The sequence below is a fragment of the Cupressus sempervirens genome, chromosome 8 (genome assembly GCF_028749045.1).
Source record: "Cupressus sempervirens isolate cs-2001-9-10 chromosome 8, ASM2874904v1, whole genome shotgun sequence".
NCBI classification, from domain to species: domain Eukaryota; kingdom Viridiplantae; phylum Streptophyta; class Pinopsida; order Cupressales; family Cupressaceae; genus Cupressus; species Cupressus sempervirens.
The window spans coordinates 379347360-379419448 of NC_143125.1; positions in this window are offsets into that span (position 1 = coordinate 379347360).

Sequence of the window (72089 nt, forward strand, 5' to 3'; positions counted from 1 at the left end):
AGTACCACTAGATTTAGAGATGGGAGAAAGTTTGATGCTTAGAAGAACTCCCATCAAGGTGCCTGTCAAGGAGGAGACAAGCCAAATGAGGACTCTCTTTAGGATCAAATGCAAAATATTCAATAAGATATATAAAGTAATCATATATTCTAGTTTCATTGATAATATAGTGTCTGGTGGGGCAGTCCCCAAACTTAATTTGTAAAAAATACCCTACAATAATCCCTATAAAGTAACTTGGTTGAAGAAAGGACAACACATGGTTGTGAATGAACAAGCTTGGGTAGATTTTAATAGTAGAAGATATAAAGATAAGGTGTTCTATGATGTCTTACATATGTGTATGTCACCTTCTCCTAGGAAAACCATAGTAGTTTGATAGAAAAACCATACATGATGGTAATAAGATGCTTACTCCTTTAAGAAAGATAGTGTAACTTAAATTCAATCTTTTCTAAGAGAAGAGGAGAATGAAACCACAAGCCAAAATGTACTCTTGGTGGGTGAAAAGGAGTTCTTAAGTACCTTATAAGAAGGAGGAGTGGGGTATGAAATAGTAATCAAACCTATAGAGGAAAAAGAAGTCAAGAAGGAAATCATATGAAAGGAAGTACAAGAGATCCTAAACCAGTTTAGAGACACAACCAGTGATGGACAACCTACCACCTTACAACCAAAGAGGGCCACAAGTCATTGAATTGACTTCCTACCAAGTGCTTCATTTCCCAACAAGAAATCTTACAAGATGATCCCATAGTAGAATGAGGAAACTGGTAACCAATTCCAAGAGTTAATTGATCAAAGATTAATTAGGAAAAGTGTAAGTCCTTGTGTAGTTCCAACTGTTTTAACCCCCAAGAAGGGAGGTACATGGAGATTATGTATAGACTCTAAGGAAACCAACAAGATCACCATAAGTTATATATTACCTATACCAATGATATAAGACCTTATGGAATATCTAGAGGGGCAAAGTACTTCACCATGATCTCAAAAGTGGATACCACCAAATTAGAATCAAGGAAGGAGATGAATGGAAGATAAACTTCAAAATAACTAAAGCACTGTATGAATATCTTTTAATTCAATATTTATTGACCAATGCACCATCAACCTTCATGAAGTTGATGAATGACATGTTACATGATTTCATGGGTAAGTTTTTGGTAGTTTATCTTGACAATATATTAATTTTTAGTAAAATAAAAGAAAAGCACCTTAAGCATTTACAATTAGTTTCGCAAAATTTGCATGATGAAAAGCTAACCATCAATCTAGAGAAGTATGACTTCACAAAGTAGGAGCTTGTATACCTAGGGTTTATCATTTCTCAAGGTAATTTAAGGATAGACCCTAATAAGGAAGAGGAAATTATGAATTGGATGACACCCAAATCTACCACTAAGGTGAAGAGTTTTCATGGTCATGCTCAATTCTATAGGAAATTTATAAGGCAATTCAATGAGATCCGTGCACCTTTTCTAAACACCATAAAGGGTGGAATAAGAGAAAATTTAAGTAGACTTAACAAGCCAACAAGGAGTTTGAAACTTTGAGGGAGAAGATATCCACTCAACCTATCCTTGTCTTACCTAGCTTTGATAAGTTATTTACAATTGAAAGTGATGCTAGTCATGTGGCTATAGGGGAAGTCATTATCCAAGAAGATAAACCAATATCTTTTCATAGTGAGAAGTTAAATGAAGCAAATAAGAAATACTCATCCTATAATCTTGATTTATATGCCTTAGTTCAAGCTTTAAGGAATTGGAGACACCATCATTCACCAAAGGAATTTGTGGTATATATTGATAATCAAGCCTTCAATTTTCTTAACTCACAAGATAAGATGAGCCACAAACATATGAAGTAAGCTAAATAAATACAAGCATATACTTTTTCAATAAAACACAAGAAATAGTCACAACAAAAGAAGGTTTTAGATGAATTAATTAGAATGTTTCTAATAGTTCAAGAGATCCAATCAAGGAGTATTGGCATAGACAACTTCAAGGACCTGTATGAAGATGATGTAGATTTTATGGCACCTTATAAGGTACATCTAGATTTACAAAACCATTTCCACTATAACTATGTTGACTATGCCTTGCAGGAAGGATTACTATTCAAAGGAGAACAACTTTGGTTCCAAAAGGGCTCTAAGAGGGAGAATTTGATATAGGAAAAGTCATTTTGGCATCCATAAGACACTAGATTTGCCTCAAAGGTTCTACTATTGTCCCACAATGAGAAGAGATGTGAAGAGGTACGTACATTCATGCATAGTTTGTCAAAATGGTAAGGGAACTTCATCCAATACAAATATTTACCAACGTCTTCCTATCCCAAATAGAGCTTGGGAATGCTTAAGCATGGATTTTGTAGTTGGAATACATAGAACTAAACAATGATTTGATAGTGTGTATGTAATAAGTGACAGATGAAGTAAGCTGAATAAATACAAGCATATACTTTTTCAATAAAACACAAGAAATAGTCACAACAAAAGAAGGTTTTAGATGAATTAATTAGAATGTTTCTAATAGTTCAAGAGATCCAATCAAGGAGTATTGGCATAGACAACTTCAAGGACCTGTATGAAGATGATGTAGATTTTATGGCACCTTATAAGGTACATCTAGATTTACAAAACCATTTCCACTATAACTATGTTGACTATGCCTTGCAGGAAGGATTACTATTCAAAGGAGAACAACTTTGGTTCCAAAAGGGCTCTAAGAGGGAGAATTTGATATAGGAAAAGTCATTTTGGCATCCATAAGACACTAGATTTGCTTCAAAGGTTCTACTATTGTCCCACAATGAGAAGAGATGTGAAGAGGTGCGTACATTCATGCATAGTTTGTCAAAATGGTAAGGGAACTTCATCCAATACAAATATTTACCAACATATTCCTATCCCAAATAGAGCTTGGTAATGCTTAAGCATGGATTTTGTAGTTGGAATACATAGAACTAAACAATGATTTGATAGTGTGTATGTAATAAGTGACAGATTTAGCAAGATTTCTCATTTTGTACCATGCAAAACCACCCCTAATTCTTTTCACATAGCCAACCTTTTCTACAAGGAGGTAGTAAGGATCCATGGCCTAACACTCAACATAGTTTTAAATAGGAATTTAAAGTTCATGATTCATTTTTGGAGGACACTGTAGCATAATTTAGGTACTAACCTTTCTTTTGGACCTTCTTATCTCCCACAAGAAAATGGGCAAATTTATGTAGTCAACAAGAGCTTTGAAAACTTCTAAGATGCCTTGCAAAGGAATATGGTTAGACTTGGGATCAAATCCTTCCTCAAGTTGAGTATGCATATAATGATACTCAAAATAGACCCACTAGTAAAAGTCCTTTTGAGGTAGTTTATCCAAGAGGTATTCTAGACCTTAGAGAATTGAAAAAAGTTTCAAAAAACATTGGGTATGGTGAAAATTTTTCCATCTCCATGAAGGAGATCCATGAGACAATAAAACAAGCTTTGATGGACAATTCGTCTAAGGTGAAACAAAGAGTTGATGAAAAGAGGAGAGATTTATAGTTTAAGGAAGGGGATCTTGTTATGGTACATCTCAACAAGTAAAGGATACAAAAAGGAGAGCCTCATAAGATGTAGATGAGGAGAGTTGGACCTTTCAAGGTTCTAGCTCAATATGGTAGCAATGCATATAAGGTGGATTTACCACCACACTTGGGATTGTGACTAGTGTTCAACATTGTAGCCCTAATATAGTATAGGGGACCCATTCTAGCCAAGCTACAAGAAGATGTTGATATTGTCAACTTCATAGAAAAGTTACTTAAAATAGAGAGTTAACTACTTGAGGCAAAGAAGATTTTCAGCTCCAGAGTGGGTAAGAAGACTAGATCATAGACATATATGAATTATTTTATAAAATGGAAGGTGTAAAGTTAACACTAAAGACATGTGGGTTCCTCAAATAGAGTTCAAGAAAAGGGGCATTAACCCAAGTTTGATAGAACTTGATTCTCCATAAAGAGTTCTACCTTGTGGGGGAGAATGGTGTAGGAGCATCATAGGATAAAACTCATTAGTCCTAGTACCAAATTTGGTATGTAGACTTAGGAGTGAGTCAACTATGTAATAAGTGCTCAATAAAAGCTCAAGTTTGAATTGGAAGGTCTTTTGGAGGTGGATTTATATTCATAATCTTAAAAGGAGAAAAAGAAGTCCAAAAGTTGTCTTACTATGACAAATATTGCTAAAATTTGCTTAAAGAGGAAAGTTCTTTTCAAGTCAACCAAGGTTGTATGAAAAATCAAAACTTGAGTCAAAAGACAAAAATGGTTGAAAATATGTCCAAATAGCCTAACTATGTCAGTGAGAATCATTTTGGGACAAGAAAAGGCAAGGAAGCCAAAAATTGCTCAAAAATGTAAAAGTTGCAAAAGTTGTCAATTTGACAACTTTGCAACATTGCAACTTCATGATAACTTTTTTCCATTTTGATACAAATTGTATCTAGGTAGTTTTTACCAATCAAGAATCAGTTGATCTAGTTGGGAAAACACTATTTAGCACCATTCCAAATCTATGGTACAATTAGATGGTCATGTTTGCCAAGGTGTATGACTGAGTTTAAAGAAAATTTATCACAAAAGTGCTTGCAATTGATACATTTGTTTACATATGGGTTAATTTTAGTTTATTTTTGAGTTACTTAGTTAGTTTGTGTTGTTTCCCTACTTTGTACATAATTAGGGGTGAAGGTGATAAGTGATGAGAGCCATTTATGACTCATTTAATACCATATATTAATCTATCTCATGCACTTTCCTACTTACTTCTGTATTCCATCTCTATCCTATTTCATTCCATTTTACCATTATAATGTTGCATATAGTTTAATATAAATAAGTAGTATTAATATTGTTTTGGGATTAAAATATGGAAAATTCATTACTGATTACGTTTTACTAATCTTTAATATTGTAGCATGTTGATTTGTAGCACAAATCTTCTTGTCACCTCAGATCTTCCTATAGCTATTTCACCAATACAAAGCTCTATCAACTTTGAAATAGACACATTTGTTGTAGATATCATCCGTAATACATGAATACATAGAGATGACAACAAGGAGATTTACATGGATAGATGTTGAAAAACCTGTGGTGCTATGCATTCTATTATAACCGAATTACTTCAATTTGCTTCTTATTACCTATTGTTTACAAGCCAAAACAAAATTTAAGCCTAATGGATATGAAAATAATAATAGTTCATTGGGATGGTAACAATAAAATACCTATTTTTTGCACATATTAGATTTCTACTATTCTTTGTATGGAGTACATGTCAATGTAGTTATTTTATTTTTAAATTTGTGCCTATATAAGAAGCAATAGACATACGTAGTGGAGATATGTACAGGTTTTACAAAATGCACAACATTGTAATAGATCATTATCATTTGCAAATATAAAGTTTATATTTACATGATTATGAAGACTTAAGACTACTACTTTGTTTCATCACTAGGCAGTTGAGGAGGAAGGGCCTAGTCCAAAGTTACCTAGTGATTTTGTTTTATTTCTGTATGAAGTGCATTTAAGTTAGTTTCCATTTGTATTTTAATTGGCTTAGCATTACATATTATATATTTAATCATAGTATATTAGTTTAAATATTCAATATCCATATTTGATTAGATAATAATATTTCATATTAATTATATCACGAGACAATAATTTATTAAGAGTTGTAATTAATTTTATTACATATTAGTTTTATTGAGTTATTTACGTTTTTTATGTTCCTATCGTCAGGAAGTGATAGTTCCTGTCACTGGGATCTTTTTAGTTTTTCATAGATTTAATTTCATGTGTTGTAGCTGCATTCATAATCCCTTATTTCACAATTATCATCCCTTGATAGCATACTACTTGGACACCTTTCACAAGTTTACATTGTTGAATTGACACGTATAGACCAGACAAACTTCATAATAAAATTGTTAATTCTCCTCTTATTATCTACCACAGTATTGGCCTATCAATAAGTTTTTCTTGTGTAAATATAATTTTCTTGGTTCTTTAGAAATTTCTGCTCATAACTAGATCATTGAGACAAAATCATGTCTAGTTCCTTTTCCTACTATTGAATCAATATGGCCTATTTGGAAAAGGAAGTAGAATATATGAACATTATGTTCCCAAAGGATTGGAGCCATATGCATCCATCTTCTATTTTCAACTATAAGCCCAAGGCGAGCTACAAAGGAACTTGATTGGATATAGAGATAAGTAGTTAGAAAATATTATAGGGTTGGAGGTCTAGAAGAAGACATACCTATTGGAGTTAGTAGTAGATTGAGTAAGGAATATTCCATGTCAAGGAAAAACCTATACCAATCCATTTGGCCTAGCTTTGAAGCCAAAGAATGGAAACAAAACTATTAAGCCTAAAACCCTTATAAACCCTCAAATTGGGGTTTTGTACTATATGAACATTGTTAGAAAGGATGACCTAGAAAATATTGAATTTCTTCTAAATGATTTTTTAAGAGAAAAATCCCCAATAATGGTTTATGAGGGTTAATTTGAGGCCTAAAGGTTAGAAGGAATTGCAAGGAGATTTAATAGATCAATAAGGGGGTTGAACTTTGGAGTTTTTTTTACACCCTTTTTGCATCATTTGACATGGAAAAGAAGGCTTTAAAACTCTACAATGGTAATTAGGTGCTCAAGGAGGTAAATCCATAGAAATTCCTAGAAAGAATAAGTGCACTACTTAACAAGATTGCAAGTTTCAAAACTTTGTGAATTAGAACCACTTGAATCAAACTTAGAAAAAGATTGACAATGTAGTGAGAGAGTGAGATGAGTGAGTGGTGATTAGTGGGATGAGTGAGAGAAAATTGAGGCTTCACCATCATATGTAGATAAGAATCAAAATACAAAATACAAAGAAATGAGATATTAATCAGTTTACCATTTCATAATTCTTTACAAATTTTGTTATCAAGAGTAGTAATGGGAGATCTATTGATAAAGATATAAGCTATGTTAATGGTCTCACTCCAAAATCCCGGCTCTAAACTATTTGTGCTTAACACACATATGGATTTTCTCCATAATTGTATATTTCATGCATACATATTTATACATATAAATAGCTATAAGTAACCAAACAACATATATCATCCCTATACTCCTCAACTAGGTGTGTAGGAATTCTAATGCAATGTAAGGATGGGGGTGTACCCCTCTTAGAGGTGACATAGATTCCACCAAATAATTACACAATTAAAATTACAAATAAAAGGAAGATTTGGATCAATTGAAATACTTATTCTCATTATATAATCATAAGATTTACCTTCAGTATTCCTAGTTGTTAGGCCTTCTAGGTTATGACCATTACAAATAGGAATACAACTCAATCTTCATATGTGAAAATCCATCTCCTACTTCTCATCCCTCAAGATTGTACTAGCTACTCCATGCTTCACTAAATAATGACTCTAGATATCTCAAGACTCTCTACTAACAACTAGCATACCACATGATGACCTAGCAAGTTACATTAAATAAACACTCAAACCATAAGGTGACTTGGTTGACTTTATTAAATAAACACTTAGGACAAGCCCCATGTTTAAAACTATAAATAAATGATGAGAAAAAATAGCTTTATGATGCCTTAGACATAGGACTACATGTCATCTAAATATCCACATCTAAGATCAAACAAGCTATCTCTCATGGATTGAAGCTTGCAGAAATAATCCTCAATGTCTGCCTAGGAAATAAGGAATATGTTACCAACAACCACTAAAAGGGTACAAAATCAAATATAATGAATCCAATCATTATGTATATATAGGAAAAGATCACTAATATACATAAAAAATAATCCTAACCATGCAAAACATATGGTCCACAAAATCCAAGCTCAATGCTCCTACATTAGACTGCCAAGGTAAATATAACAGAATGTCCCATACTTTAATGCCAAAAAAATGTTGCACCCAAATTCATCTTCACCAAAGGCTTCCACCTCCTCTCAAACAAAAGAAATTTTTTACACATCAACCATCTTTGCTTCATTCATTCAAGCATCAAAATCATATGAATCTCAATAACCTAATCAATATGTTCACTCCCAGGAACAAATTGGACATCATAATACTTCAACAACAATTCCTACAATTGATCACAATTGGAAATAGTAACATCCTCAAACATGAAATCCATGTAAAAAACTCATGAATAAGCAAAAAAAAATCAACAACAACATGTAAATCTAACCCTACAACCATATAAACATGTAAATCCTTAGCCATGTTGACTACAAGAAAATTCACATCAGCAATATGTAAATCCAAATCATCTACATCCTCACCCACATTAGCAATAAGTGAATCCACATAAGAAACATGGAAATTTAACTCCACATTAGTAGAAACATCTATATCATCAACTTGTAGATCCATGCACATATCAATAGTAACTTGTACATCCTCAATTATCTCAACAAAAAATATGAATTCAGATCCATATCAGTAACTATATGAAAATCTATATCTATATGTAAATTCTCATTACCATAATTGTGAATCTCATATTCAAAAATCTCATTTCTTATAGTATGATTCTCTAGAATTTTCATGTTGGATCCATCCATATTCTCATGAAAATAAAGACATGCCTCATCATCTCTAGTGAAGTCAACATTTACCTATTCCTCATCAGCAACATGTCTTCTTCTCTAAACAATCCTTCTAACTGGATAGAGAATCCTCTTTCTAATTAGTAGATGCCAAATCAAACAAGACTTTATCATATCTCTAATTCTCTAATTGAATTCAGCCCAAGAATGATCTAACTTATCCATTAGGCTTCTCCCAAAGTAAAACTACCTCAAATCAGCAATCTGATTACAAGACTTTAGCTACCTCCCAGTTGGTGATCTACTTTCTATCTTCAAAACCTACCTCTATTCAATGATCCATTCAATCAAGGAAAACTCCATCTCACCACATCAAGGTTTTACAACTCAAAACAATCCAACTATGATTCATCTACAATTGCAATCCAATAACCATGATTTTCCACCTCACAACAAAGAGGTCTAAGGCTCCACAAATGATCAATCCACCACACAACTAGGACAAATTGAATTTTTCTTTGATATCACTTGATGTAGTGCAAGGTCAGGTGTACCCCACTTGGAGGTGCCCTATCCCTTAGCAGAGAATAATGCAATGGAAATAAATAATAATACAGAGATTCAAATTCATTGAAATAGTTATTCTCATAGTATAATCATAAGGTTAACATATAACATGTCCAACTATAAGGCCTTCTGGGTTATGATCATTATAGATAGGAATACAACTAAAACCTTATGTGTGAAGATCCACCTCCAAGCTATCATCCCTCAAGATGCTCCTAGCTACTCCATCCTTCACTAAATAATAAATTTAGAAATCTCAAACTCTCTAATTATACATAGAAAGCCACAAGTCCTCCTATCAAGTTACATTATATAAATACTCAAGCCATAAGTTGTCCTGGCAGATATGCTAAATTAAATAAACCCTTAGGACAAGCCCCAATTTTACAACCATAACTAACTCATAAGAAAAAATAACTCTATGCATCCTTAGGCCTATATAGGCTCATATGCCATCCAAGGATCCTTATCTAGGATATCACAAGCTAACTCCCATGGATAAAAGTTCATAAAAATAGTCTCTAATGTCTTCCTAGGAAATAAGAAACATGTTATTAGCAACCACCAAAACGATGCTAATACCAATATCATGAATCTAATCATTATGTGCACATAGGACAAGGTCCATGCCAATATGCCTTGAACATAACCCTAACTATATGAGTCATAGAATCCACAAAACCCAAGCTTGATGATTCCACATCAAATTATTTCCCTCTTGCATGTTTGAATGTAATTATTTGAATTGGCCCCACATGAAAACATTAAATTTATTTCCCAAGTCTTTAATGTACTTATTGATTAGTATGGTCACATATTTTTCCTTTGATCATTTTTTTATTCCCTTTCCTATAAATAAAATCTTTAGATAGAAAAATGTACATACCAGGATTTCTTACCTAAACAATTTTCTTTGTCTTATATCTTTTAGCAATGAGTTGTTTCCTCAATATTTCACTTAGATCACAAAATAACATCTTCTTTGACTATTAAAAATGTCATATGGATTGCTCCACTAGAAATTATATCCAATAAAATGTATTAAAAAATACTATGGCCAATTACCATTGATGCAAGCCATACTTCCATATCTTTAATGATACTAACCTTGATGGCTCTTGAATCATATTTTTCTTCTATTACTTATGTCACCAAGCTTCCTACTTTTGTTCTGATACATGGTAGTTCATTGATTATAAAAAAATTCAGTGATTTCATCGATTATTTCCTTTGTTATTACATGTGACATGTCCAACCACAATATTTCATCATGAAATCTTGTCAATACACATGTAACATCCCATTAGGGAACCCAAAACAAATTAACCTTAAGTTTCACTAAGTTTTCCAAACATTATTTTTGAAAGATAATAAATTAACAACAATAGATATAATATAGTAGAAGCATTAACATACACACATACATAAGAAACACATAAATATATTACATCTCTTAAGAGTCCCATAACATTGAATCACATTTGAGTTTAATTCATACCAAATCCAATATATAACAAACCTACCATCAAAGAATAACTACAAGTACAAATCCACTTAAACAATATATAATTATATAAGATGCCACTTGGAAATAACTAGAATGCTTAATCATCCACTGTACAAGTCACAGGATATGAAATTCTCAATGAATATACATCATGAATATAAAACATCATCTCATAAGATCACTAAAATCAAACACAATACAACAAAGTATAACTATTGATAAAGAATATAAGATTTGATAGAAAGGCATAACTGCACAGGTACATCCTACAACAACATCCAATTGTTGGATATTAATGATATAAGAAAATGCACTACGACCCGACCTCATGGAAACTAAATGGTCCAATCCCACCGCACTGAGTAGATAGTCTCAAGTCCCATACAAGATAACAAACCCAAAAGTCAAATCCAACATCTAGGTCAAGGAAAACTTGAAATAAATCTATCTCAAAGGTACCAAGACACAAATAACATCTAAACCTAGAGGTAAAAATTACATGTAGGAAATCTACTATGCAAGTGGGCAAGTGTCACTGCATGAGCCAACTGTAAGGTTACCCTAACATCCTCACCGAACTCCAGTTGTCGAGTGATTGTATGTGGCACCAGTATCCACACAAGGCATACTAATGAAGAAAGGTCACAACCAAGCATCCTCTCTACTTTCATCCTAGCTTGTACTAGCACTTGAGGCATGGGCAAGGAAAAATAATGACTCATTAATTCATTTTACTCTCGTTTAGTGAAATGCTATCACTTATTAAAATAACCTACAAGGGGTTACCCAGGTAGCCTCTTTAAGGCTCTAGCCTCCATTGCAATCCACTTCCCAACATGACATATAGTGATGCAAGAGCATCATGGGTTGCCTTATTATCCGACTCATCTTTGTTCATTTTACATGTTGAAGCCAAGTGCTAGTGGTTTCCAATTTTCTATTGCTACCAAGTTGTTTAGTGAATGCCAAGTTACTGTAGCTCTCGTAGATACCAAGTTATTGTAGCTCTACTGGATGTTGAGTTACTATAGCTCTAGTAGATGCCAAGTTACTATAGCCCTAGTGGATGCCAAGTCACTATAGCTCCTAGTGGATGTTGAGTTACTATAGCAATCTAGTGTCTAGAAATTTGAATTTGAAGCTAGATCATGGATTTTGAATGTATTTTCTATTTTGGCCATAACCTAGATGGCCTTATAGTTGGGCATGTATGCTAATTATTTGATGAATCAATAAAAGTGTTTTCTCTTCTTCCTCCTTTGGTTTCTATTCTTTGTGTTGTGTTTTCATTGTGGTAGGTCTTGCAAGGTGGTTTGGATAGTTGGGTCTGCCTTTGGCCCTAATTCTTCATTCCTTTTTGGATCATATAGATAACCTACCCTAAGCTTAGTAAAAGCAGAAGGTCTCATACAACTATAAACCACACATCAGTTCTTAAACAAGCAATTGGAAAGCACTGAAATATCACTGATAAAAAACATAGATTTCACAAATACAATCATCCTAATAGGACTGATCCAAAATCAAGTACACATATACAAAACCATTACATCACAAGACATCACCAAAATAATAAATCTCAGCCTCTAGTAGTCATCCTAAGATTGGTCAATGCTCTAAGTCAACCCCAAACCCAATACAAGAGAAAACATACAAGTGGCAGTGTAGTTTCATTATTTTTGTTTGGTTTTGAAAACATATAGTTTTGGTTTAATAGTAGGGTTCAAGTTTGCATTTTTGTTATAAGTTTTTGGTTTGATAAAGTTTACAATTTTCCCAAATAACTAAACCCATTTTCCCTTTTAAATTCGATCAAACAATTACCATTAACTGCTATAAAATAATAATGCCTTTATTAAATATTATAAAACAATTTAAATAAAAATTATTAAAGTATTAAAATAATAACTATCAACTTATTAATAAAATAATACAAGATTATTAATAATCATAATCATTAAATAATAATATAATAAAAGTTTAATTTAAACTTATTAAATAATATTTTTAATTAATTAAAAATTAATGAAACTACATTAATTAAATTAATTAATAATCATAAAATTATATTAAAAGAGACATTAATTAATAAATTTTTAAAATAAATTTAAAAAATAAAATAAAATTAGTGTGTTTAAAGGCCACCTACCAGTTTATGGCTACTACAGTAGCCTGTTGCGATCGCAATAGAGTACTATTGTGTTAGCAGCAGTACCTACTATGTGTACAACAATAGTGCTGCTAGCCATGTTGTAGGAGAGGAGAAAGGTGGGTGGGTGGATGGTGGCCCCACCCACCAAGTTTTATTATTATTTTTAAATTTTGGCCAATATATAAAAACAAACAAAAAATGCAAATATCCTCCCCAAACAATTTTTTAAATAATTTTTTATATAAAATTATGAACTAGATTTGATAGGGAAAACCTAAATAAACAATCAAATTTTGCATTTTATAAATCAATATCTTTCCAAACCCTACCCAATTAAAATGCCATTGTATTAAACTAATAGAACGAGGGTTTCTAAATTCTCAATTCTCATATACATATATTTTCATAATGAAGAACAATTAAAATTTACAACAAGGGTTTCAACCTAGTTTAAAACTTTGAATACAAATTATCTAAACATGAAGAATATAGAGAATTTGAAGAATAGAAAAACTACTATGAAAAACCCATGAAATTCTATGTAAATATGAATTTAACATGACAAACGCACCTCCATCTATCCCTAGGGAGCCCATCTAGGTTGCAACATCAAAAGAAAAGAAACAAAAATGGATTGTAGAAATGGAGAGTGGGGGAGAAAACATTTTTGACCTCTCAAATTTTTCTTTCATGCCTAGAGGAACTGAGATGGTAGGGAAGAAAATAAGGGACACTCCAAGGAATGATCCATTAGGAGAGGATTGAAATCAATTACCTCCTCTACCTCAAGGATCTTTGGGCATTCCTTCTCCACCAGCATAGGACACAATAGTCATAGTTGATCAAGAATCAATGGCTCCATGTCCTCTGATTGTTGAAACATAAATAGAGGGTCAAAATATAAAGGAATCCCCTTTCTTCTGAAACCCTTCTTCTAGAAAATTGCTTCTCCAAATCTCGGTAATTGAGAAATGAACTCTAAATCTCTAATAAAGAGTTCTACCCCAATTTAGGGCTTTGATTGTGCAATCATGCGAAAATCCTTTGTCCTTTATTATTTTATTATATTTTAATTTTCCACGTGCAACCTTTTTGCAATTTAATTAAAATATCTCTATTAAATTAATTTATTTCTTTAATTAATTCTTGAGGCATTTTAATAAAATATTTATTAATTTAACTAATAATAATATTTAGAGTTTATCTTAAAAATGAAACTCCTAAATATTTTATTATTAAATTAAATAAATATGATTACGCCAAATTTAGAATTTTAACTACATCTTCAAATTTAATTCTTTTATTTAATTAATTTCTCAATATAATTAAATATTAAATTTTATTTATAAAATTTCCATTATATTAAACTATTAAATACTCTTTTAATTTGATTTAATTATAACAAAAAATCATCACAGGCCCACAAGACTAAATACGAAAGCCCTTTCTAAAGTACAAAATACTAGATCAACTAAAAGACAAAGCACAAAGTCAAACTGCAAGGTCAAAGTCACGAATTCATGTCACTTGACTAATTTAGATGGGTAAGCAATTCAAATACTTGTCCTACTTTCTAAGACAATTGGCTTAGGTTAGGATTTGGACTCAAGAATTATTTCCCACTTATACCATTGATATACTACAATAGGGCATGCTCATCCTGGCAATTCAAGGAAGTTGATGTCTGATACCTACAATCTGCATTAAATCCATGCATGTACCTATCAGTTTGGGATTTTTTAGAGTCACCATTTTTCTTTTTTGGTTCACTCCTATTTTCAGTTGTTTCTTTGAACCATTGGTTTTGACTATTGTTAGTCACAATGTGTGGTGCAATAAACCCTTTTAGTAATTCACCCATGAACCTCGTCCTATCGTTATTCCTTCCTTTATGCTTATTGGTTGACCAAGTCTGATTCTTGTATTTTCTTCATAGATTTATTGATTGAAACTATTACCAAAGTTTCAAAATTTCCTTATGTAACTCATGAACCCTTTCTACCACTTGTGAATGGAATAGAGTGACCTTGAACCTCTTGTACCATTTGTACCAATTGAACCAAGTTTAGAAGTTCAACAAGTTCATCATTTCAACTTACTTTTGGTTCTCATGCAATGTTGTTGGTGGCCCCTAGCTTGACATGTTATAGAATCCAAAAAGGAAGTGTACTACAACTAGATGCCTCGTTGAATCTAACACACTTGTGCATGACTTCATCATTTATGGAAATTTAATTGATAATTGATGGTTGAAATAAGGCAATCATTAATTATCATGGTAGGATTTAAATTTAAGGGATGGAAGTGAAATTTGGTACATGTGAAGGAAAAATATCATTTAAGCTATTTGCTTCATATTTAATGATAGACATGATTTTGTCCCATCACCCTTTCCTCACAATATGTTTAATTTAGTGCATCCTTGTCATAATTAATATCGTACCTTTTGTTGCAAAGTGTATATGATGAGAATTTCATTTTTCTTGAAGGGTATAAGTTTCTCCAATTGGTTTAAGTGTTAGAAACAAAAGTTTCAAGAAGGAAAATTGGCTTTCATGGTTGTCATAATCGTTGCTCTTTAGGTAACTCTTGCGTTCTCTAACTCCTTTTCTTTCACCTACTGGTGAAAAAGATTGTGACTGCTTATTTAGTTTTCAGGTGATGGGAGGTATTTTAGAACATGAGGTCCATATTGCATGCATTTGGGAATACCCATAGTCTTCATAGTAAGTTACCCATTATGTTAGATACAAACCTTTTAGGAGTTGATTTAGGGAAAGTCACAGAAAGGCTATGTGAGAAACTTTCAGAACCCTTTTCTACTAGAGTATTGGATATAGATTTCCTTATGGCCTCCACCTTCCTACTAGAATATCCATGTCCTAAATTCATTTAGGGATGTATCCAAATGTATGATGTGCCTAGAAAAAATATTTGGAAAAAGAATAGAATTGTATTATTGATAATCACTAGGGAAATCATGTGCAATTTATTTCACCATGAAGAACAAGAGTTTGCTAATTTGATTCTAGTATTATCATTGGCCATATTTTCAAAGAAGCCTAATTTTTATCAAAATATCATTGTGAAGAGTTGCACTAAAGCTTCTTACAAAGGTGGCTCTATGTTACCGAAAACCCTTAAGAAAGGTCAAGTGACCTTAGAAGTTCATTATGCAATGGTCTTGTTGCACTAGATTTGTGGCTCTCCAAATGTGCTTTATTTTTAAGAATGGATGTACTTTTACATTTAGATAGTGTTAAAAGGGTCACAATTCTTAGACTATGTTGAGTTGGTTGTTGGTTCTCTAAGAAATGAACTCAGGGGAGCTTTAAACTCGAAGAAAGATTTTTATATATCCAAATACCAAGCATATATGTTCGCCAGTACTCAGGACTTGTAGTATCTACCCCATGAACCCTGGACAAAAGATATTACCATATATAATTACTATCTTGTGCTACATAAAGGCGAAACTTTGGGAAATTTTAAGAAATTTCATGATATTTTTTAGGGAAAATGTGTTTTGAAATGAAAGGTTCTCCCCACTATATATTTCATCACGAATCTCAAAAGTTTGTTTAGTCCTTTGGTAGCATATATATTCAATTCCCCAAGTTTATTTATACAAGGATAGGTGGTTTTGATGAGGAACCCTTACAACTCCCCATATTTTCTCTAGATTGTTTTATTTTGGCAGAGGTGTCTCAGAAATTGATTTTGGTCATAAATAAGTTTTTCACCGATGAAGTTTTTGATATCATATTCCCATTCGAGTTAGGAAAATTGACCTACAGAAGTATGGAAGATGCTACCTATATAAGTTTAGACTTGATCAATTTTCATCTTGGTTCTTACCATGCTAGGAAAGATTTTGATAGCAAAGGGATAGCTGATAGCTTCTTTGTACCATTTGTGAATTTTTTACATGTTCATAATATTGAAGACTTTTGAAAAGATTGTGCAAATAAATAGGAAGTTTGGAAGAGGGCGTCTAATGGGCTCACTATTTCCCAAATTAATCTTTTTCAATTGAATTTGTATATAGATAATGTGAATATTGAAGAAGATACAATAGACCTAATAGTCATCAAAATAATAGTATTTGATTTTTGACAAAACCACTATAAACTAGAATTCTAAACAAGAAGATGATATCCTTGAAAGAAAAAAGGTTGTGCTTGAAAGAAAAAAATCTTGGATAATAATGAAAAATATTAAACATGCTAAAAAATCAACTGATTTCAGTTCTAATGTTGATCTCAGATCTGCAAGTAGTAGGAGATCTACAAGGATTAACAAGGTGAAATGAAATAATCCTCCCTTGGTATGAAAAGCTTGTTCCAAGATGTCAACTCTTGTTGGACATAATGAAGCTATTCAAGTTGATAGTGAACCTGATAGAGACATGGGTGGCATGCTCATTGATAATCTTCAACAAGTTCAACTGATAGTGGGAACTTCCCTCATAGGATAGATAATGTGAGTATTCTAGTCAAAGGAAACAAACCTCACAAGATTCCTAGCTCTACACCAAATTGGTTGGTTTCCTTTGTTAACAAAAATAGAATCATAGTTCTTTTTTGTTTTACTTTAGATGACATTGTGATTAAGTATACCACTAGGGCCCCAAAGTCTAAAAGGACTAAGAGTTGAACTAGAATAGTGTTTGACCAAGAAACTGGCAACAACATTGCTAAAATAGCCACTTACAATTACAAAGAAGTTAAAGGTGCATTGGACCTGAGTAATTTTGAGATTACTCACACGAATTTGGGGGTGATCAACTGGGACATGAAAAAACATAGGGTGGAATCATCCATTAAATAGATTATTCTGCAATCACAAAAAGATGGCATTAAAAAGAAGAAATTGAAGGTAGAGGTGTATACAATGGCAGAATATATAAGATCTTTAACAGGACAAAGTTCATTGATTGATGTGTTTGACCCCAATAGACCCAAAAACCAATAGTTGATGAATGATCTTAAGAGGGGAAGAGGTGTAATTTTTGTCATCCATAGCTAGATAGACTGTGTGACAAGCCTGCTCATTAAATTTATATGAGATTTGCATAAGATATTCACTCTTGCTGAAGTGGTGAGGATTGAATCTAGTATACAAGTGACACTATGGAAAATAGGATTAGAAAGACTATCAGCCATGGTTACTCAGCTAGTGCATGTGGAAGAATATGGTTTAGATAAATTCTTGGAGGAGAATCCTTTGTAGTTAGTGGATATAGAGCTTTTTCATGTCCTATGAAAGAACTTATCCTGGTAGGTTTCTAACTATGGTTCAACCATTTCTTATGTGAAATCATTTGAAAAGGAGTTCAATATAGCTCAGGATGGTGTGAGTTCAAATCCTTTTGCACCTTTCAAACAATGGGTTCTAGATGTGGAAGCATTGGTTAAACAACATGAAGAACCTTTAAATGTAATCAAAGACAAAGCTGAACTAACCATATCAGATCTTACCAAAATCACCATGGTGGAAACCATGATAGACATGCAATAAGAAACTCCTAAAGTATCTAGATAGTACCACTAAAATGAAATAGGATAAAGACACATGGAAAAATCATCTATAGTGCATAAAGAGTTCAAACAAGAATGCTATGTCTAAGTTCATAGGCACATACAATGTTTGGAAGCTTGTATAAGGACCTTCTAACCTAGACAAGGATGACAAAGAAGAAGAGTTGATGAAGAGGCATGATGATGCCACTCTTTGAAGAAGTCTTTGGCTTTCTATTTATTTTTCAAGTTTAAACTATTAATTAGTTATTTATTGGGTCTGTGTACCCATTAAAACTTGGTTTTTAAAAACTATTTTTAAAATAGTTTGAGAATTGGGTTTTGATGGAGATTCTCACATGTTACTCTATTTAGGCTAGAAAATTAGTAGTGTAAAGGGTTGAAAGTTTTTGATGGAGATCATATTGTGAACTTTAGTCTAGTTTTTAGTTGTTATGCAAATATTTTGGATTTCTAGCATTATACAGGGACAAGATTATTTTTGGATGATAAAAGATTTTATAAATATATTTGAAGATTGTATGCTTTGAATTGTTCTCCATTGGTTTAGGATTGAATCAACATTGAAATGTGGTATCTCTTTCTGATGTTGGGTGATTATATTGTGCATACTTTAGATAATCTATTTGTTTCATATTTCTTTTGGATATTGGTTGATGGAGAAACTGTGAGTTCTCTTCATTCTATGCAATATTTGATTTATTTAGTTTTTTTAAATTCTATTATCCCCCTATCCAAGAATAGATGGGATGCCTTATTACTTTCATATTAAATGTAATTCTTCTTTAAGAAACTATTTCATTGAATATATAATAAGGGAACTAAACCTTATTAAAATTTAGAGAGGAATTAAAGAAGCAAAGATTCCTCAATTGTTGGAAAATTGTCTTTGTCTTATGAGTTTGGGCATAAAGAGTTTTAATTAATCATTTTTATTAAAAGATAAATATATTTACAAACAATACTTACATATATAATATAAACTAAATAGGCAATGGTGAGGAGTGGTGCATCATGTAGAACCCGTCTAGTAGGTGACTAGTACTCCCTCCCTCAACCACATCAGAAATGTCAAACATAAAGAAAATATACACATACACCATACAAATGCAAGTATGGGGTAAGTAACCATAGAAATGCATATAAATCATTCAACTAACTAATCATCATGAGATAACTAAAATCACTAAATGAACATACATATATCATCATTGAAAGGATAAAGATAAACACATGAAATAACTAAGTAGTTCTTCACATAAATCAACTAAGTATGAAATAACATCTATAATCTGGAAAGCAAATATTGCTAATCATCGAGCAGAATCATAAAGCTAGCCTAAAAGAGTTCAAAAATACAATCTATAAAGTCAACTAGAGGTAGGAATTACAATGATGCACTTGTGTTAAATTTGAGTTTGAATATCCACTATATATAAAAAACCATTTATTTCTAGATATTTATGAAAAACTTCAATTCTTTTTTTACACATATTTCCTCAAATTTTTTAATGATATATTCTAATCTAAGCTCTTCAATTTTGTAATTAATATAGGATCCAACATCTTTTATGATTAATACACCTTGTGGTATCAAAGATAAAGAGCTTATTGAGACAATTTCACTTACCTTCATTGGATGACACTAGAACCTTGGTTGTTGCTTCTTGTCACATCAATCAAAATATGGGTATAAAATTTTTATTCCATTATTAATCTTTATTTAAAAATTTTAAACCTTTTATTTTTCACAATAATCTTTTAGATTTGTTGTTTCTCATTTTCTTCAATTGATTCTTTTATGCACTCTTCAAATACATACTAAATATAATTACAACACATTAGTCACAAAAGATAGATTATCAATAGTGTTTCAAGATAGCATTATGAAAAATGATCATTATTTTCCCTTATATAACATGAAAATACTCATTGAACCTCTTCCCATGGCTAATAATACTTTTCATCAATTAAAAGATAATAACCCTTACAATGGTATTTTAAAATATTTATCCTTTAATGCTACCACTTTTGAATTTATTATTCAAATTTCATCATAACTCTCCAAGTCCTAGTTGTCACATTACATCCTAGTATGCAAATTTTAAATGACTATCCACACCTTTTGTGGATTGGTTAGTGTTGTTCCTTTAACTACTCTCTCAAAGTCAATACTTGACTTAGTTTGAAAAAGGTACTACCACACCTATGGTTTATGGCTCTTGATCTTATGTCTTGAATTCTTCCTTGTTTTTTTTCCCTTTATTTTTCCATATCTATTTTTTTAATTCTTATTTCTCATCGTTTCCACATCAACAAATTTCTTCCCTTTGTTGTCCTCTGATTAGCTAGATGACCAATTGTTCATCTCATAGCCTTTTTCCAAATGACCAATCTTATGACATAAATAGAATGTAATGCTAATTAACCTCCAAGGAGGAAAATTACCTCTAATTATTCTCATTCTAAAGTTTATTTTCATATGTCCATAATCTCCACACACTATACATTTATTTGTCTTTCTTTACCCATTGTAATCAACTATTAACTACAAACTAGGGAACCTTTATTTTTGTCCTACAATATTCATCTTTATGACCATATTTATTGTAAGAAAATACTCACCATAAATTCTACTTCCACTTGAATTTCTACTTATGCTAGATCTACATTCATAACTATGTCAACATACTTTCCACAATAATAGCAATAACCATTAAATATTTGTGGTATAGAAATCACCAATCTACTCCTATCAATATTAGAAGTATGAGAATTTTTTCCACATTTGAAAAAACCATGTTAGTGAGTTTGTTACCAATTTACTAGTTTGTACCTTTACATCATATGGAATCTCCTTAGCTTTGATTATTCTCCAACTTTAATTGTTTCTTGAGTTGTATAGCCAAACTGGTTATGTCTTTGTGTATCCTTTGATTGTTTAGTTGATCTTCTAGCTTCCTTGAACTTTCATTATTAACCTTCTCAATTTTTAGTTCATTCTTCAAATTTTCAACTTTATTTCTTAGGGTTTCATTTTTAGTCACAACTTGATGATTCTCATTAGTGGTGTCTTTCTTTTATCTCTATACCGATAATAATTATTTCTTGTACTAGTTGAGTTATATTTCTTTTACCCTCAATGTATCCTCAACTATATTCTTTGCATCCTCAACATGTTTTCTTGCATCTCATGTAGCTCTCTTTTCTTTAAGATTTTCACATGTGCTCATGCACTTTAAGTTCCTTTTTTGGACTGTTTATTTTGTCCTTGATTTTTTCATTTTTCTCCATTAGTTTTACTATGGCTCTATGATTCATTAATCACAGCACCTTCATATATAGCTTCTCCATTTTGTCAGTGTAGTCTTGAATTTCCCTTAACCTTTGTGTCATTTATTTTTCTTATTATTAGGTTTTTTCTTAGCTAATACTTTTAGTCTTGAATCACAATAGCTTGTTCCTCAACCTCTTTCTGATACCTATACCTTTCTATCTTCAAAAATATTTTCCTCTAGCTACTAGAATAATCATCTTAGATGACCTACAATCTTATACCAATTATTTGTATGGAATGATATTGGGAGGGAAGGGTGAATAAGCATAATAGGTAATCTACTAATTCAAACCATTGATTAAACTATTCAATCAAATAATTGTTATAATGAAACAAAAATTAGTTAAACAATCATTCACAACACATAATACATAACACTAGTATTTTTTTTACATTGGAAACCCATGTTACAAGATAAAAAATATGGTGAGGATGCTACCCACGAGCCTTTTACTATAGTTAAAAACTATTGTGAGTTTACAAATACCAATTATGTGGATTCACTCTATTAAGAGTTCTTTGTATACTATTATTAGTATAATGAGATATGTTAGGATCTACCTCAATTAGAGTATTTAAAACTCCCTCTAAGATTCCACCCTATTAAAGGACTTATAATAATCATAATTGGTTAAGATCCACCAAGTTAAAGGATTTCCCTCATTGTGACCATTAGGAAATAATAAGTTCATTAACATGTCTTTGGTACTTTTTTCCTATAAGATCCTTTCTATTTTTCTCTTACTATACATTTCCTCTACTTAATATTTTCTTCTACAAATGCATTCACTTCTCTATCTCTTTGTTTTCACATTGCTCTATGTACACTACTTGCCTTCTCTCTTTTCTATCTTTGTACTCTTTTACTACTTGTCCTTCCTTTACCTATACTCATTCATTTTTCCATTTAACTTCTTTTACCACTTAATTTAATTTCTTCATCCAAATTTCATTTTTTATGTGCTTGTACTATTTTCTCTTCACATATCTCTATGTCCTCAATACATTTCCAATCTTTACCTTTGACTATTTTTAGACCTTCTTATGTTATTACCAAGTTAAGTAACAAATGTGTTTTAACTAATGAGATTCATTCTTCAATCCTCTTTACCTATCTAGGTTACACCTTCTAATTGTTAAGTTATTATAATTTATTTTAAGAAAAATCATCATTATTACTTTGGCTTTATCCACATCAATTATACCAATTATTTGACTATGCTTCATGTCACAGATCTATGTTACCTAGCATTGTTCCTTATAATATTGGTTGTGACTGAGTATACCAATCATGTTGGTTGTTTCTCTCACCTTGCTTCTACAACTGAGTTTCCATCAATGACAACTTGTAACTTATTTACCTTTGATTAATATACCAATAATCTCCTAAAATTATTTTCCAAATTACAACACATCTATGGTGTGGATGATTAAAATTTTACTCTTTGGGGAGACATTCATGGGAAAAGAAAAATATTCTTGATGTTGAATATCAATCATTTTTCCAAAGTATGCCTTAAAATTAATGAAATAATGTATTCTCATGTTATTATGGAAGGGAAGAAGATCATCATATGTCATCAATAAATTACCTAAAGCATCATGAATAGTAAAGGTATCAAAAATAAATTATATTATTATAATAAAATAAATGAATATTAGAAGTTGCAATGTTCCAATACAAATGTCATTAGCATTGAAGGTGACTTATTTTGAGTTATTATAAGGATTAAATCTCAAACTAGAAGTGTGTTCATTTTCATAATTTTCATCATTTTACCATTAAATCCATATTTTTCAAGCATGTGATAATCATGACCATAAAAAAAAAGCCATATTCGAGAGACTGAGTGGGGATTAATAGGTTACTATGTTGTAGCAAAGAGGCTTAATAGATTTTATAGTTTCTATGGAGGAAGAAGAAAAAATTATTACTTAGTTCACCAGAAAGAGGAGTATGAATGAGTATAAAGGAGGAAACCAAGGAGAAAGCCAACATTACACCATAGGTAAAAACATTGTTGAAAGGTACCATGACATAGTGGATAATGATCTATCGAGTGTATCACCACTAATGAGGGGCGTGAGTCATCAACTTGACCTCATACCTGGAGAAAATTTTCCAAACAAAGTACCATATAAGATGACACCAAGTCAAAATGTAGAGATAGCAAGGCAGATTCAATATTTGTTAGATAAAGGTTTGATAAGGAAGAGTTTAAGCCCATATGTTTTACCTACAGTACTTGCACCTAAGGATGGAAAATAGGAGATGTGTATAGGCTCTAGGACTATAAACAAAATTACAATCAAATATAGATTCCCAATGCCCCAAATAGAAGATTTGATGGATAATTTAGGAGGTAGGATTTAAAGTCAAGATATCATCAAATAAGAGTGAGGTCTAGTGATAAATGGAAACCAACCTTAAAAACAAACAAAGGGTTTTATGAGTGGCTTGTTATGCCCTTTGGCCTAAAAAGTGCACCTAGCACATTCATGAGGCTTATGAATGAAGTTTTAGTAGATTTCAGTGGTAAGTTTGTAATTATTTACCTTAATAACATTTTGACATTTAGAAAGTCCAAGGAGGAGCATATGAATTTGGAGATGTCTTAAGGAGGCTACATGATCAAGAGAAGCTAATGATTAACCAAGAAAAGTGTGAGTTTCTAAAAGTGTTTTGTGGTTGCTAATGGATGCATAAAGATGGACCCTGATAAGGTTAAGTCAATTTATTAGCCTCCTACTATGGGAAATTTGTAAAAAAATTCAGCCATGTATGTGCCCCTATCCTCAATACCATAAAAGGTGGAGTCAAATGTCAATTTAAGTGGACTATAGTAGCAGATCAAGGGTTTGAGATGTTGAAATTTATTTTGTAGAGCTATATACACTTAGATTTCTCAACTTCAATCATCTCTTTGTGGTGGAGTGTGATGCTAGTAAGTTGGCCATTGGAGTAGTATTAAGCCAAGAGGGACACCTTGTTGCTTTCTTCTCAGAGAAGTTGAATGAGGCTAAACAAAAGTACTCCACCTATGACTTGGAGTTATATGCCATGGTACAATTCTTTTAGAAGTGGAGGAACTACCTCTTACCTTGTTAGGAACCTGTGTGTTCCTTCTGTTTATTTTGTTAGAGTAGTGTTGTTGGACGCATATGCTTTGTAAGTCGTCCCGTGAGTATATTTTATTATCCCACATGCATAGGTAGTATTACTTTTCTAAATCGTACTCAGTATATAAGAATAGGTTGAGGCCCTTGATGGGCACGGACGAATTTATTGTATTGAGCTTGCTCAAAGGAGGTTACCCCCTCGAAGTGGCCTGCGATCAGTAGATTCATTCTGAGTTCTGCTATCACTTTGTATTCTGTTATTTTGAACATTCTCACGATATTGCTATAAGGAGGTTCATCACATCTGGTATCAGAGCACTCTCTTGGGCTCGCTGGGTGGAAATTACATCAAATTTTTTTTTCTGTCGTGGCCTTCAGGTTCCTCTCACTTCTAATATCTCTTGTTATTGCAATAACTCTTTTCAGTTGTTCTGTCTGTGAGTGAATTTTTCTAAGTCGACTGTTCAAATTAAAAAATTTTAAAAAAAAAAAAGAGTAAAAATTTTTCTGTTTTTTAGTCGTAGCTTCCTTGTTTGCTTTCTATTTCTGCTCATACTTCTGCAGAACGTCTGCAATATTATTTCGCATACTTCCTTCCTTGGCGACCCAACCCCAAATTTTACATATCAAGGCCCTAAATCCCTCATTTATCTAATTTTAGGGTTTGCCCTATCTTTTTCACCTCTCATCCAATCGCCACCAAACTGAGCCACAAGATTCAATTCCTCATTTTGCTCCCTTATCCCTCTTGGACTATTCGCCTCATTTCGCCTCCCTACCCTTGAAACCCTCATTTTTCTGTTTCCCTTGTCCCTAGATAGTCTCCCACCACCCGTCGAACACCCATTTCCTATCTGAGTTTTACCCAAATCCAAGTTTGCCGTAACTAAAAAAGTTTTTGTTTCTCATCTTCTACCCATTCCAAAAAAAAAAGAAAAAAAAAAAAAAAAAAAAAAGCCTTGCTTTATGGTTCTTACGCGTACAGGAGCAAAAATCATGGAAGAAGAAATGGCATCCCTCAAAACCAAACTTCAAGATCTGGATGACAAAATTCTGGGTCTTAACTTTCAGCAGTCAGCCATGAGCCGAAACCATTCAGGAGATACTGGGTCCTCTTCTGGCAATTTCCGTGGACCAAAGCTTGATTTTCCCCGCTTCGATGGTTCTGATCCGACTGGATGGATCTATAGGGCAGAGCAGTATTTCAGCTTGCATAATACTTTGGATAACCACAAAGTCCCCCTTGCATCTTTTCATTTGGAACATGAAGCTCTTCAATGGTTTCGTTGGTACATCAAGGCTAATGTAGGCCCAACATGGAGAGACTTGTGCACCCTCATTTTGGAGCGCTTTGGCCCTAGTTCCTTTGATGATTTCACAGGAGCACTCACTAAACTGCGTCAAACAGGCACTGTAAGAGAATACCAGACAGAGTTTGAAAAATTAGCTAATCACACAGAGGGCTTGTCTGATGAATTCTTCCGTAGTTGTTTTGTCAGTGGTCTGAAGGATGCACTTCGCTCAGAAGTCAAAATGTTTCGACCTACTACAATGATGGAAGCCCTTGGGTTGGCTAAGTTAGCGGAAGACAAGATTAGTGCTCTACAACGCTCCAGATCTAATTTTGTTCCATTCAGAAATACAGGTTCTCACAACCCTCCAGTCATACCAGCTCCCAGAACTACTCCGATCAAGCACTTGTCTGAAACAGAGATGCGAGTCAGGCAAGACAAAGGGCTTTGTTATAATTGTGATGAGAAATGGTCTCGGGGCCATAGATGTGTTCAGCAAAAGCTCTATCTCTTGGATGTGGATTCTCCACCGGAACTGGAAGAATATGTAGATGCTCAGGACACAGTGGATGATGAGGTTGAGCCTCACCAGCCTGACCCTCCTTCACCAGAAGCTCCACCAGAGATATCTGTCCATGCTTTGGTAGGAGTCACTACTCCACAAACCATGCGGGTCCAGGGTTTCTTCAAGAAGATCCCTCTTACTATACTCATTGATTCTGGTAGCACTCATAACTTCATTGATCCACGAATAGCCAAACAGGCTGATTGCTTTATCCATCCCTGCTCTAGCTTTGAAGTCATGATTGCCAATGGGGGCACTTTACCTTGTAAAGGGAAATGTAGCAATGTGCGTCTCTCTATTGGCGATTATAACATGCGCTCTGACATGTTTGCCTTACCCTTAGGTGGCTGTGATGTGGTTTTGGGTGCCCAATGGTTACACACTCTTGGCCCCATTCTCTGGGATTTTGCTAAACTTTGGATGCAGTTTTCAGCCGAGGGGCACCAACACACTTTGAAAGGCTTACAACCAGGGTCTCTCAGCATCATCAGTTCACACCGTATGGAAAAACTTCTTAAGAAGAATTCACATGGTGTCATCGCTCAGCTCCATTCCATTCAGATGCAGCCATCAGCAGTCTCTCACACTCCTGCCGATCTCCAACACATTTTGGACAAGTATTCTGGTGTATTTGTTGAACCTGTGGGATTACCTCCTTCTCGTCCAGAGGACCACCGTATTCAGCTCCTTCCTGGCAGTGTTCCGCCCAACATCAGGCCCTACCGCTACCCATTTCATCAGAAGACCAAAATCGAGATACTTGTCCGTGACTTACTGAAGCAAGGTATTATTCGCCCTAGTACCAGTTCCTTTTCTTCTCCAGTTTTGCTTGTTCGCAAAAAAGATGGGTCATGGCGACTCTGCATTGATTTCCGAGCACTTAATCATCTCACTATAAAGGACAAGTTTCCCATTCCAGTTGTTGATGAACTTCTTGATGAACTTCATGGGGCTCATTTTTTCTCCAAGTTAGATCTTCGTTCTGGGTATCATCAAATTCGGGTTAATGAGGAGGATATACCTAAAACTGCCTTCCGCACACATGATGGTCACTATGAATTTTTAGTCATGCCCTTTGGCCTCACGAATGCTCCTTCAACATTTCAGGCAGTGATGAATAACATATTTCGACCATACCTCCGGAAATTCATTCTGGTCTTCTTTGATGATATCCTCATATATAGCAAAACTTGGGCTGAGCATCTCCATCATCTGGAGCTTGTCTTGCAACTTCTCTCTGATCATCAACTTTGTGCAAAACTATCTAAATGTGTATTTGGCCAGGAGGAAGTGGAGTATCTCGGGCATATTGTTGCACACCATGGAGTGCGGGTGGATCCTACAAAAATAGATGCCATGAAAACTTGGCCGCATCCTAAAACTCTCAAGAGCCTTCGGGGTTTTTTGGGGTTGACTGGCTACTACCGCAAGTTTGTCAAAGATTACGGGAAAATTGCAGCACCATTGACAGCTCTGTTAAAAAAGGATGCCTTCTCCTGGACCCCTGTTGCTGAGACTGCATTTGAACAACTGAAACAGGCTATGTGCAGTACACCTGTTCTCGCAATGCCAGATTTTTCCAAACCCTTCACTATTGAGAGTGATGCTTGCGGCAATGGATTGGGTGCTGTTCTCCTACAAGATGACCATCCTATTGCGTTCACTAGCAAAGCCCTCTCTGGTAAGAATCTAGCCCTCTCTACTTATGAAAAAGAAATGATTGCTATTTTGCATGCTGTACAGAAGTGGCGGCCATACCTCTTAGGGAGTCATTTTTGCATCAGAACCGATCACCAAAGTCTGAAATACTTCCTGGAACAACGGGTCTCCTCTCCTACACAACAGAAATGGGTCAGCAAACTCATGGGGTATGATTATGAGATCACCTACAAGAAGGGTAAGGAGAATATTGTGGCAGATGCTCTTTCTCGCACATTTGATAATCAAGCTTCCCTTTCTGCTATTTCTATGCCCATTCCCAATTGGTTAGCGTCTGTTCAGCAGGGCTATGACAGTGACTCTTCTTTATCTCAAATCATTCACCAGCTAGCCAATAATCCTTCTGCTATACCACATTACTCTTGGGATGGTGCTTCTCTTCGATACAAGGGTCGGCTAGTGCTTCCTCAGAACCCAGCTCTACATCAGGCTATTTTTTATGAACTCCATGCTTCTCCTTCAGCAGGACACTCAGGCTTCCTCAAAACTTATGAGCGAGCAAGGAGAAACTTCTTTTGGAAAGGGATGAAACAGACGATTCAACAGATGGTGGCTGAATGTGATACTTGCCAACGCCACAAGGGTGAAACGACCCTCCTTCCTGGCTTGCTCGAACCATTGCCCATCCCTACACGGATTTGGACTGATATTTCTATGGATTTCATTGAAGGGCTTCCTAAATCTGGTGGCAAGACAGTGATCTTGGTTGTGGTTGATCGTCTCTCGAAATATAGTCATTTTTGTGCCCTCAGCCACCCCTATACTGCCTCCTCTGTTGCACAAATCTTCATGGACCAGATATTTCGTCTTCATGGACTCCCTTCTTCCATTGTCTCTGATCGTGATGCAACTTTTACCAGTCATTTTTGGACTGAACTGTTTCAGAAAACTGGCACCAAACTGAAGATGAGTTCGGGCTATCACCCACAAACTGATGGTCAAACTGAAATTGTCAATAAATGCTTGGAAACTTATCTTCGTTGCTTCACTTCCGAACAGCAACATCAGTGGGCCAAGTGGCTCCCTTTAGCTGAATGGTGGTACAATACCTCTTACCACACTGCCTCTAAAATGACTCCATATGAAGCAGTCTATGGTCAGGCACCTCCAGTGCTCCTTCCCTACACTCCCAACAGCTCACCAGTCCAGGCAGTTGACATAGTTCTCCGCAACAGGGATCAGATTCTTCGTACCTTACAGGATAATCTTCACATGGCCCGTAATCGGATGAAACAGCAAGCAGATCAACACCGTTCTGAGCGCTCATTTCAAGTTGGGGATATGGTTTTTCTTCGTCTACAGCCATACAAACAATCCTCCCTAAAGCTGAAAGGGCATCATAAGCTGGCCCCAAAATTTTATGGGCCTTATAAGGTTCTGCAGAAGATTGGTTCAATTGCTTATAAACTGGAACTTCCTCCTTCTTCCCGCATTCATCCAGTCTTTCATGTTTCTTGTCTAAAGAAAGTTCTGGGTACCACTGTCAGAGCACAAACTACTCTCCCTGAAATGGATACGGAAGGATCCATTATCCTGGAGCCGGTGGCAATCATTGACCAGCGCACTTGCCAGCTTCGCTCTCGCTCCATCTCTGAGGTCTTGATTCAGTGGCATGGCATGCAACCAGAGGATGCTACCTGGGAACCCCTTCTTCAGATTCAACAACAATTTCCACACCTTAAGCTTTGAGGATAAAGCTTTTTTCTAAGGGAGAGGGGATGTTAGGAACCTGTGTGTTCCTTCTGTTTATTTTGTTAGAGTAGTGTTGTTGGACGCATATGCTTTGTAAGTCATCCCGTGAGTATATTTTATTATCCCACATGCATAGGTAGTATTACTTTTCTAAATCGTACTCAGTATATAAGAATAGGTTGAGGCCCTTGATGGGCACGGACGAATTTATTGTATTGAGCTTGCTCAAAGGAGGTTACCCCCTCGAAGTGGCCTGCGATCAGTAGATTCATTCTGAGTTCTGCTATCACTTTGTATTCTGTTATTTCGAGCATTCTCACGATATTGCTATAAGGAGGTTCATCACATACCTAGGGAATTTGTGGTCTATATTAACAACCATGCTCTAAGTTTCTTGAATGGGCAAGAAAAAATGAGTCAAACACACTTGAAGTGGGTAGAGTCTTTGCAAGCCTATAACTTTCTCATAAAACATAAGAAGGGGGTTAATCACAAGTTAGAAGATGCTCTTAGAAAAAGTGTCTTAGCCATACAAGAGATACAACAAAAAAGTATAGGGATCTCTACAAACTAGAGAAATATTTCAAAGAAGCCTATGAGACATGTGTGTAGTTTCAACATGGATTTAAGGTAGATTTCATGAGTTTTTTTTGCAGGAAGGTTTATTGTTTAAAGGAAATCTTATGTGTTATACCCTAGTGCTCAATAAGGGAGAACATTGTGAAGGAGAAACACCAAGGAAGATTGGGAGGCCACTTTGGAGTGAACAAAACACTTGAAAAAGTGAATAGGCATTATCATTTGCCTAAGATGTAGTCAAATATAAGGAAACTTGTGGAACAATGTCAAATTTGTTAGAGGGCAAAAGAACAAAGCAACAACAGTGGTTTGTATCAACCACTGCCCACACCCCAAAGGCTTAGGAGTTCCTTAGCATGGACTTTGTATTGAGATTACCAAGAAAATAAAGGGTCATGGTAGTGTATTTATGGCAGTGGATCATTTTAGCAAAATGACACACTTCATTCCATGTAAGAAAACTAATGATGCTTCTCAAATTCCAAGTCGGTTCTTTAGAGACATTGTAAGGATCCATGGTTTGCCATTGAATATAATAAATGACAGAGATAGTAAATTTGTGAGTCAATTTTTGGAGGACTTTATGGAAGAAGCTTGACACAAATTTATCTATCTTTAACCTACCATCCAAAATCATATGGAAAAATAGAGGTAGTGAATAGGTCACTTGGAAATTTTCTATGGTTTTTAACAAAGAAACATAGATAGTCATGGGATCACATCATAGGGATCACATGATTAGCTCACCAGAAAGAAGAAGAAAATATTACTTAGTTCACTAGAAAGAGGAGTATAAATGAGAGATTTGTTAAATTATATTCACCAATGAATGTTGGAATCGAATCCAAATTTCCCTATTCATCATCTTGAAGAGAATATGAAGAAGATGTATGTTTTTTCATAGCTTTTTCTATTGATTTAGTTTTAGGAAAAAAAATTCTTTAACAACCTTAGGAGTATTGGTGGAATCATTGTTTAAATAATTATTAGGTTTATCATTTGTATGAAGAGTGTGTGTGTGTGTGTGTGTGTGTGTGTGTGTGTGTGTGATTATTGTAAAGGAGTTGAACTTTATAATATAAAGTAGGATAAATAGAACTCACATTATGTATCCATGGTCTACCAAAAAGAAGATTATAGTTAAGAGGTCCAAGCATGACATGAATAGGAGTATCAAGAATATTTGGAACAACCTTTAGAGGAAAAGTGGTGATACCCAATCCATGTTTAGCAATGTTATCAAAGCCACAAGTAGGAATATTATCAAGTTGAAGTGTTTTTCTATTAGGTCTAATGGATTTTAACATGTCAAGATTACACACATTCAAGATAGGGAAATTATTAGTTAAGGTTATACAAATGATATTCTCATTAATGAGAACTACAACCATGAGAGCATCATACCAATTTTGAATCCCCTTAGAAGCCAAAACATTTTGAGTAAAAATAATCTCAAGACTAGGAGGAGAAATATGCATATATTCCATGAAGGAATTATATTTTTCTGATTAGTGAGGGGAGTTAGAAGGGAGATTAAGTATTTTTTGTAAGGCCTAGGTTGGAGATGTTTGAATAAGTTCGTAGGTAAACATCTTGGTTGGAATACCAAATAACTATTCAATCAAATCATATTTCTTACAAAGAGATAAGGTAAATGAGGAGTGTGATGGACCATTAGTTGAGAAGGCAGTAAATCTTATCCCAAACTAATGATATAACTAAGAAAGCTATGAATACATGTAAAAGAGTCATATTAGTTGTTATATTGTCATTTATGTCAAGCCTTAGTTGGATAGACATTGTGCTAATTTGGTAGAGTGCCATATCATTTGATTGATAAAGAGGATTTGAAGAAAGTTGATGAAGAGTGCTCCCCTTAATACCTTAAACAGATAATAGGAACAAAGAAGTAAGAAAAAATTATGAGAACAAAAAATGGGCTTCTTATTATTGTTGGAAATGCAAAGTTACATAATCCAAAATCACAATATGTTAACCCACATGGGAACCTTCATTACAATAATCTACAAGAAAAAGTTGTGAACTATCACCTAGAGTTGTCTTAGACAATGTTTGGGTATTTCTTAAATAGGCAATTTTATGCTACACGAGAAGGTTTCTAGACACTCAAACTTCATACCTAGGGCTGACAAACCCTAACAATACATATATAATCAACCAAATATATCTTTGACATTTATTTTGGAAGTTTTGGTCAACCCAACCATGGAAGGCCATAACTCTCAAACTATTGCTTTGATTGGCTATTATAACCACCTTTTTAGGATCCTCAAGGTCTAATCTATAGGCCTAGATTTGCACAAGAACCCATAAGTCAAGTTTTTGAGCCTTTTCCTAGACATATTTAGGCCTTTAACAATGAGCCTAAAGTTTGTATAACAAAATTGCACATAAAAAATCTGCAATAAATCCTTGAATACACATGATATGGCATTGAGCCTCAATTAGTATGATGATATATCCAACATGAGTATCCACCTCTAAGATTAGGACATTCTGAGCTTGTATGATTGACTTACTAAGTAAGAAGCCTCCATAAACAACAACTCTGCATTAAGAAAACCCTTATTCAAGCAATTGAAACAATTTTTTTTTGGTGATGCAAGATTTCTCTTACACCAAGGATGTTCTTGCATTAGATACTTGGGATAATTTGAGAAGTGACCCTATTACATCTCAGGTCTGCTGAGAAAAATTGAGATGATTAACCTCCTTCCTTTCTAGCCATGATGAATCTTCTAGTGGTCTCCCCTTCCATTTGACCAGTTATTCTTCATATGTTCTATTCCTTGTACTTTTTCCAACATGACTATCCAGTATCTCCTCAATCTCCATCCTAGCCAAACTAGCTGCTGGAATACTCTACTCCACTCCACTTCTGAAATTTCATCCCCATCACCTCCTTCATAATACTCTATCAAATTAGAAATGTTAAATAATGATGAAATATTCAATTCCACAAGAAACTCCACTTCATAAGCATTTCTTTGTGTTCAATCTAAAATTTCTTATACCTCCTCACATTTGCCTTCACCCTCTCATGGATATTCTTCAAATATTTAGAAAATTCTTCTACTTCAACACTACTTATCTCTCTTTTATCAAACCGCCTCAATTCAAAAGTATTTTTGGGACTACTCCCATGTACAATCGAGAATGGTGATTCACCAATACTCTTCTTGACACAATTATTATATGAAAATTCTTCCTCTGGTAAAATCAGATCCCATCCTTTTGGTTTATCACCAACCAAACATCTCAATATGTTTCTTGAACTGTGATTCAAAACTTGTCTACCCATTAGTCTGTGGATTATGTGATGAACTAAAATTCAAATTGGTCTTCAATTTCTTCCATAATGTACACTAAAAATATCCAACAAATTGGTATCTCAATCTAAAACTATACACTTTGGTAGACCATGTAACCTCACCACTTCTCTGAAAAATAACTCTAGGACATGGACATCATCACTCATCTTCTTGCATAGAGTGAAAAGTGGCATCTTTGAAAACCTGCCAACCACCACAAAAATAGAAGCATGCCCTCACTAAGTCCTTGGTAATCCAAGAATGAAGTCCATGCTCACATCCTCTCACAACTTCTTTGGTATAGGTATGGTTGATACGACCCATTATTATGCTTCACTCCTTTTTCCATCAAATTTACTTTGCAAATCTACACAAAATTATTCACATCTTGATGCAACTATAGCTAGTAATAATTCTTAGTAATCAAAGAAATGGTCTTATCTTTACCAAAGTGTCAAGGCAATCATCCACTATGCTTCTCCTTGATGTGATTCTCCATCCTAGATCTTCTAAGAGTGTACAACTTACTTCTTTTGAACAACATTCCATCTTGGATAATGAAATCCAACCATTTTTTCCTGTCAAGTGTAACAAGTTTTGTGTAATCCTTCCAAGCCTCACAAAAATTAGGATCCTTTAAATGCAAATTCTTAAGTTCCTTGTGTACACTAGAAATGTGTCACACTCTAAACCCTTCTATCCAAACGATTCCATGAGTTTGAAATGCTTGGATGCCAGCTTAGAGCTCCCTATCCATAGAGTGAAAGAGAGTATATTTCAAGAATAAGAAGGCTCTCAGATGAGCCTTAGAGATACTCTTCTTGCTAGTAAACCATGCAATGGGAGGTTCCAAAGACAAGATGCAAGAATGAAAATATCTCAAGGAATCCCTCAAGTATGTAATGCAAGATGGAATATTAAACTAGAATAGAGATGCAAAATGCAACTATGCTAAAACATGTATGAGAGTGTTACAATCCAACTACTAGACTATATGATTTAAGCAACATGTAAAAATAAAAGCTAAGCTAAGCTAGAATGCCATGATGCCATGGATGAGACAATGTAGACAAGAAATAAAAGTTCTCCAAAAAGCTCCAAAGAAACCTGTTAGAAAACCTATAGCATAACAATATTCAAAAATGAGGATGGATTGAGGGGGAAAGCTCTCTCCCTTTTAAAGTTGTATGGACGGTAGAGATTAAGATGAAGATGGTGGATGATCAACAGTGGAATTCAAAAATAGGTGTGATCCATGTGTACACACAAGTCAACCAATAAAATATAAGTTGACTTGTGATATAAGACAAAAGTCTCACAAGCCTTTTCTTTTAATTGTAAAATAGAAAAAGGACTTTATGTGTGTACTTTAAGTGGGTTAGAAGAATGGGATGTTTTATTTAATTAAAAGGGGACATGTTCTTTTAATCAAATAATGAACTTAGGATAGCATAGTCAAACAATAGGTTATAATCAAATAAATTGATTATTAGCAATTTAGTCTAGGAAATGATTAAATTAATTTAGCCAAAATGTTGAAAAAGGGGCTAATAGTCTAGATGACCATTTTTAGGTGATTACATTTGCCCCTTTTTGACTAATGTGTGATCAATCTGGGAACACATTATGTCAAAGAAAATAGAAAGCTAAGTAGGTGGTGATAGATATAGATATCTGATTTTGAAAAATAAAATGCAAAAAGAGATAGAAAATTTTGAATGTATAGTCTGATAGCAGTAGTACTAAACACTAGGATGGAGATGATGTTAGAATTCAAGAAGAATTATAACACCTAGCAAAGTAGATAGATCAAGAGCAAGTGAAAAGATCAAAGTGCTCCAAAGAAGTAGATAGTTGTAGCAAGTATTGATAGACTATTTCTGCCCCCTCGGGATCGAAATTGAAATGAGGTAAGGGGATGCAGAAACTAGCTTGACATGATAAATTAGAATATAGCAATGTACAAGATGACAAATAGATGATTAGAACCCAAGAATGACTATAAGAAATTGATAAAATGCCCTAGTTTGACTAGAGTTGACCTTGAAGGATATAGCATAAAAATTAGGTCAAAACAAATAGAAAGGTGATTTTAGACATGAAATAGTGAATTGAAGTAGATATGAAGTATGGAAATGATGAAAACATGAAGAAATGAAGATGCCCCAATGATGATTTAGAGATTAGACCTCAAAAGGTCAGCTAACTACTCAGAAGAAACTAAAATTTTAAAAGATAATTTTGACCATCAAGATGAACTCGAATTTGGATTTCGATCTCAAAAATGAATCTAGGACATTGAAATTATTTAAGAGGTCAAAAATTTATATGTTGTGATGATAAGATAGAAAACAGATGAAGTGAAAGATTAAGAAGGTGAAAAGACATGAACAAGAAGAAAACAAAGAAATATATGAAAGGAGTTAGCTGATATGTCCACAAAAAGATGAAGAGAGAGCTCTCCCAATATGCAAGAATGCAAGACTAAGCTAGAAAATGAACCTAAAATGCAAGCTAATATGAAAAGTGGTTCACCAACAAGAAGTGTATAGCATTTAGACCCTTAATTTCATCATTGAGCATTTATTAGGGACATCATGAGATCATACAACCATCACTAGTATAACTATGGGGATATGAATATGATCGATATTAGATAGGTATGTGGAAATCCAATCTAAGCATTAGAGACATGTAAGTCAAGATAACTATGCGATTAGATTCTCTAAGTTTAATTTGACAAGATTAACTTGTATCAAGACATAAGCACCAAGATAACCCCCGAGTGTGGTCTTGCAAAACAGTCAAGGATGATACATTTGTAAGTCAACATGTTGGATAGGACAAGCATAAATGCTTACAACATTATAGACAAACAAAGTATACCCACAAGCAGAAATCAAGAAAACATGCCCCATGCCCCCAGTCTTCTAGTCAATGACATCCTTGAAAGACTATTAGGGATGGAACATATAGTAAAGAAATCATCATAGACATCACACAAAGTAGATAAAGATTAGCATAGCTTAGTTTTCTAAGTGTTAAAGTGTGTGTGTGTGTAAGTCACTTGGCCATTTCTTGAAGACTTGATTCTGATAGTGAGAAATATCATGACATCGGAGATCGTAGGTAAACCATCTGAAAAGTATTGAAAAAAACTTGATGTCAAGGTGGGGGAAGTGTTGAGAAACACTATTTTGTGAGTTGTCAAAGAAACCCTAATGCACAAGAATACCTCAATAGGCTAGCAGTTGTGCCCCCGAGATGAGGACAAGAAACAATTCCAAGCTAGGAAATGTATAGCGAAGTGGATGATTGAGATAGATAGACATAGGTGCGAGGGTTTCAAGTAGCGCCTGTTTCCAGATTTTCACCACTTGATAGATTTTTTCAGGACTTTTTTCAATTTTTTTTGTATTTTTGAATTTTTTTTTTGGTGATACATCAAAGTGCCTATTGCTAGATTTTCGCTAAGATCCTTTTTCAGGACATTTTTTTTGATTTTTAGGATTTTTTAGAAGGTTTTAAAGATCACTAGTTCTAGAGAAAAATCACATCATTTTCTCCTAATGTCTAGCAAGGTATAAGACACAATGGAGAAACAAGCCAGTGGATAAGCAGAGATGGATAAGAAAGGAGTATGAAGCAAGTAAAAGTGATCCTCAAGGATTGACTCCTCATGAGTACCCAAGCTAGGGAAAGAGGTGAAATAGTCATATGAAGAATATTTTGGATAAGCAATGGAAGAAATGAGCAAGATAGCACATAGGATAAGTGGTGAAGCCAACTAGTGTGATAGCATGAAGTGTGTAGTCCAAAAGAGTAGCCATGTCAAGAGACCTATGAGAACCATGTTTCATTTATTGTGATCAAGACTTAGGGGTCAACTAGATAGGATAGTAATAGGATAGAGCAATAAGAATAAATCTCAAGATAGAGGCTATGAGTGAATGGGAGAGCATAATAGAAAATCTCATGGATAAGATAGTCAATATGCAAAGATAGCTCAACATTGTCAAGATCAAAGAGAGAAGACGGGATAGATGGATGATGGAAGAATTATGCATGATGTCTGTTTGCCAAGTTTTCATCATGGTACTTATCCAAGGTGCCACAAGAAGTAGTTTTCACCATAGGATAAATTTATTTCTCTTTACTTTTGCTACCAAGGTGTCACAAAAAGTGGTTTTCACCAAGGCACTTTTTCATTTTTTTCATTTTTTCATTTTTTTGAATTTTTAGAAAGAGCTCAAGCTGTTTGAATATAGATAGTGCTCCTATAAGAAAGATAATTCATGATAAGCCAAGACCATAGAAAGGTATCCTCAAAGATGTTGATAGGGTGATGAAAGAGAAATGGTAGTAGGAAGAGTATATGGAGGATAATAGTTCATGTATAGAAAGTAAGTGTAATCTTTAGAGGATTTCATGTAGCTAAAATATTGGACAAGATCAACATTGACACACACCTTGAAGGGTATTAGAATGATGGAGGAATCATGGATGAAGTAGCTTGAGGTTTGGATGTATGAGGTGGTAGAATAGATTTGGAAAAAAGTGGAGTGGAAGGCTTCGAAATATTTTTAGAAAGATTTTTGGAAGAAGATGGAATGGAAGCCTTTAGAAGCTTGAATGTCAACTTTGAAGTATTTTCAATATTCAAGTCTTTTAAAAGAGACTTGGGAATCCATATAGCTTTAGATTTTCCTTTGGATACTTCAAAACACATTTCTTCAATAATGGGTTTAGGAACCCATATTTTCTTTGATTTAGCTTTTTTAATACTGGACCTTTGCAGTCTCTTTTGTGCATTCTCCTTCTTAGAATTCACATGTCGATTAGATGGGACATAGTGATCTTCATTTTTTAATGGATTCTTATGTTTATTCTCACTTCCAAAGGACTTGGGATTTGTGGATGAATAAGGATGATATGACTGGTTTAGATGTATAGATGGGTGAAAAGTCATCAAGGATGAGTGTCTTTGTTGATCTTGAGGTATTATAGGAGAGCTAGGGAATGATCTAGGAGTGAATGTAGGAGATGGAGGAACATAAGGCCCCAATATGGATGGAAGGTTTGAATGCTTTAGCTTAGATTGATAAGGACCAAGGATAGATTTAGAAGATGCAAAGAGATAGTGGGAAGGGATATCAACATCTTTAGAGTAAGCAACATGGTCAAAGCCATCAATAGACTCATGAGTACCTTTGATAGGAACAACATTTTTAATAGAAGCACTTGAAGCTTGAGTACAATTTTGAAGTGGATGTGGAGAAGAAGAACATGAGGGAATGCTTTGATCTTGACAAGTAGCCTTGGATAGCATATGAAGAGAAATTTTCTCATAATTTTCAGTAAGCTCAAGGGAGATAATGGAAGTGGCATCTTCATCATACTTAGGAGGTGGATAAGACATAAGATATGGAGGAGTGAGATTTTGAAGGAGATGAAAGGGTGCTTGATCTTGATCTTTCTTAACATTTATAGCTTTTCCATTTTGAGAGCCCTCTTGACATGAAGCCACTTCTAAGGACAAGGGAGAATGAAGAGTGAATGGAGTAGTGCTTGGATTAGGCATAGTAGTGCATGAAGGTTGAGGATGTTTAGGATTAGTAGCATGGAAAAGGTTTGCAGCCAAGTGAAGGTTAGCTTGAGTTTCTTTTAGAGGTAGCCCTTGAGGATACACGTATTGCATATGGAAAGAACTAGGTTTTTTGTTTGATGGAGGCATTTTGGAAAGCTTTGAAGTGTTGGGAGATGCATGAGTGTTGGAAGAAGTGGAAGATGTAATAGAGCTGCTACTAGACATAGGTTCATTAATGTAATCTTGCTCATTAAAGGTATCCTCATCACATGAATCATTAGAGGTATCAATAATTCCATTATCAATAAGATCTTGGATTTTATGTTTTAGCTCTATGCAATCTAAAGTAACATGGTCATTAGATCGATGATAGGAACAATAGGTATCCAAGAATGGATTTCCATAGGAGCTAGACTTAGGCAACATGATGAGCTTGGTGCCAAGAAGTGTTCTCAAAATGTCATCATAAGAATTCCCCAAGGGAGTAAAATTTCTCTCAAAAGTATATCTATAGTCATTTGGTTGTTTCTCAAGTGAATAGAATGCATACATGTCTTCATTATTATCTTGGTCAAAGATAGGTCCATCATGAAATTTTGGCATAGGCTCAAAGGAGGTATCACTTGCTTGTTCTCTAAAGAGGTCTTTAGATCTAGAAGATGAAGACATTTGATGTCTTGAAGTAGAGTATGTAGACCTAGAAGAAGAGGATGACCTCAAAGAAGGTGACTCACATGCATGTAAAGACCTTAAGGAAGATTCATGTAATGATGCAATCTTCTCCTCCAACCTTTTCTCAAGTTTAGATTTCATTTCTGTCATGCGCTTAGAGAGATGAAGGTAAGAAAGATCATTTGTCTCTTCTAGTTCTTTGTATTGTGCATATAGATCTTGAAACTCTTTAGTGACATGGAGGATATCATGATCATCTAGATTCGATTGAATTTTGGTAGCACAAGGTTTAGATCCCATAGTTTTAGATGCAAAGCCAAGCATAAAATAGTCTAGAGGATAACTTGATGTTGAAACTATAGGAGGTAGAGTGTTCACTTGCCAAGATAGTAGAGAGAGATTAAAGTGACTTGTCAAACAATATGTCCAAGAAACTTATGACATGAATGACTCAAGTCAATAGCTAGGCAAGATGCCCAAATAGCCAAATAGATAGAGCAAGCAGGGTGACAAGTGAACAACTCTCCAACCCAAGAGTGTAGTCAAGAAATCAAGGAAACTATTTCAGCAAAAGGATAACTAGCAAGAAAACATAGACCATGAAGACAAAAATACCAAGAGCACTAAGACAAAAAATTCACTTTAAGCATGTTCAAGAACTAGAGACATAGCAAATTAAAGTTAAATGATGACACTCCCCTTAGGAAGCAACGCAAGAAAAATGTTAAGACTTGATGCTTTGACTTGGTTGACAAAGTTTGACAATAGTTGATAGCATAGCAAGTTTGATGTTCAAAAGAAATTTCTTTCCAAGCAAGATAGTGACACATGGAGTAGTCTTCAAAGAATCAAGAAAGGGAAAAAGCAACCTTGCATGATACAAGCATATCTGAGGTCTCAAAAGAATTCCCTAGAATTATCATCATGTGTATGTTCAAAAGATTTTCACAGGTATACCACATTCGAGAACACATCAAGCAATATCTACCTAAAGGACATGGTTCATTACTCAACAACTTGGCCCATGCTTGATGCTCCTTTTCCTCACACCAAGTGGTTTCCCACAAGAGATATTGGCTTTGTCATGAAAATTCCATAAGCATAACCAAGGTAACACAGATGGTGAGTGTAAAATCTTGGGGTGATCTGGGTAGTCCAATAGGATCGATCCTTGCACCAAGAAGTTGAGCGGCTAAAAAAGGTAGTTACTAACTTAGGGTGTTTAGATAGGGCTTCTGTTCATAGTGTTCCTCTTACTCCCAATTATGGGACACCTCACCTTGCGATGAGTAACCGATCTTGCGATCACAAGAGTACCTTAAGAATTCTTGCCTAGTGATCTCCCTATGGTTGAAATTCCATAAGCGATCACACTAGGTAAAGACAAACACTATGTCTACCAAGGTTTTGTATCCTTGACAGCCTTGAGTTTATAGTGGGTTGGAAGAGCCAGGTAATCTACTTGTCCCCACTTGGGTCGTTCCTCTCAGGTTGTCCGAGAGTAGGCCCTCTAAAAGATTCTAAACTACACAAAGAGTGGATCAACTTTTGGAAGTCAAGATTTTTGATTCACCACAAGAGTGAAGAGCATACTCTCCTATTCCAATCATTTTCTCCCAAACATGCTAAGAAGATTTAGTTGCCTCTTATTCTTGAAACCAAATGGTAAGTCAAGATTTCTGATTCACCACAAGGGTGAGGAGCATACTCTCCTATCACCAAAAGATCCCAATTGTAATTTTTAATGTGTCTAAAAATAAACAACTAGTATATGCCACACATGTAAAAGTAAAGAACAAAATTCATTTTTTTTCACAAGGATGGCAACCTGCAATCACAATTTTTTAGCACCACAAGTTAGTGTGAAATAACATAAAAAACTAAAATAAAAATTGGTTATTTGCCTCAAATATCCAATTTATCTTCCAACCAAGTGCATGCAAAGAAAGTGCAAGTTAATCACAAATGCTCTCATTTTTACTCTTTGATTTTGACCTAGTCAACAAGATTGGACTTGTTTGCTATGATTTCGTATCCAAAAATAAAAATAAAAAGAAGAGACCCCTATTAAAAATCAGAGAGCTTTCCAAAAATGCAAGAAATTTAAAAAAAACTCTTCATTTGCGCTCTAGAGATTGATTTTGTCAAAACAGGCCAAATTTATCAAATCGAGTTTTTGATCCTTAATACAACCTCAAAATTCAAAACACAAAGAAAGAAACCCCATTAGAATTGAAAAACCTTTCTGTAAATATAGGTTTTTCTAAAAGAGATGCTGATGTGCGACCAGAAATGACTTTTTATGGAAAAAAAAAATATATCATAACTTTTTCAAATCATGTCAAAATGCTCTGAAAATTGGACTGAAATATTTTGAATATATACCCAACCTACAAAAAAAAATTTAGAATCAAAATCTAAGTGGTTTAAAAGATACAATCAAATCTTTAAAACAACTAGATTTTTGGCCTTCAAACCAATCTACTTATGAGTGATGAAAAATAAAAGCAAATGGAGCTAGAAACTTGATTCAAGCCCCACGGTGGGCGCAAAAAATGTACACTAGAAATGTGTCACACTCTAAACCCTTCTATCCAAACGATTTCATGAGTTCGAAATGTTTGGATGCCGGCTTAGAGCTCCCTATCCATGGAGTGCAAGAGAGTATATTTCAAGAATAAGAAGGCTCTCAGATGAGCCTTAGAGATACTCTTCTTGCTAGTAAACCATCCAATGGGAGGTTCCAAAGACAGGATGCAAGAATGCAAATATCTCAAGGAATCCCTCAAGTATGTAATGCAAGATGGAAGATTAAACTAGAATGGAGATGCAAAATGCAGCTATGCTAAAACATGTATGAGAGTGTTACAATCCAACTACTAGACTATATGATTTAAACAACATGTAAAAATAAAAGCTAAGCTAAGCTAGAATGCCATGATGCCATGGATGAGAGAATGTAGACAAGAAATAGAAGTTCTCCACAAAGCTTCAAAGAAACCTGCTATAAAACTTGCAGCATAACAATATTAAAAAATGAGGATGGATTGAGGGGGAAAGCTCTCTCCCTTTTAAAGTTGTATGGATGGTAGAGATCAAGATGAAGATGGTAGATGATCAACGGTGGAATTCAAAAATAGGTGTGATCTATGTGTACACACAAGTTAACCAATAGAATATAAGTTGACTTGTGATATAAGACAAAAGTCTCACAAGCCATTTCTTTTAATTGTAAAATAGAAAAAGAACTTTATGTGTGCACTCTAAGTGGGTTAGAAGAATGGGATGTTTTATTTAATTAAAAGGGGACCTGTTCTTTTAATCAAATAATGAACTTAGGATAGCATAGTCAAACTATAGATTATAATCAAATAAATTGATTATCAGCAATTTGGTCTAGGTAAATGATTAAATTAATTTAGCCAAAATGTTGAAAAGGGGGCTAATAGTCTAGATGACCATTTTTAAGTGATTACACCTTGAACCCAACCACCTCAATCTACATTTCTATTAGCAGAAGTTATCTTCTTATAAGAGCATTTGCAACTCTAGTAGATTTTCCACTCTTGTATTTCAAAAAAATGTATAACTCTGCAAAAATTTAACCCACTTCCAATGTCTTTGGTTTAATTTTCCTTAACTATTTAAATATTAAAAAGTTTGATGACTAATATACAAAAGAAATCCTTGGGAAGAAGATATTGTCTCCACTTCTTCAATGCCTAAACTATAGCATAAAATTCCTTATCTTAAACATAATATTTTATTTTGGCATCATTTAACTCCTTTCTAAAATAACCAACATGTCTACCTTCTTGGCTCAAAAAAACTCCTATTGTAGTACCAATAGCATCATAGTCTACTTAAAACACCTTTTTAAAATATGGAAGTGCTAAAACAAGCTACTTTATAAATTTTTGTTTTAATAGATTAAAACTCTTATATACTCCTATAGTCCACTTAAATTGTTTGTAACCCCCTTTCATTATTTCAGTCAAGGGTCCACAAATATTGCTAAAACCTCTTGCAAACTTTCTGTAAAAACTAGTAAGTCCATGAAAATATCTTACCTCTGTAACATTATTTGGACTAGGTCATTCAAGGATAGCCTTAAGTTTCTCTAGCTTCATTTTAGACCTTCTGCTGAAACAAAAAATCTCAAGTACACCAACTCGTCCTTCACAAAACTACACTTCTTAAGATTTATCAACAACTTTTCTTTCTTTAAATTATCAAACACCGTTTGACTATGTATTAAATGCTCCTCCAACATCTTACTAAAGATTAAAATATCATCTAGGTAAAAAATGATAAACTTACCTTAAAACTCCTTCAGTATGTCATTCATGAGCCACATGAAAGTGTTTGGTGCATAAGTTAGCCTAAAAGTTATGACTAACCACTCATACAGTTCATCCCTTATCTTGAAAGAATACTTCCACTCATCTTCTTCTCTTATGTGAATCTGACAGTATCCATTCTTTGTAAAATACACAGCTCCACTCAAATAGTCCATATCCTTGGTAATGTCAATCTATACTTGATTATGATCTTGTTGATAGTGTAATAATCTATGCACATCCTCCATTCTTCATTCTTCTTAGGTTTTAATACTACTGGTCAGCACATGGACTCAAACTCTCTCGAATCAACCTCTTTTGCAATAAGTCATGTTGCACTTGTCTGTTCATATCGTCACTTTCTACTAGTATCATTTTGTGTGCTACTTTGTTTAGAAAATTAGCTCCTGAAATCAAATCCATATGATGAATAATCTTCTTCAATGGGGGTAATCCATCCAGTATATTATGTGACACAATATTAGGAAACTTTCCCACAAATCTACAACTTCTCCTAATACCTCCTCTACTTCTTCTTTACCATCTTTTGGGATTACAAAAAAACACATATGCTCATGCTTCATACCTTGGAGAAACTCCTTTCTACCAAAAAAACATATTTTTGCATCACTACATACCTTTTGTTCTTTCTCCTTCAATGACTTCAACTTATGTATCACTCCATCTTTTGTTAGAGTGTAGGTATTTTCTCACCAATCATGTATAGTATGCCTATCAAACTTCCACAACCTACCCAACAACATATGACATATGTCCATATGTATGATATCAAAAAATACCTCATCCTAGTAGCTTCCAATCTTGAACTTCATTGAGAATTCCTCACTAACCATGACCTTGTGGTCATCTTGCACCCAGGCAATACAATATTGATGCAGGGGTTTCTGCCTCTTCATCTTTAACTTTGTGACCATCTTTTTTGACACCATATTTTCATTACTTCCACCATCATAGATCACATCACAACACTTATCTTCACATTTGCACCACTTAGCAAGAATCTTTGATTAACTAGGACTCCCCTTCTATCATAATCTTCAAATGGGATGACTTGGCATCTTTGTGAACATGCACAACTCTTGCCTGGCCTTATGTTCTTTGATCTATCTTCCTTGGCACTAGGAACACTAAAATTTGTTATGTCATTCTTCTTCGTAGTGAAAAAATTTCCCATGAAAACCTCCTCTTCCTCTTTGACCTCTAATCATGGAAAGGATTAGAATTATTTCTCCTCTAGTTTTGATTGCTACTTCGATCCTCATCCTTGTTCTTCTGATAATCATTTTAGCCTCCATAAGATCATCCACTAGATTTTCCACTGTGACTACTACCGTTATTTTTGTTATCTAAGTTCTTTCTTAACTTCTCCTCTACTCTTAGGGAAAACTTCTATGCCTCAATATTGGTCATTCAAACCAAGCTCAACTTCTCCTAAATTCTTGGCCTTAACCCATTAATATAACATACAAATTTTTCCTTATCAACTTCCACATGGTTAGTTTTTATGACAACTTGGTAGAACTCCTTGGTATATAATTGTACAGATCTTCCTACTTGCTTCAACCCTTGCATCTTCTTCAATAAATTAAGCTCATAATACATGGGAATGTACTATCATTTCATTTTAGCTATTATTCAACCCCATCTAGTAATTTTGTCTTTCCCTCTTTTATTTCTCTGCAATAGTCTCCTACCACCAAATCTTTGCATGTCCCTTAAGCTTGGCCTTTGCAGAGATGACCCCGTGTGGATCTTCAATATCCTCATATTCAAAGTATTCTTCCAATTCATTGATCCAATTCCTCTTTTTAAGATTTCCTAAAAATGTGAGAACATTAAACTTAGGTCTTTTTCCAATCTTAGAAATGGCCTTGAAAATATTTTCCTCCTTTGGGTTCAAAACTTCATCTTCTACTTCTTGATCAACATTTCCTTCTTCTTCCCTTTCATCCTCACTTTCATCATTGCATACAACAAAATTCATTCCTCTATAAAAGTGTTCTTGAAATGCTTGTAGTTACCTTTGGAGTTCTCTAAAACCCTCAGGTGTAACACTTATGACTCTCCCACCATGCTCTATTCATGGAGGAATCTTCACACTTATGCTAAAAGCCTAGTGAAAATTGTCTCATAATCAACAATCTATTTACAAGCTTAGCCCAAACCATGGTCCTAGTGTGTATTACCTCCTAGTTAGTGATTTGTCCACACACTCAAGAACTCCAAATTTGATACCACTTGATGAAGCATGCTCCTCTTAATACCTTAAACACATAACATGAACAAAGAAGTAACAACAATTTTTGAAAACAAAATATGAGCTTCTTATTATAGCCAAAAATGAAAAATTGTCAAATCCAAAATTACAATATGTTAACCCACATTGATGCCTTCATCACAGTAATCTACAAGACAAAGTTGTGAACTATCACTAAGAGTTGTCCTAGACAATGTTTAGGTATTTTTGAAATAGTCAATTTTATGCCACTTTAGAAAGTTCTAAACACTCAAAATTAATACCTAGGGCTACCAGACCCTAACAATACATATATAGTTGACCAAATAGATTTTTGACATTTATTTTGGAAGTTTTGGTTGGCCCAACTTTGGAAAGTCATAACTTTTGAATCATTGCTCTAATTGTCTATTATAACCACTTTTTGGAATTCTTAGCTTCTAATCTATAGGCTTGGATCCACACAAACACACTCATCTAATTTTTGAGCCTCATCCAAACACATTTAGGCCTTCAATGGTGAGCTTAAAGTTTGTATACCAAACTTGTACACCAAAAATCCATAATAAATCCATGAATACACATGATATGATATTGAGCCTCAACTGGTAGGCTGATATATCCAACATGAGCATCCACCTCTAAAATTAGGACATTCTAAGCTCATATGGCTGACTTATTAAGTAGCAAGCCTCCGTAGAAAAAAACTCTACTTTAAGACAATACTTATTCAAACAATTGAAATCAAGGATCCAGTGGTTATATTCTATGATAATGTAATGGTGGTTTAATTTGTTACAATTACAATCCTGTAATGTTTAGAAGTGGCCTTATTAGAGGTCTTTAGACACTTTAGTCTAGAAATGCCACCTTGTTAGAGGATTTAAAAATAGTTGTTAAGAAAACTTCGTTAAGAGATTTAGATCACTACTACAATAGTTAGAGAGTTACAATGAGATGACCTAATTTCTAATACAACTAAATTGGTGATTATAGATCTCAATTTTGGCTTGCATACTTGATCTTTTTTGATCAAATGTATCTTTGCATCTTAGCAAGGATATTCTTCTTATCCTTGTAATTCACTTCCTCTAAACATCTTCAAATCTTCTATTTATATTCTTCTACAACTAAATTGGTGATTATAGATCTCAATTTTGGCTTGCATACTTGATCTTTTTTGATCAAATGTATCTTTGCATCTCAACAAGGATATTCTTCTTATCCCTGTAATTCACTTGCACACATTCAGTCCTCAACTTGACCTTATATTTATATCTTACACATTGCCAAGTCATCTTGAATAAAACTTAGAATACTTAATATTCCTCTCCTTAGTTGGATAAAACCAAAAAATAAATCAATTAAACTCAATATGCCAAAACAAGAAAATCCTTCACTAGCTAACCCTATTTGGTAGACACTACCTTAAAAATGATTTTCCTATGTTAACCAAGTGAACTTGGTTAAAATTTTATATTCACAAAGTTTATATTCATGACCTAATTTCTAATACAACTAAATTGGTGATTATAGATCTCAATTTTTGCTTGCATACTTGATCTTTTTTTATCAAATGTATCTTTGCATCTCAACAAGGATATTCTTCTTATCCCTGTAATTCACTTGCACACATTCAGTCCTCAATTTGACCTTATATTTATATCTTACACATTGCCAAGTCATCTTGAATACAACTTAGAATACTTAATATTCATCTCCTTAGTTGGATAAAACCAAAAAACAAATCAATTAAACTCAATATGCTAAAACAAGAAAACCCTTCGCTAGCTAACCCTATTTGGTAGACACTACCTCAGAAATGATTTTCCTATGTTAACCACGTGAACTTGGTTAAAAGTTTATATTCACAAAGTTCCTTTGGTAATTGAGTGAGCTTGATTAACACTGGTTCCATCTAAATTTTCCTTCATTAATCATTGAGCTCAGTTAACACTCAACTTCTGCAATCTTCTCTTTATCACATGAGTGAGCTTGGTAAATACTATCTTCTGAACTTAGAAAGGTCTAGAATGTTTAAAAGATACAACTATCTTCATTTCTCGAGTGAGCTTGACATATAGTGATTGGAAATGATATGACATTTTGTGTAACATCAAAGATAATACACAATTAACCAATTATTTTCAACAATGTCCCTCTTTGACATTGATGAAAACACATGTCATAATACAAAAAAATTTTAGAGAAAGAATAAAGTAACAAAAATATCTTTAGTTTCATTCTAATTCACATCCATGAGAACTCCCTCTATTAGTGTGAACTCTCTTTTCCTTTAGATTCTCCCTTTATTAACAAAACTATGTCTTCAAAATCTTCTTTTGATAGCAAACACTCCTTTTATGATATCAGACCAAGTTCTCCCTCTTTGATATCTTTAAACAAAATTTATAAGATATGACAAAAAACTCTCCACCTTTGATATCTCATGCTAAAGACAATATTTAGTGAGTATCAATGTACCTTGTGTACTAATTCATATGCAATGTGCCCTTTTCAATACTACATCAACTGACTAATCTTCAATAAGCTGTGGTTGATGTATTACTAAACTTCATTTAGTGAGCTTCAAGTAGGGGAATGAACCCTAACATACCTCTTAGATACAAAAATGCATCTTAGGTAATGACTTAGTGAATATGTCTGCAATTTGTTCTTTAGTATTCACATATTCCAATCTACCTCTTTATCTTGTACCAATTCTCTCAAAAAAAGGTATTTTATAGCAATGTGTTTGGTTTTTGTATGCATCATAGGATTCTTTGATATATTAATTGTACTAGTGTTATCATAGAATATAACCACTAGATCCTTGATTTCTATCTTCATACCTACCAATAGTTTCTTGAGACAAAAGAATAGTGGAACAACTAACTACTACTGTCACATATTTTACATCTATTGTAGACTAAGAAATACAATTCTACTTCTTTCTTGACCAAGACACTAGTCTTTTACTAAGAGAGAATGCTCCACCACTGGTTCTCTTCTTGTCATCAACACTTCCTACCTAATCAGCATCTCTGAATACTTTTAAATTCAAATTATCTCCATTTTTGTACCATAATCCATATTCTTCAGTACCATTCAAATACCTCATTATTCTCTTGATTTCCATCATGTGATTTTCTTTGAGATTTGTTAAGAATCTTTCCACCATGTCGACTACTAATGCAATATCAGGCCTTGTGTACACTACATATTACAATTTTCCAATCATTTATCTGTATGTCATTTGATCTACCTTTTTTTAATCATCATTTTTTAAAAGCTTATGTCCAGTAGACATAGGTGTTCCAAATGGTCTTGGATTTTCCATTCTACACTTCTTTAGTATCTCCTTGATGTATTTGGATTGAATAATATAGATACCATCTTTCTTCTATTGGATTTGTAATCCAATAAAGAATTTTATCTCTCCAAACATGGACATCTCAAATTCTCTACTCATCTCTTCTTAAAATGCCTTGCATAAATCATCATTTCTTATAAATAAAGTGTCATCCATAAATATTTCAACCAATACAATTTTCTTTTTTGGTCCTTTGATATACAAGCTGATGTTATCATTTGTTCATTGAAAACCAATATTTTTCAAGTGGTTATGAAGTCTTTCATACCAAGCTTTGGGATTTTTTTTGAGACCATACAACATTTTGTATAATTTATAGACCATATCCTTTTTTATAGGATCCACAAATTCTTCATGTTGTTTTATGTAAAGTTCCTCTTCAAGAATTGCATTAAAAAATCTAGATTTTACATCCATTTGATAAACTTTAAAAATTTTTTGCATAACATAAGAAAATAAAGTTCTAACACCTTTCAATCTAGAAATAAGAGAAAAAATTTCATCATAATCAATACATTCTTCTTGAGAATAACCTTTGCATACTAACCTTGCTTTATTTTTGGAAACTTCTCCATCTTCATTCAAATTATTTTTGAAAACCCTCCTTGTGCCAATTACATTTTTGTCCTTGGGTCTAAAAACAAGATTCCATGACTTATTCCTCTCTATTTGTTTCATTTCTTCATTTATAGCTTCAATCCGAGTTTCATTATCCAAACCATCTATCAGTAATCTAAGTTCAAATTCAGCAAGCAAACATGTACCTTTCAATTTTTTTCTTGTCATTGCTCCATATGACTTGTCTCCAATGATCTAATCAAGTGCATGGTGCTTTCTAAAATATCTTTCTAACATAAGTACTTTGGATTACAAAAAGTTTATCTATTATGAACCTGATAGATTGTTGAAAAAAATCTGTTAATTGTGTATTGTCTTTGATGTTACATAAATTATCATATCATTTCTAGTTATTTTATGCCAAGCTCACTTAGGAGATGAAGATAGTTTCCTATCTCTTTTGATCATTCTAGAGTTTTCCAAGTTTAGAAGATAGCATCTACCGAGCTCACATGGGTGATAAAGAGATGATTGCAGAAGTTGAGTGTTAACTCAGCTCACTCAATTAATGAAGGAAATTTTGGATGGAACCAATATTAACTAAGCTAACTCAATTACCAAAGGAAATTTTTGAATATGTGTTAACTGAATTCACTTGGTTAACACAAAAAAATCATTTCTGAGTTAGTGTCTACAAAGTAGGGTCAGCTAACGAAGGATTTTCTTGTTTTGGCATATTGAGTTCAATTGATTTGTTTGTTGGTTATATCTGACTAAGAAGATGAATATTGAGTATTCTAAGTTGTATTCAAGTTGACTTGACAATGTACAAGATATAAATAAAAGGTCAAATTGAGGATTGAATGTGTGCAATTAATAGAAAATTTGAAGATGCTTAGAGGAAGCAAATTAGAAGGATAAGAAAAATATATTTGTTGAGTTGTAAAGATACATTCAATAAAAAAAGATCAATTATATAAGCCAAAATTGAGATCTATAATCATCAATTTAGTTGCATCATAAATTAGGTCATCTCATTGTTACTCTCTAACCATTGTAGTAGTGATCTAAATCTCTTAATAGAGTTGTCATAACAACTATTTGTAAATCCTCTAACAAGGTGGCATTTCTATATTGAAGTGTCTAAAGACCTCTAACAAGGCCACTCCTACTAGGGTGATTAAATCCTCTATAGGGTCAAACCTAAGAATGTGTTTTGTAACCTTTAATAGGGTTGGCTCCTAATAGGGCTCACTTTAGAAGAGTGAAAATCAATAACTAGTTGTAAATGGTGGTTTTTCCCAAATTCGATTTCCATGTTAAATCTTCATGTCACTTGTGTTCGTGGTATTTATTTTATATGTATTCAATTAAGTTAAATAAGGCTAATCACAAAAATTATCTTAAGATTTGCATTTGCCAAGTTATTGTTGCTATTTTAGTGTTGGCTGATTTACAACATTTACTAGTGTAGAATGAGTTCTTGTGTATTAACTGAGCATCATTATTTTCTGTAAAATTTATGTTATGTATTGACATCTAAAGGGTCTAGGATTTATTTTAGTGGTAACTAATTCACCCCTCCCCTCTTAGTTACTCCTCTTATATTTCCAACAATTTTTATTAGAGCTTCTTGGTGCTTGTAGAGAAATTTTTCAAAGACCTAAGCTAAAGATTAGGATGTCTTACAAGAGACAGATTCCCAAGCTAAAAAAATATTACTTCTAGGCATGATAGGAACTTATGAAGTTTTACTTTGAAACCATTAGTGATTGAGGTTTGAAAATACTTACAAGGCCCCTACTAGAATATTGACTATTAAAGAGATTGCTAAAAAGAAAAATCATAACATCATGATGATTGACATTACATCAGCTCTCAATAATGTTGAGTTTGATAAGGTCAATGGATGTGCAGTCTCATGACATGTGGCTCAAACTAAAGGCTATCTATGGAGGTGATGATAATGTAAAAAGAGCTAAAGCAGAAAGCTTGAGAGGTCAACTTGATCAGATGAAAATGAGAGAGGATGAAAACATTGCAAAATATGTTGAGAGAATCAAAGCCAGTGTTAGTGCTATCAAAGCCTCTAGAGGAACAATTGAAGAAGTAACAATGGTAATTAAGGTACTCAAAAAGCATCTTCCTATCTATGCAATTAGAGTGTCTGCTAGTCAAGAGATGACATGTAACCCAAATAACAAGATAACTTTAGATGTTCTAGTTGAAAGATCGATTGCATTTGAACTAGATATCTATGATAATTATATTGCTATTTCTAGCAATCTTGAGTATGCATTTGAAGCCAAGGTATCACTCAGGAAGATCTAAAATCAAATAATTTGAAAGTGAAGAGGAAGATTGATAGTGAGCTTGAAGCTATTGAAGCATTGCTTGCAAGAAGGTATCCCAAAGGCAAAGGAAAATATAAAGGTAAAATCCTTTTGATATGTTTCTCTTGTGAAGAAGTTGGACACATTATTGCAAGCTGTCCAAAAAAAGAAGACAAAAATGAAAAGAAGCCCAATAAGTACAAAGACAAGAAGGATTGCAATAACTTCAAGGACTACAAAGAAAAAGGTAAGAATTCTTGTTTTATAGCTAAGGATTTAGATAGTAGTGAAGATGATGAAATGGTCTATATTGTTGTAAAAGATGAATCTGATGATAAAGAAGATAACATGACACTTATTTCTCATGTTAGCAAAAATGATACATTAATTATTGATAGTGGCTACTCACATCATATGACTAGTAAAAAAACAAAGTTTGAACATATGGAACATTCTAATGGTGGAAGTGTGAATTGGAAACAATGAACCATGGTACATAAAGGAAAAGGTTGTATCTCACTAGCCAATGAACTTAGATGTGATAATGCTTATTGGGTTAAAGGACTAAAGCATAATCTACTAACTGTGGCACAATTGAATAACATTGGATTCAAGGTAGAATTCATGAATGGTAAGGCCAAACTACTTGATGTAAAAAGAAATATGGTTAGGTCTAACAAACAAACAAAAGGTAAACTATTCTACCTAGATCTCAGTGAAAGTTCTTGTTTTATTGCTCAAGTAGAAGAAAGCTAGTTGTGGCATAAAAGGTTATGTCATGTGAACTTTGATAATCTAATCAAGATAAGCAAGAAGAAAAGAGGAAAAGGTATTCCTAGTCCAAGGAAATATGATATGGGGCTATACAAAAATTCTCAAATTGGTAAGATGGGAAAGACAAGTTTCAAAATCAAAAACTATCATTTTGAAGAAGTCTTAGAGCTAGTTCATACAGACTTATGTGGACCTATTAGAATAGAGAGCTATAGTGGAGATAAGTATTTTATTCCTTTCGTTGATGTTTATTCTAGAATACTTACTATAATGTATCTGAAAAACAAGTCTAAAGCATTTCAAGAATTTAAGTGGTATCTGGAAAGATTAGAGAAAGAAACTGGAAAGAAGATAAAGTGTTCGAGATTAGAAAGAGGTCATGAATTTATTTTCAATGAGTTTAATGAATTTTTTATTGAAAGAGGAATTACGAGACAAGTTGCCCCTGGTACACCACAAAAAAATGGTATAGCTGAAAGAAGGAACAAATCCATCATGGATTGTGCAAGAAATTTAATAATAGAAAAGAGTGTTGCAGTCAAATACTAGAAGGAAAAAATTAGTACTATAGTACATACCTTGAAAAAAGTATAGTTGAAGAAAGACTCAAATAAAACTCTTTATAAACTATGGTATGGCTACAAACCTAATGTAAGTTACTTAAAAGTATTTGGAAGCAAATTTTATATCTTGAAAGAATTTAGAAAAGTTAAATTTGATATAAAAGGTGATGAAGGCATATTCCTAGGACACTCCTGCAAAAACAAAGCATAGAAATGTTTGAAATTTATCAAATCATAAGATCATAGAAAGTGCACATGTAAGAATTAATGAGTTTTTAGAAAAGAGTGAAGAAGAAAGCAACAAATAACCTAAGGGATTATAGAAAGTTTGTCTACTCAGACCTAATACATTGCCAAATCAAATTGGAAGTCAATAGACTTCACCTCCTAAGTCCCCAAAATCTCCAAAAGCTATCAAGTTACAATTAGTGCAACCTAAGCAATAGTCTGAAGGACATAAGTCATAGTTAGGAGCTATTGAGTTGTTAGCAATGAAACCAAGTCTAATGGACCCAAGTCATAGATAGTGTGACTTGAGCTTCATATAGAAGATCATGGAAAGGTTAGTTGAACAAATTCTATATCAAAATTATTTATGTTATGAGGAAATGCTAGAAGGCACCATGCACCTAATCAGATTAGATCATTAGAGACAAGTCAGATGGAACAATGACAAGAAATAAATTGAAAAGTACATTTTTGCTTGCTCAATTTGAACCTAGATCACTAAAAGATTCTTTAGATAATGAAATTTGGATTGAAGTTATGAATAAAGAAATGGAATAGATAGAGAGGAACAAGACTTGGATTCTTGTCCCTTGACCCAAGGATAAAAATGTGATTGGCACAAAGTGGGTTTTTAGAAATAAGTTGAATGAAGATGGAGAAGTTTCCAAGAATGAAGAAAAGTTAGTATGTAAAGGTTTTCTCAAGAAGGTATTGATTATGGTGAAACTTTTTCTCCTATTACTAGATTAGAAGGTGGTAGAACTTTACTTTCTTATGTTGCACATAAAGGATTTAAAATTTATAAAATGGATGTAAAATCTACATTCTTAAATGGAATTCTTGAAGAGGAAGTTTACATAGAATAACCTGATGGATTTGTGGATCCTATAAAAAATGATATGGTTTGTAAATTACACAAAGTGTTGTATGATCTCAAGCAAGCTCCTAGAGCTTGGTACGAAAGACTTCATAACTACTTGATAATGATTAGTTTTCCAAGAACAAATGTTAAAAATTTATAAATCAAAGAAGGATTAGGTAAAAAAATTGTATTGGCTAGAATATTTGTGGATGACACTTTATTTATAGGAAATGATGATTTATGCAAGGCATTTTAGAAGGAATAAATAAAAAATTTGAGATGTTCATGTTTGGGGAGATAAAATTCTTTGTTGGATTGTAGATTCAACAAAAGAAATATGATATCTATATTACTCAATGCAAATATATCAAAGAGATACTAAAGAAGTTTGGAATGGAAGATTCAAGACCATTTGGAACACCTATGTCTACTAGACATAAGCTTTCCAAAAATGATGATTCAAAAAAGGTAGATCAAACCACATACAAATTAATGATTGAAAAATTGCAATATGTAGTGCACACAAGGCCTAATATTGCATTAGTAGTTGGTATGGTAGCAAGATTCTTAGAAAATCCCAAAGAAAATCACATGATAGAAATCAAGAGAATCATGAGGTATCTGAAAGGACTAAAGACTATGGATTATGGTACAAAAAAGGAGGCAATTTGGATTTGAAAGCATTAACAAATGTTGATTGGGAAGAAAGTGTTGATGATAGGAAGAGCACTAGTGGTGGAGCATTCCTTCTTAGTAAAAGATTAGTGTCTTGGACAAGAAACAAGAAAAATTTAATTTCTTAGTCTACAGCTGAGGCAAAATATATGGCAACAATAGTTAATTGTTCCAATGTTGTTTGGTTCAAGCAAGTAGGTATGAAGATATAAATCAAGGATCTAGTGGTTATATTCTATGATAACGCTAGTTTGATTAATATATCAAATAATCTTGTGGTGCATACCAAAACAAAACACATTTCTATAAAATATCATTTTTTTGAGAGAATTGATACAAGATAAAGAGGTAAGATTGGAATATGTGAATACTAAAGAACAAATTATAGACATATTCACTAAGTCATTAATGACCTAAGGATGCTTTTTTGTATCTAAGAGGTAAGTTAGGAGTCATTTTCCTATCTAAAGCTCACTAAATGAAGTTTAATTATGCATCAACCATAGCATGTTCAAGATTAGTCAGTTGATGCAGTATTGAAAATGACACATTGTATATGAATTAATACATGAGGTACATTGATATTCTCTAAATATTGTCTTTGGCATGAGATGTGAAAGAGGGGGAGTTTGCTATCATATCTCATAATTATGTTTGAAGCTATCAAAGAGTGAGAACTTGTTCTAATATCATAAAGTGAAAATTTTCTATTAGAAAAAGATGTTGAGGATAGAATTTTGCTGATAGAGGGAGAAATTTAAGGTAGAGGGAGTTCTCATGGATGAGAATCAAAATGAAACTAAGGATATGTTCCTTACTTTATTCTTGCTCTAAAATTTCATTGTATTATGACATGTTGTATTGCCATCAATGCTAGAAAGGGAGATTGTTGAAAATAATTAGCTAATTATATATTCTGTTTGATGTCACACAAAATGACATATCATTTCTAGTCATTGTATGTTGAGATCATTCAGGTAGCGAAGATAGTTTTCTATATTTGTTGAACATTCCAAAGTTTGTTAAGATTAGAAGATAGTGTCTGCGAAGTTCACTCGAGTGATATAGAGAAGATTGATAAAGTTGAGTGTTAATCAAGCTCATTTGGTTAATGAATGAAAAGTTGGATGAAACCAATGTTAATGGAGCTCACTTGGTTGCCAAAGGAACTTTGTGAATATGCATTATTAACCAAGTTTAGTTGGTTAACACAAGAAAATCATTTCTGAGTTAGTTTCTACCAAGAAGGGGTAGCTAATGAAGGATTTTCTTATTTTGGTATATTAAGTTCAATTTATTTGTTTGTTGGTCTAGCCAACTGAGGAAATGAATATTAAGTATTGTAAGTTGTATTCAAGCCAACTTAACAATGTGTAAGATATAAATATAAGATCAAGTTGAGGATTGAATGTGTGCAAGTAATAGAAGATTTGAAGATGCTTAGAGGAAGTTAATTAGAAGGATAAGAAGAATTTCCTTGTTGAGCTGCAAGGATACATTCAATCAGAAAGGATCAAGTATAAAAGCTGGAATTGAAATCTATAATCAGCAATTTAGCTGCATCAAAAATCAGTTCATCTCATTGTTACTTTGTAACCATTATGGTAGTGATCTAAATCTCTTAACAGAGTTCACTTAACAACTATTTGTAAATCTTTTAACAAGGTTGCATTTCTAAATTAAAGTGTCTAAAGATCTCTAACAAGGCCACTCCTAATAGGTTGATTAAATCCTCTAACAGAATCACACCTAGAAGTTTTTTTATTTTTTAACCTTTAATAGGGTTGCCTCCTAAAAGGACTCACTTTAGAAGAGTGAAAAATAATAACTAGTTGTAATTGGTGGTTTTTCCCAAATTGGGTTTCCATGTTTAATCTTGGTGTCACTTGTGTTCATGATATTTATTTTATGTGTATGAAACTAAGTTAAATAAGGATAATCACATAAAATATCTTAAGATTTGCATTTTTCAAGTTACAACATTTACTAGTGTGAATTGAGTGTCTTTTTATTAACCAATCATTAGTATTTTCAATGAAGTTTATGTTATGTATTGACATTTAAGGGATATTTGATTTATTTTAGTGGTAATTGATTTACCCCTCCCCTCTTAGTTACTCCTCTTATATTTCCAACACTTTTAATGTAATGAACTATACAAGCTACACTGAGTGACAAGGTGAAAGAAGGAAGGCAATGTTCACTGATTGACTATAGTTGTCACCAAGCATTTGGCAAAGAAAAGTGAAAGTCAATATTAATTGAGTAAGTATAGTAATGAATGAGTCAGGTTTACTTGAGTAAAATGTTATGTTCACCAAGTAATGACAACAAGAACAAGTTTATAAATATGGAATCTAAGGCTAACTTACGATAAAAATAAAGAATGTTCAAGAAGTTCAAAGGCATGGGTCAAGGATTGTTATATGATCTACAATTAGAAAAATTCAATAAAGATTTGATGATGGATATTGAATAAGGGTAAGGATGAACACAATTTATATTTTATAAGTGACCAAATGAATTGAATCTGATGCAAGAGCATCTAGTAGTATAAGGGCAATCCTGTGTCACCCAAAAAAAAAAAGTACTTAGACTTAGTTTCTATTTCATGTGTTTTCATTTCTGGATACCCATTTGGGTCAAATAAAGGTTCCAACTCTCACAGTTCCACTATTAGTGTTCTGGGTTAGAGTTTTTAATCACCTTGGGATACGTGTAAATGCCAAAAAAAATAGGAGTATGTAATTGAGCCATCATTTTGGTGAACTAGAATGTGTAAATTGGTTGGATGATTTTCATTGTAATTTAGAGCATTCTAGAAAAGGAATTAGGTCAAAATGCCCCATTTTTTTAAAGTTATCGCAGTTTTTCAATTTCTAGAGACATCTTAAGAATGTTTCAAAGTTAGGTTAGGGGCATTAAATGACCTCAAATAGTGCCAAAAAATGGGGAATGAGTGGAGCTCCTCCATAGAGCTATAGATCACTTCGAGAGCTTTTCAAAAATGTAAACGGTTGGTCAATCGGAGCTACAGTTCAAAAGTTATGTCTCTTGGAAGTTTGGTTACCATTTTTGGATTCTTCTAATTTTGTGCTGACTTCTAATGCAACTTATGAAGCCTTCTATTTGGTCATTGGATGCCAACTAGTACTTCCTAGAATTTATTCCTAATCCTTAACCCTTCAGGGTCTATTTAAGAACATTTTTGGCATTGTAAAAGGCAATTCGGAGTGGAGTTTGAGAGAAGATACTAGGAGAATAAATTATCTCCATATTTATGCTATTGTAAGCCCATAGGGAATGTTTTGGAGTTTGTTTCTCTGCACTAAGTGTACTAGCATATTTTCAAAGTTAATAAATTTTTTTCTTTCTTGTTGTGTCCATTCTATGCTTGGGTTGTGTCCCCATCAGAATCTAAGATCAAGGATTGTGGTTAAGTTGTAAAATGTAGGAGCAAACAAACTAACTATTTAAGAAGAAGTTGGAATAAGTATTTAGTTGTTGATTGATAATGTTGAGTTGGTGATTAGTGTGAAGCAAGTAGAGACAAGAAAGAGTAGAGAGAAGATCAAAGTAGAGTAAAGGATGAAGTGGAACTGAGAAGGGGTGAATCATCTAGAGAGAGATTAGAGGAAAGAGATTTGAAAGAGACTTAGAAGAATAGAGATTAGAGAAAGAAAGGTAGTGCAAAACCTAACAGATCATTTTTACTATTAGTTTCTTACCATTATAGTAGAAAAAACTCTTAATCAAATGGAACCAATAAATTTGTGAAATCCTATATGGTAAAATTGAATAATGGAGTTTATAAGTCCTTTAAAGAAGATCACTCTTTATACATGATCAAGGAGTGATAAGGTCTAAACAATCTTTTCATTTAAATTCTCTAACCAAATCACATTATTAATGTGTATGTAAACCATTGACAAGGTTGGCTCCTAGCTGATCTTATTTCAGAAGAGTGATTTTTTTTGGATTATCAGTCCAATGTAGTTTTCCCCTTTACGAGGTTTCCACATTAAAAATATTGGTGTCAATTTTGTGATTGTTTAATGTCATTTGATTTCCACAATCCATTAGTAATATCATGAGAAGATTTTTTGAAGCTTGATTATGTCACAATTTTTTAAGCATCAACGTTTTTGATCACACACAGTGATCCATCATCAGGATGAGGAGTGCAAGAGAATAGAGAAATTTTTTATTTTTTATTTTTTCTCTATTCTCTTGCACTCCTCATCCTGATGATGGATCACTGTGTGTGATCCGAAACGTTGATGCTTAAAAAATTGTGACACAATCAAGATCCAAAAAATCTTCTCATGATGTGTGATTGTTGTTATGTTGTAAGTTAATTTCCATGGTATTTACTTTTTATTGCAACTTGATAAATGATCAATAACAACTAGGTAAATGCTAAGTTTTATTGTTGATAGTCAATAAATTAATGAATAGTGAGTGAACACATTGGAGCAAATTAATTAATTATAAGGGTTAACTACAATCATTCCATTGAGTGCGATAGGTTATTCATATACATCTTGCCTAAGCTATTTGTGCCTACAAACAACTTGGTTATCCTTTATTTCTCTTAGGTTAAGAGCTTACAATACTAAGAATTTCTAATCACATAGAGACATATTCATTTCATATTACTGTAAGAATCATAAGGAGCTATACCTAATCAATTCAGAAGTATACCTAATTAATTCAGAAGACAGTGATAAGATACATACACTGATCCATTTTTTGGTAATCATTTTATTTCTCCAAACATTGGGTATCAAAGAGTCAAGATTATCAAATCTAATAGTAGAAAAAACTATTAACTAATAGTTTTTTGCAACTCTATTGGGGAGAATTCAAATGAAAGTTCTAAAGAATTTCCCTTCATAATCAATTACACTCAAAATATATATATTTGAATTTCAAGAAAAGACTAGTGGTATTCAGGTGCTTTTCATAAGGACTTGATACCAGTTTATAGGCTCAACTTGCTAAAGAAGTAGAGACAAATTCAAAGTTGAAGACTAGTAAGATAAATTTGAAAAACACCTTTTATCTAAACATTTGATACACTCTCGATCCCAAATATTCCAAGAGTGCCAAGGAGAAAGGAAAGATTGACCCAATAAATGAAGAGCTCAAGAAGGCTAACTTTCCTATCCTAGAAGAACTTCGCAAAAGAGGAAGAACACATGCAAGGGAATCTATAACCGAACAACTTCAAGAGAGTATATTGTCTGTAATTGTTCCTCCAAATAGAGGATAGAGAAGTCAATCCTTTGCTCCTCCTATTGTTAGAAATTCTATTCCTTCTATTTTTGATGCTTTGCTATTGATTGGTATTGCTCTTCCTATTTCTATTACTTTTTGAACAAATAAAATTATTGTATTAGTAGTTTTGGCACAACCATGGGGAAATAATATTGGTCCTTTTTCCCTTGGGGCTAATAATGATTTTCTAAGAGCATCAAGGAAGAACTTGCCCAGATTCAATGGAGATGGCTTTACTTCAATAGAACAACACTTGAGTGCTTTCCATAAGGCTTGTGGTGTAGTAAATCATCAACATGAGGATGTGATAGTTGATATGTTTATAGATACACTGGTGGATAATGTTGCAGATGGGTTTCAAGACCTACTTGTAGGATGCATCACAAATTGGTACACCTTGAAACAAAGGTTTGAGGAAAGATACAATAGCACAAAAGATGCTCAAATCTTGTTATTACAATTGGCACAATCAAAGAAAGAAACCTTAGTTTCTATGAGAGGTTTCAATGCAAAATTCAATAAAATTCTCAAAAGAATTCCTGCTATAAGTGTACCTACTGATGATAATAAGAAAACTTTCTACATTAGCTCCATGCCATCTAATCTAGGATACTAGATTAGAAGAGAAAATGTAGCCAACTTGTAAGCTACTCAAACACTAGTTGTGGAGAGGGAGGATGACATGATAGCCTCTAGTAAGTGGAAAAGAGATTTTCAATCTAGAACTTTGGCCAATATAGCTAGTACTTCCAATACTACAGAAGCCATGCTTCAAAAATTATCTAATGAACTAATTTCATTGAAGAAACAAATTAATAGGCTTGCTCATTCTTTTCATCAACCTCATCAAGAAGGTTATAGAAATTCAAATGGAAGTAAATCATTGTAAATACCACCTATTCAATAGAGACTAGCAATTGAACCTACTCCAAAAAGACAAAATATGTGCACTTTTCACCTAAGAGTAGATCATGTGGAGATGCATGTGTTGATACGATCAAATATAGATAGATAGTGGATAACAAAGAACAAACAATTGAATATCCTAAAAGTGAGGATGATCATGCTCCTTGTGGCGACTCTAAAAATTATTTCTTGGAGTATGAGTTAGATTTAGAAGTAGGAGGGGATTTTTTTCTACTCTAGAAGGACCTCAGTTAACAGTAATGACCAAAGGTTAGAAAAATATAAATCAGAACAACAACTTAGTTCTTGTCAAGAATAATGCACCATCAAATAAATTTGATAAAGACAATGGCATAGTAACTTCATCTCCACAAAAGGAATATAAAGAAGGTAAGTCTGCTAATTCCTTTGACATAGTACAATATTGTGAAGAAACAAGAATTTAGATATCTCCATTGGATTATTTGAAGTCTAATCCTAATCAATTAAAAAGATTAGTTGAACATTGTAATAGTAAAGAGATAGATCATGCTAATATTAATGCTAATGTTGAACATCATAATAAGGTAGCACTAATGGAGTTTCTTTAGAAAATGAAAATTTTGTAATTCCTAGACTGTTTCAAGAAGAAGAATCTACTATTTTAGCTACTGCCCAAATCAAAAGTTAGATCCTTTTTATATTTCTTTGTTCATCAATGAAAATAGATTGAGTAATTGAATCATAGATTCAAGAGCCTCTAATAATGTGATGCCTACTTCTATTGCAAAAGCTTTAGGAATCCCATTGACTAAAACTTTTGGTAAATGTTACTCATTGGATACCAAACAAGTGTCATTGCTAGGACAAATTAGAGATGCTCAAGTTGTCCTTGCTGCTTACCCCTCTAAGAGATTGAAACTTACCATTTGAGTAGCAAGCATCCCTGCAAGCTATGGAATTCTTTTGAGTAGAATTTTTTACAAAGACATGGGGGGAGAAATAAAATTATATTGGTCTAGTGCCACTATATAAGTTGGAGAAAAAAAGATGAAGTTAGAACTATAAGAGAAAGCAAAATTCATTGTTTTGAAATTAGATGATCCTAGATCTCAAATTTTGTATCATGAAATGTAGTTTGACAATTATATATTATTCTCTGGTACTCCTAAGATCTTAGAAGAATCAAAACTAAATAAAGGTGATCAATTGTGGACCCTAGAATTTGATGGCAATTGTGCAAATGCAAGTTCAGGTGCAGGTGTGGTGTTGATATCACCTAATAGAGAAATGACTTATTTTTCTTATAAGTTGGATTTCAAAAACACTAATAATAGTGTATAATATGAAGCTCTCCTTCTTGGTATAATGGAAACAAAAAAAGAGAGAGTCAAGATGCTTAAAGCACAAGGAGATGTAGAGTTGGTACTAAGATAAGTCAGAAATCAATATACAGTGAAGAATTCAAGATTGAGAAGCTATCATGATAAGGTGTAGGATGAAATTGATGGCTTTTGATGCTTTCTCAATTACATCAATACTTAGAGAATTTAATTATAGAGCTGACTCTTTGGAAGTCTTTGAATCATTGCTCTTACGACACCCTAATATCAAAGAAAAAACTTATAAAGTAGAAGTATTATTTAGGCCTAATGTCCCTGATAATGAAGATTCATGATAGGTATATAAAGATGATAAACATATATTAAAATTCATTGAAGGGGAAGATCCTTTTGAATGCTTGTATTTTGAAGGATGCACTAATGCAAAATGGTGATGATTTAGTGACAGGTGAGGAGAAGTAAATAGAGCCTAATATTATTCAATTGAAAGGTAATAAGATTCCACCTTACCTAATCTCTTTAGAATTTTTTTGATAGACATGATGCATACAAAAATAAGGAAAGAGATAATAAAGGAAAAACCTATGGTTAATATGATGGAATCAATATTGGGATAGAAGTTAGTCCATAGATGATAAACATAGGAAAGTGTTGGAATTGAGAAGAGAAGGTAGAGATGAAGAAATTACTTATTGAATTTCAAGATGTATTTTCTTGGAGCTATGAAGGCCTAAAGAATTTCATGGGTGGGAAGTTCAAACATGAAATCCCTCTTAAACCAAAAGCAACACCACTCAGACACAAAGGAATTATAATCCTATAGTTGAAGGAGCAATCTTCAAAGAAATTTACAAAATGTTGTAGGCCAGGACTATATACCCTATTCATCATTCCACTTGGGTGACTAATATTGTGATAGTGAGGAAAAAGAATGGAGAAATAAAAATTTGTGTAGATTTCAAAAACTTAAATCAAGCCTCATTGAAGGATAATTTTTCTCTCCCTAATATAGATCATCCTTTATAGACTATTGTAGGATGAGAGATGATGTCCATGTTGGATGGATTTTTAGGATACAATCAAATTTAGGTAAATGAAGCAAACCAGTTCAAGACTACATTTACTATACTATGGGATACATTTGCATATAGTAAGATAAACTTTTCAGCGTGCAATGAATTTAGCTTTTGAAGGTTTGAAATATAGAATTATTGTCATATATTTTGATGATTTGATAGTATTTTCCAAGAAGAGAAAAGATCATATCACAGATCTAGAAAAGGTGTTATAAAGATGTAAAGAGCATGGTATCTCTCTAAACCCAAAGAAATTAGTATTTTGTGTTACAGAAGGAAAATTTCTTGGTCAATTGTATCCCAAGAACGAGTAAAAATTGATCCAGATAGAGTTAGAGCTATTTAGCAACTAAGTTTTCCATTGAGAAAAATTGGAGTGAATTCTTTTGGCTAGGTAAATTTCTTGAGAAGATTTGTTCCTAATTTTTGTGATATAGTTAAAAATATAGTTGATATGGTGAAAGGAAATAAAACTTTCAAATGGAATGATATTGGGAAAAAGGCCTTCGAAGATATCAAGGATGCCATTGCCAAAGCCCCTATGCTTGTTCATCTTGACTACACCAAAGAGTTCATCATCTGCTGTTATGCCTCAGAACATACTATGTCAGCTATATTAAAGAAAAAAATAAATAGAGAATATAGGCTCCAGTATCTTTCATGAGTATACCATTAAAGAATCAAGAAATGAGATATTCACAGATGGAAAAAGATGCATATGCAGTGGTGAGAGCCTGTAAGAATTTTAGGTTTTATGTGTTGCATTCTCATGCAGTAATATATGTGCTAGATCCTATAGTAAAAAGTATTTTGACACAACAAGATGTTGGTTATAATAATATAGGAGTATGGATATCCAAAGTTCAAGAATATGATATAGAAATAAAACCAACCAAATGTGTAAGAGGAAATACTCTGTAAAGCTTTAGCAAATGATCAACAATTCAAAGAAGAAGATGTGCCAAAAGTTCTTCTGGTATGTCTTTAGGATCCCTTGTTCTCAAAATTACTTATTTTTTGACATATGGTGAATGCCCTGATGAATTGACTACTAAGAAAAGGAGAAATATAAAAACTAAAGCTTTAAACTATGCAATTCATGATGATGTGGTGTATAAGAGAGAAATTAATGAAACATTTTTAAGATGTGTGGATAAGGAACAATAGGTAAAGTTGTTAAGATCCTTTCATGATGAGGTATGTCGAGGACATTTTCCTAACATTCTCACTGCAGTCAAAATTATGAGACAATGTTTTTATTGTCCTAGTATGTTTAAATATGCATATAAGTTGGTTTCTAATTGTGAAAAATACAAGATGGTTACTAGTAAACCTCAACTGGATGCCTTACCTCTTAGGCTAGTAGTAATTGAGGCTCCTTTCCATCAATGGGGTTTAGACTTTACAGGCCCAATTAACCCTCTCTCTCTATTCAAGGAAATTCATAGTACTCATTGCCACAGATTATTTCAGAAAATGGGTAGAGGCAAAGCCAATTAAGATAACTTCCTCATAGGTGGTCTTTGAATTTATCAAAGAACATATTCTAGTAAGGCTTGGAGTTCCTATGAAGCTGGTAATGGATAATGCATCTTATTTTTCCTCTTTAGAGATCATTGAGTTTTTCTATGATAATAGTATTCAAGTTGGACATTCATTTGATTATTTCCCTCAAGGAAATGGGTAGGCTAAGTCTAGTAATAAAAATCTAATTAATATTTTGAAGGATTTGGTCTCAAATAATCAAAAAGTTTGGTATAAGAAAATTCATGATGCTTTATGGGCTGATAAGACTACACCTAAAAGGGCTATTGGGATCTCACGTTTTGAATTAGTGTATAGAGTAGAAGCTAATTTTTAATTTCCATTAGGAACTAGCTTCTTGTAAAAACTACAATTGAAGATAATGTTTTCCAAGATGGGTTAGGGAAGAGGATCTTGTATCTTACTAAACTACAAGAAAAAAGGGAAGAGATGGTTGAAAAAATTATTGAACTTCAAGGAAGGATAAAGAAATTGTAAAAGGGCAAGAGCTAGAAAGTTTATGGAAGATGATTTGGCATTGTTATGGGATAAGAGACATGAGCCAAGAGGTATGCATTCCAAGTTTCAGTTTTTGTGGAAAGGACCTTTTCAGATCACATAATCAAATCAATATAATTATTTCAAATTGGCCAGTTGAAAAGTCCAAATGCTTACCTCTCAGATTAGGTCCCATTTAAATATTAAACAAAAGTTGGATGCTTTCATCATCAAATCAGAAAGAGATCTACAGATGTTGTTTTCCCACTTTTTGAAGATGCTCAAAGTTTAGACAATGTGGGAAAGTAACAATTATACATGTGATTGTGGGGCCAAATTCAATTTGCAAGCCACAAAAGAAGATTGTCAAAATGGATGCCAAATTGGCATGCTACGATTGATCAGTTTCTCTAACGTGACAAAAGTGGGTCAGCCTTACATGATCCTCTAATCTTGGAAGATCAAAGAAGGGTACTTCCCTACTTGTTGAAGATGCTTAGACTTTAAACAATGCAAGAAAGTGACTTATTGACATGTAGTTGTGGGCCTTCATTTGTTGAACATATTTGTTGTGTAGTCATAACAAAGGTAATAAAGGTTTCATCATGATTGGTAGATCATGTAAGATTAATAATGGAAATTTAAACTAATAATAACCATTTGAATATGAAATATGTGGTTTGGCACAAAATAGTAGAATATGAAAGATTAAATGGTTTTTGCAAGATTTATGAAATTGTAAGAAGATAAAAGGTCATGGGGTGTTTTTAGGAATATTATGGATCATTAGTAGAAGAGATACCAAGTGCTCATATCATGATAATTTTATATTTTATTCTTTTTCTAGTATATGATGGTTGCTCTGCCAAAATTAGAAGAGGATAAAAGCTAGCTATAAATGTAACCTCATTTGATAATAAAAAGGTTGGCAAACTTGACGGTGAATTGGTTTGTAATTCCATTTACCCTATTTGCTTGCCATGTTTTGTTACCACTATACAGATTAGTTCTACATTAAGAGTTGAAGGACAATTATATGTGATCTTATGATAATTATATGGATTCCATTTCATTTTGATATTTGCAATTGAAGTGATTTTACTTCTTTCATATAAGATTATTCTTCCTCTCTTGTTCATTTAGTTTCATACATGTTAGATATCTCATTGGGAATTAAAGGACAATGTAAGAAAATTTATTTGATACTTGTTGAATTCCATTTCAGTCAAGGCTAATAGCCAAAGCAATTCCACTTGCTCCTCATATATATAATCTTTTATTTTCTACTTCCATATTTAGATGAGTAATTTTTATTTAGAATAGAATTAGAAGTCAAAAAATATCAAGATAATCTACTGCAATCATTCCATTGAGTGTGATAGGTTATTCATACACATCTTACTTGAGTTGTTTGTGCCTACAAACAATTTGTTTATTCTTTACTGCTCTTAGGTTAAGAGCTTGTAATACCAATAATTTTTTATCACATAAAGACATATTCATTGCATATTATTGTAAGAATCATAGAGAATTGTGCCTAATCAATTCAAAGGGTAGTGATAGGATACATACATTGACCCATTTGTTGGTAAACATCCTTTTGTTTATCCAAACATTGGGTATCAAATAGTCAAGATTAAAAAATCTAATAGGAGAACAAACTATTAATGAACACTTTCCTCCACATGATCCTTACTAGTTGACATGCCCTTTCTCCTAGAATAACCTTCTAGGTTTGAGATAAGGTTTCCCATTTATATTTTATTATCATCCTTGATAGAATTCTCAAAATCCATCACTTTGTTGACATTTTTATTTTTATTATCCCATTTGTGACCCTTTTTGGTACTCTTACTATCACTAGTAGCTTCCTCACTTTTAAATTTTTTCTTTGAGTTAGGTTCATTACCAAACACTTTCCATTTTTTCTCCAAAATTAGAGAGGGTTTAACAACATTATTTTTACAATACTTATCAATAAGAAGGATTAAGCCCTTATGGAGCATAGGATGATAATCCTTCTTCCTATGTGCTTAAAGGCTTTGAATTAGAGAGTATTTCAAGTAAAATGGGAAACAGATTCTATATTTATACCTAAAAGGATTTAGAAACACAAAATGAAACTTGTGGACTCTCTTGGCTCTACCATCAAGGATAAAATACTCATTGATGCATGATAAAACATCCCTCTAGATTACCTTAATTTGGCTTAGGTTGTAGAAATCACCATTCTTCTCCAGCCTTTTCTCCTCTTCATTAGTTTTAGGGATTTTTTTGAAGGCCACATTCGAGATAATGGTTTCCTTATTGAATTTGAGACCCTCCATTGGAAGACTCATAATCTTAGCAATGATCTCCTTTGACAACTTCACAGTGACCTCATGCAATGTTACCCTATATTCAATCCAATTTTTGAAGATGAAATCTGTAATGTGGGTCTTACACCCTTGAAGTTTCTTAATATAAGTCATGACTTTTCCTTTTTTTAGAATATCGCAAACATCTGAATTCACCTTCCACTCTTTGCAATTATTTGTCTCTTACTTTCTTGGTTCCCTTCCCATCTTGTATTCACATCTGCACATGCAACTAGACTAGTAAACGGTAACCAAAAAGAAAATTAAGGTGTTATTGATCTCCAAGAAATCTTTTCCTTGCATGCATGCCAAGTACAATCCATAATTATACAAAAGTGCCACTGAAGGATACTCAAAAAATCTGCCACAAGCCCATCACTTCCCTTAGTAAATTCCTCGATCTTGCATGATATTTCCTTCATTAGCATGTTTCATATCATAATTAAAAATTTATATTACCTCCACTTCCTTGCTTAGGTCATCTTGCCAACTAAACTTTGTTTCCCTATAGACCACTTTATTCATAGTCCAATAAGTAGCTTTGTTTCCCTCCCAAAAAATATAAGTGATTATCAAATTTATTCATAAGGTCTTTTATTTCCATTATATTTCCCTCAATACTCCAAGTAATTGGACTCTTGTTATTCAATATTTTAATAATATTAAGAGAGTCTCCTTCCAATCAGTGATTTTGTAAACTAGATTCCACTACCATCCTCATAGTGAACAAAGCATCTATTGTCTTTGCTTTATGGCATAGACTTGCCTATAGGTATTGTAATAGCACCCACAACCCTAATGTAGTAGTCTCTCAAAACACCTCCACATCCATCTTTTCTCGGATTCCCTTTAGTAGAGCCATCAAAATTACCTTTAATTGAGACCATAGGTGAAGATTTATACTTTACATTTTGTCTCTAATCCTTCTATTTTGTTATAGTGCCTTTAGCATTCATAGGATTACTTATTTGAATTTCATTAGGCATTTTTCTCTGAGATTTTAAGTTCTCTTTTATAGATCTGATAATATTTTGACCTAAAACCTAATTAGGTGTCTACTAATTTCTAAAAATTCTATTATTCATCTCCTTCTAGATACCCCACTAGAGATGAGGGAGAAAAATATTCCAAAGAAAACAAATATTAGTATCCTTAGTTGGACATGTCCAACCCTAAAAATATTTATCAATGCCATTATGTTGAATTCAAGCTAAATTCCAGTAGTTAAGGAGATGGCTGCAAAACATTCTAGCTAAAAGTACAGTTTAAAAAAAGAGGTGCTTCTTATCTTCAAAGTCCATCTTACAAAGATAATATCTATTCACCAAGTAGACTCCTCTCTCTTTCAAGTTATCCAAAGTTAAAATTTTGTTTTGAAGTGAAGTCCAAAAAATGATATTGATTTTAGGATTAAACCTTTTAATCCACTCTTTAGCCCAAATAGGAATGTTTCCTCTATCCTCTGATCTGAAAATAGATGAGACCTTGATCTCTTGGTTCAATCCCCCAAACCAAAATATCTTCTTTCTATTAGTAAATGATTATAGTATTTAAGGCTAATTGGATGTTGGAAAAATCTTGATTAATTACAACAATATTGACATATCTATTATGACTCCAGTAAATCTCCACAAATTCACCATAATCCTATTTACACCTATCAACAAAAGAGCTTTCATCAAAATCCTTAATCAAAGGATGATCCAATAGCCATTCATTATCCCAAAACTTGATCTTGCTCCCATTACCTACATTCCATTTGCATCCTTTGTTTAAAATATGTTTGGCTCTTTAAACTACATTCTAGATTGTAGAAGAAGGAACAATAAGGTGGGAAAGAAAATTAGAAAAGGAAGGAGTCTAATAAAGGTACTTATGTCTCCAAATAGAACTCCATTCCTTTTTATCATGATAGACTCTTCAACCTTATTTAGCTAATAAAGCTTTATTCATAATTCTAACTAGTCTTATACCCAACCCCCCTTCCAATTTAGCTTTACAAATATTTTCCCAATCAATTAAGGCAATTCTCTTCTTTTCCTCTATTCCAGACCAAATGAAATTCCTTTGAATTTTATCAATTACATCAAAAAAATTTATTGGGATTCTAACGAGGCTCAAAGCATACATAGGAATACTCTAAAGATAGGCTTTGAGGAAAGTGACTTTACTAGCTTGACTCAACAAATTACCTTTCCAACCAACCAATTTCTTATTGAATTTCTTAACAAGATCCTCCCCAAAACTCTCTAGAGGACTCAACCTCAAGGGTAATCCAAGATATGTACATGGAGAATATCCTATAGAGTATCCAAGAGTATTCGCAATCTTTCCTTGTCTAACAACTAGAGTGTTGATAAAAAAAAAGGAACTCTTGTTCCAATTAATCAACTATCTAGTTACAGAGGAGTAAAGGTTTAGTGCCTTTTTTAGATTCCTCACCTCTCTAACATTAGCTTTTCCAAGGAAAATGGTATCATCCACAAATTATTTGTGAGGATAGATAAGAGGATGAGGTCAGGGTCTCAAACCTCGAATTTCCCCTATTGAAACCATCTTCCCAATATTTCTCCCCAAACAATCAGCCATCATAGTAAAAATAATCAAAGATAAGGGTTCACCATGCCTTAGCCCACTAGAGGGTTTAAAAAATTTAGTAGAGCTCCCATTGACTAGCATAGGAACTAAAGTTGTAGAAACTATCTATATTATAAGCTTAATCACATTGACACTAAAGCCAAAAGACATTAGGATCTTTTGGAGAAAAGACCATTCAACTCTATCATAAGCTTTGGCTATATCAACTTTCATAATAAAACTCTGATAGTTAGAAAGAGATAAGGAAT